Source organism: Schistosoma haematobium, chromosome 1 (assembly GCF_000699445.3).
Source record: "Schistosoma haematobium chromosome 1, whole genome shotgun sequence".
NCBI classification, from domain to species: domain Eukaryota; kingdom Metazoa; phylum Platyhelminthes; class Trematoda; order Strigeidida; family Schistosomatidae; genus Schistosoma; species Schistosoma haematobium.
The window spans coordinates 3,223,149-3,295,237 of record NC_067196.1 but is presented as its reverse complement, the minus strand read 5'-3'; the positions used below and the strand labels follow the sequence as shown (position 1 = coordinate 3,295,237).

General features: G+C 37.6%; 3 protein-coding genes across 5 annotated transcripts; 2 read left to right on the top strand and 1 right to left on the bottom strand.

The window, feature by feature from the left end:
* Window positions 1–13,223: 13,223 nt before the first annotated feature.
* Window positions 13,224–45,489, top strand: RNASET2_4 (Ribonuclease T2). 3 transcript variants are annotated; one of them, XM_051212233.1, is made up of 11 exons: window positions 13,224–13,545; window positions 15,091–15,214; window positions 17,054–17,177; window positions 17,800–17,846; window positions 19,569–19,641; window positions 22,217–22,284; window positions 29,697–29,813; window positions 37,883–37,931; window positions 40,342–40,413; window positions 42,440–43,429; window positions 45,452–45,489. In XM_051212233.1, coding segments are annotated over exons 2-10 (813 nt in total). In that variant the 5' UTR covers window positions 13,224–13,545; window positions 15,091–15,212; the 3' UTR covers window positions 42,701–43,429; window positions 45,452–45,489. The 3 variants fall into 3 exon arrangements, with proteins under 3 accessions (XP_051072923.1, XP_051072924.1, XP_051072925.1); XM_051212234.1 differs by lacking the exon at window positions 45,452–45,489 and adding an exon at window positions 34,231–34,470 and having other exon boundaries at window positions 22,217–29,813; window positions 42,440–43,928; XM_051212235.1 differs by lacking the exons at window positions 13,224–13,545; window positions 45,452–45,489 and adding an exon at window positions 40,110–40,140 and having other exon boundaries at window positions 42,440–43,237.
* Window positions 45,490–55,095: 9,606 nt separating this feature from the next.
* Window positions 55,096–63,333, top strand: POLR2I_2 (DNA-directed RNA polymerase II subunit RPB9). The gene is made up of 3 exons (XM_051212111.1): window positions 55,096–55,358; window positions 61,293–61,474; window positions 63,083–63,333. The coding sequence occupies exons 2-3, from the start codon at window positions 61,353–61,355 to the stop codon at window positions 63,270–63,272; spliced, it is 312 nt and encodes a 103-aa protein (XP_051072922.1). The 5' UTR covers window positions 55,096–55,358; window positions 61,293–61,352; the 3' UTR covers window positions 63,273–63,333.
* Window positions 63,334–70,083: 6,750 nt separating this feature from the next.
* On the bottom strand, window positions 70,084–72,076 carry MS3_00010011 (uncharacterized protein; the record flags this gene model as incomplete). Its single annotated transcript, XM_051218341.1, has 5 exons — window positions 70,084–70,403; window positions 70,606–70,752; window positions 70,789–70,954; window positions 71,284–71,517; window positions 71,918–72,076. Coding segments are annotated over 5 exons (1,026 nt in total), but the record flags the coding sequence as incomplete, so codon positions are not given.
* Window positions 72,077–72,089: the final 13 nt, after the last annotated feature.

The window sequence follows — 72,089 nt, the reverse complement described above, 5'->3', positions numbered from 1 at the left end:
CATAGAGAGTTCATCATTTGTGTGTGGGCTGTGATACTGCCCGGGTGCACAAACCGAAGCAGGTGGTTATCTTAGGGGGCCACACCCCGAGCCTTTGACCTAAAAGTCTAACCCACAAGGCAGTGGAGCATCGTAAGGAGATTCAATCCCATGGTAGCCGGTGACCAACGACTGGTTCGTACGCCATTTTTTACCGCAGGATACTGGAGCCCATGTGCACCATTGTTCTTTGATCCGGTTAAAGCGCCGGACATTCGCTTTTCGTCCGCTCATTTTCGTAAACAACACCCCCGCCACGAGAAGGCAGTGAATAGGACTTCCCTGGCAGAGGCTGTATACGCGCGGCCGTGTGTGAATATTTCGAGAGTGAGAGCGGACTCTCCCCACTCTCGGCCGTACCAGGGCATTCGGTGACAACTAGATAGGTTCCAATACAATATTACAGAATCTCATATTAAAACCTGAGAACCATATATTATATAATTTATTTACAAAATATCAAACAATAGCCTCAGAATTCATCGTTCTTTCATTTCCACACCAACCATTCTTTGTTCTCGTTCTTTTTCCTTCTGTTTTCTTAACCTTCTGCCACCAGGTATTTCACTTTCGTTTGGTGTACGTACTACTTATATCTATCAACATCAGTAGTACACACCACAATATGACATTTAAAACGCATCAAATTAACCGGCCAATTACTATGAGTCAAATAAAACAATTGTCCATCAAAATACCATATCACTTTAAAGCATTTAAAGTACAATTTTTACGCTGTCTATCATTCATCATATACCAAGGTATTCATAGTACGAAAGGCATATAAAACCGAAAACTATGATCATTATTGTATGCTAAACACCAATTTTCACGTGTAGTAGGATAATGTGAGTACAGCCCACGGCTGAACTCCAAGTAGCTCTAAGAAACTGATAAGATAGAAAGATGAGTCGAAATTCGATTGATTTACTCATTATGAGCTTTGTTCAATTGTACTTCCTTTCTGATACGATATGATGATCATTCTGTGTAGTATTTGTTTTGTTTTTCCAGTATGATATTTTCTTCTGTATAATATGCGATATTCTTGTATTCAGTTGATATGAACTATGCTCAGTATGTGGCTTGTTATAACTGAGTATGTGATTTTATCCTAATTATTATTCAAAAATGGGTGTACAATTATTATATAAATGAGTGTATTTTCGACTAAGATCGTCGTCGTCATCATCGTGTTTTGGGGTTAATAGACATTCACTTACACCAGTCTTTATGTTCTCACTTGCGGAGGTCCCTCGTTCCGGGTATAAATGATAAGCGTTGACGACATAACAATCAGCGACGACCAGATAAACAAGTAGCATTCGACTCACAATTTATAACAGAAACTCAGTAAGAGCCAAAAATATTTCATTCAATCATCTTTTGGAAGAATATTCCAGAATTCCCAAGTGTATTTTCCCTATTGGAAAAATGCTAATAACCCTCTGTATGCGGATTGAAAGACTATACTATATACTGACAATTTCGTACCATAAATGACATTGTTTAGCAACAGCTTTTCTTTCACTTATCTTCTGTCTTTTCATTTGCGACTAGCATACGAGTCGCTCAAGTTATACGCGGTCTCTCGAGAATCTAAGCTTTAAACATAACAGACTATAAACCAGAATCAGACTGTTTTCTTTTAGTTATATATTTAAAATGTTTACATCATTAAAGAGATCCAAAGTGAATTGAATAGTAAGATGAATTTCTAAGTATCAAATACACTTAGTATATAGTATAGTTCATTGTAGATTTTCAATCATATCGTTCCTGTCCAAGCATTTGTTGAATATCTAAATAATATTTGATTAAAGATGTTTTGTAAAAATAACAACATTCACTCACATTCTAATGTATCACTTTCATTATCAGAATCAACTAATTGAATCGATATGTTGATCATATTAAGTATCATGAAGCAAAACATCATCAATTTCAACTGAAAACTCATCCTTGAATAAATGTGATATGTATATTGGATCTTGTCAATTGAACATTTCAACAATATGAATAGTACTTATAAGTTGATTGTAATAAAAGTTTATGAAATCTTGACCAATCATTAGATAAATAAGATGAACACATTCCTTTGTATTGTAACTATTTCAGAAATATTTATAGGTTACAATGAAGATAAACAGAGAATAAAGGTAATGCCAATTATGTTAAAACAAAGTTTAACTAATCAATATTATGGTGAGACTATAATTTATAGAAGAACCAATCAGGTATAAAATAAGAGGTCTCAGATTTTGGCGCGAAATTCCTTCACCCACTTGTTTAAATAACTTCTTGATATTTTAGCTGTTATCAGTTCATGATGAAAATTCTAAATCTAATTTCTAACCCTAACTGTAAATCATAATCTTTACTGTTCATACTGTTTCATAACCATCATTTGGTCCTAGTTATTAGGTGAACAATTTCAAGGTCACTCTAGCGTCGCTCAAAGGCTGTTCATAAATTATAATCGCATTAATCAATATTATGTTGTAAGTGCAAGATGTGACTTTAATATGAACAAGGATTCCACACTATTCTCGTTCATTCCGATTGAAGTCACTATATACATAGGTCGTCCTACACTGTTTGTTGAACGATTTACAGGGAAGAAAATTCTACTGACGTCAAAATATTTTTACGATATAGAAAATATTCATTTATGAGAGTAATTTATTTGGCGGCTGTAATAAAAACTACATTAAAGCATCATTCCGAATGTAGGTTTAATGTCATTTGTCGGGTGAGAAGTCATAAAGGGTGGTTTGCTGAGAACGGCTGCTTCACTTGCTTGTGACTGAAAGTTGGAGACATTTTGGGTCCGTTAGAGTAAACCTGCCATCAACTTATCAAATACGAACAGGAACAGTTGTGACTGGTGAATACATAAAGGGTTATAATCTTGTTGGTGATTAGCTAAAGCCCATAAATTTCTTTTTTAAAACGATTCGTAATGTTCCCCTTCTTAGCTCTCTACGTTCTGAAATACAATGATCTTTATCAATGACCACTGGATTATGATTCTCTGGCGAACAAAACTGTAAACAGTACCCCAAGATCATAGTATTTTGCAATATCAAATAGTCAAAGACTAAAAATAGTCCTACATCAAACTTTTGAGCCACTTATACGCAATGGATCTCCACGGTATGCTCAGTAGTGCATACCAGCCTTTGTGAGTTATCAGCTTATTTACGTGCCAATAATAGCAACTGTACAAGTGAAACCAGATGTATGGAGACACTTAAGGACTTCAGTAGTATCAGTGAAGGGAAAGGTTATCATTTTGAGACAAGAGTTGATATTCTTTATGTGAAAATTTTAAGATGGTCATTTTTAGTACTGATTAACCACTTGTCACTATCCGCCGATCGCGGAACTTTATATACTCTTTTTTCGTTCAGTTGAATTCTTTAGGATTTCAATTCTTATAAACAGAGAGACGTGTTTAAGAAAGATGAAGTATTTAAAGTGGATTATGATACTTGGTGATCATTATTTTAGTTGAACGTACAGGTACCTCACATAGTTCATTCATTTCATTCACTTGATTGGATTTTTTTAGTTATACCTGGTTCGTTATCTTCTTCAGTGCCATAGACTGTTGCACAGCGAGGAGGAGAGTTGGTAGAGCAACCGTGGCTTCATTGACCCAACAAACAATAGGATATCAGCTGATGGTATAATATTATAAAGCATTCCTCAGGACTTGTATATTGGCCATATATAAATCGTCCGTTATCGTTTCGATCAATCTCTAATTTCTATTTTACCCTGAGCCTCAATCCTAATTTACAAACAATTTTGTTCTTTAAATGTATTCGAGTGCTTTGTAGCAGCTAAACGTGTTTGCTTATTGGATCCTTATTTACGATGGTTGGAAAACACGATAACGTACCTCAGTTATGTAGTTTGTTGTGGAGAGAATGTTAAACATTAATAATCAAGAGCCAAATCGTCTATCAGGCTGAACCACTTCGACATTGGATTACAGATCACTGACTGTTGAAGAGGTTTTAGAATATCATCAAGGATGGTTGACGTTCATCTGTCAATTACACGTCATTGACAAACGCACTCTGCATTGATTCCATTTTTTTACTTTTACAACCTCTTCACATTTACTTACACTGTTGCACATTAAGAGTAATTATTCATTTTGGTCTTTTTGGAAGTAAATTAATCTACTTATCACTTTTGGATAATCCAGATCAAGTGTTAACTGTAAGGTGTGGAATCACCGCAATCTGGGATGCTATATTGTTTCCGTGAAGCTCTAGTAAAGCTTAATCATCCACATGGATAACCTGCGTTATTGTCAAGTATTGAGTCACTTATCTCATTTGGTCGTGCTGAAATTCCATTTTCCGGCTCCAGTACCTTGTTCGTGTGTGTCGTGTGGAATCAACATTCTGTTGTTGAAATCAGAATTAGCGAGAATATTCAACGAAAGAATGGGTGACATTCATCCGCAACGTTTTTGTCTAGACAACAGTAATTGACATCGTGTCAATGTTGTTACATCGGTGAATAGACTTACTGTAATTGCTGAATAACCAGATTCTTTTGCCAATATTCGTTCATTAATTCTGGTTTGATAGTTGGGGATATTTGATTACACTGTATTCCGTCATCCGCGAGGACGCCAATATTCCGACCGCGATAGTATTCATTGTCTCTTAATAGCATCTGAATACAGTTATTCGTGGCTCCATTTCGTTTTGGTTCTCATATTGGGAAGTGGCTGAATTTACGCTTAGTTCTATGTCATATCTGGCTCAATGCAACCTTTTTAAATTGTTTGCAAACGGTTGGATACTATCTTTAGTCTTGGTTGGTCACAAGTTTACTGAAAAAACCCTTTTATTATCAAAGCATTATAGCTCAGGCGTCTGTTTACTTCCTTGTTTTGTGTAGATATCATATTTCCTACTATTCTATATTGAATGTTGAAAACGTTGCGTGTTTAAAAGAGGGACCTTGAGCTTCAACTGTTCTGTTCCACAATAGCAACAATATTCCGTAATATTGTGAGAGTCACTAACATAGTTTTGGCTTAAAACTTGCTGCTCAAAAGTTATGGTGATACATGGATGATGTCATCAGAGGCACAGACTTAGTACTTATTCATATCGATGACGTTTTCATCGCCAGCTCATCCACAGAAAATGTTCATGTACAGCATTTGTGCATTTTCTTTGATCTGTTCAAAAGTTATGGAGTTGTGATTGATCCTTTAAGTTCTATACTTGGCGTTGCATTTATGAAATTTCCGGGACACCATATTGACGCACAGGGTATCAAGCCACTTCAGGAGAATGTTGAAACCACTATTAATTATTCGGAACATAAGTCACCGAAGTCTCTATGACAGTTTCTGTGTTTTTGTTATTTCCATCAACATTTCTTACCTAATTGCACAATGACATAACGACATTTAACTGATGTTTTGAAGCTGGATAGAAAAAAACAAAGTGAAGAAAGGGCTACGCTTTCATGTCATCCCTTGATGCAAAACCTACTTTTGATAATGCAAAGCCTATGGTTGTGAATGCTAATATGCTGAAGCATTTAAACTCTGACCCCAAAACACACCTAATTTTTTGCAGTGACGTTTCCCAAAACCTCGTAGGGGTAAAGCTTCAAAAACGAGGGAGTGATACCATCACACCTGCAGCATTTGTTTATAAACGTACTACAGAGGATTTGTTCTGTAGTGAAGCATTTCGTTTTCCTGTAACGGGGACATGAATTTACGATAATGACCGGACATAAATTCTTGTGTTATTCCTCCAACGCGTCATATGATGGGTACTCACAACGTAAAACAAGACAAATGGATTACATCTCACAACTTACAATCATCATCCGCTTCATCATAGAACACTGCGATATTGTAGCTGATGACTCATCCCGAAAGGATATTAACACTGTGATACAAAAACAAAATATCGATTTAGAAACAATAGACAAATTGTAAGAAAACAGTGCATAACTGTAAAGCTGCAGAGAAAGTCTGATTTGGTTCTGGAACCTAAACTAATCTCTTCCTCCGATTTATCTATCATCTGTGATGTCTTAACTGGCAACAACCACCCTTTTATTCCTAAATCCTGTCGATGACGTGTATTTGAATAGCTCCATGAACTTTCACATTGTGTGATCCGAGTTACCTCAAAAGTCATCACAGAACGTTTTTCTGGCCATAAGTGAATTCGGATGTAGGAAGGCGGAAACAAAACTTTATTCGATGCCAACGCATCAAGGTCCGGCGACATACAGCCAGCCCTCTAGGAAAGTTTCCATTACTTGAGAGACGTTTCTGACATGTACTTCTAGATATTGTTGGTCTTCTTTTACCATGGAGGTCTTTCACATATATCCTTGTTGTGGATGGATCTAACAGATGGTTGATAACATTCCATATTGAAGATACATCAGTGGAGAAAGTAGCGTCTGTATTCCTTGGCCTATGGATATAGGACTGGGATGTTTATCTATCCATTACCACAGATCGCAGTCCTCAGTTTCAACCTGTCCCATTTCGGGAGTTTACCAGGCGTTTAGGAGTGAACCGCATCAAAACAACGGCGAACCATCTGGTAATAAATAGCTTGGTTATGCGATTTCACCACAAACTCAACTGCTCACTATTGACACAGGCTGACACATAAATATGGGGTGACTCTCTTACATGCGTGCTCAGTGGAATTCACCTAACTGTCAAAGATGATATCGGCTGGATTAGTCTTTGATACGACTCTAACCTTACTAGTAAAATCGGCTAACCCTAATGAAGGAACACCAAGCGGTGTATCACGTTTCGTAAGCTGCTTATTACAGACTGTGATAGATGAAACCCGTACCTCTGCGTGAACATAGCCGTTAGGTATAACTCGACAAACATCCGCAAAAAGGCAGATTTATTTTTGTCCGAGTCAACACTGTTAGAAAGTTGTTAAAGCAACCATATGAAGGACCTTACAGAGCAGTTATACAAACAACCAAACACTTTATCATACTCTTTATATGGATGCAAACACTGGAGAGTTTGTATGGTTATCGATATTTTAATAAGAGCAAAGGTTGTTAGGAATATAACATTGCATATTTAACAGAGCAGACACACACCATTCGTAAATGCACGATCAGTAATTTACAACGTCGGTTGACAGAGGTGTTTTCCAAGTTTGTTTTTTAAATAGTAAAATCGATGAAAATATGTGACAGTACATTCATACAGATGTACCGGAGAGTTGATGAATAGATGACACACTTTTTATTGTTTCAAAAAAGGCGTCGCGTCTACGTTTTGACCTTGAAAAACGTCTATCAGGTTCGGACTCGGCATTGGTGTTAGAAACGTGACTCTGAAATACAAGTGCCAAAGAAATTTGTAGTTGCCATCAAGCAGATATAAAAGTCCCTTGGCTTGAACTGTGACTTTACTTGTATCAAAATTGAGAAGATACATAATGGGGCAGTGAGGACGTGATGCTGAATAAAGGGCCAACAAAGCATTTAAATATAAATCTTCAACAATACTGAATGATTTGTAGTGGAACGAACAAAATCATGGTACTTCAGTAGTTCGATTTCTTGCCAAGGGTTGTTAATAGAGTGAAATGTGGATAACGGTTTTTCATACAAAATAATGCCGTTATAGGAAACAAAAAGTTGAGATGTGGAGCAAAGTGGAACGGGTTCAAATGAGAAAAGGAAAGTCGAAGCCGGGTTGAGGAAGGGTATTTCTTTAAATCAAAAGTGAATCAAAAGAGAATGATGTATTAAGTAAGTGTTACGTCCTTGCTCTAACTGCCCATTTTGGTGCGGGATAACGTGTCTAATCTAGACTAAGACCTCGACGCGATAGACTAGCCGGTTTAACCTTGAGGATAGTATGCATGAGTTCGAAGTGAGACCAACTACTTGGGGTAGAGAGACGAAAACTATTCTATCACCTGATTGATTGAAAAGCACGCGAGTGATAGAAGACAAGTCAACTAGAATAGTACGCGATTTATTCCCAATTCCGATCTGGTTCCTGATTTCTTAGATTAGTGCAAAAAGATACATGAATATATAGATGACAAACCAGACCACAACAAACAAGCAATTAGAAAGATAGAATTATGTCCAAAGCTGGAGATTAGCGTAAAAAATGGAGTACAGAAGATTACGTTTAAATTACAATAGCTTTGAAACGAAAAAGGCCATGGAAGTGAGTCAAACATCAAACGAAAGCTTATGATCTGTAGAATAAACTCGCGACAAGAATAAATGTAATTGTTTTACTAGCTTTGAATTAAATAAAATAACATCTCCGAAATTAGCTTCCGTAGTTTGTCAAGGCTTCTTGTTTCTCTGTTCTCACCTCAAGGCTAATAACTGTAGCTTTTACCATAAGTTATTTTTTATGGTTTTCAGTTTTTGATCTAGTGGCGGTCAATAGTACACTAAGTCTGAGTTAACACGTTCGGGGTCATCTTAGTAGAATAGCGAATCCAACACTAAGTTGGAAACATGAATCTGAGTAGCGAGCGCAGGAGAACACTCTCAGAATCACTTATCGATTGCTTTATCCTTGATTGTAAAGAGCTTGAAATAAGCAAAATGTTCTGCTCCCCAACTTCAGCTTTCGTAGAACAAACGTACTTGGAATCCTTGGCCCGGATCTTTTGCATTGTGTCAATGTTATCATGTAGATTACTGTAGCTTATTTTCCAACAGATATTAAGCTTTCGTTAATATTGATACATATTTCAAATAATCAGAAGTGATATTCACTATCCGTTCTAGTGGGCATTTTACTCAAGGACTGGTGAGGAAGATATTTCCTCGGGAAAGAACACCAAGTATGACAGTAACGGATAGTGAAACTCTATCACATGGGAACATTTTAGCAACTGGCTTAGTGATGTTGGATACCATCATAGATTCAAGGCTCGATGACATCCCTAGTGTAGCAATTCAGCAGAAACTTTCATTCGAACTTCAATGAGTGCCATCACACCGGTCAATGTAGAAGGACCAGAAACGTGCATCAACAAATTCTTGCTTCACTATAAAATATTAAAGAACTCAAGACAGTCCAGCTAAACTCGTTATATATTTTATACATAAAACTCATTTATTGACCGAAACATCACCAAGGTGCAGTATAATCAAAGAAATGACTCCTGAACATGTTTGAGATTATGATTCAGAAATAGGTAGTCTGCTGGTGAACATTATTTAAATAACCATACAGTCCTCAGCAGACACATAGACCAAGTGAAGAATAATGAGGTCGATGAATCTAATTTTAATTCTCATCGTTCTTTGGTTAATTCTAGTTTTGTAGAAACTTCTGAACTTTAGGATGATGATTCTGCTATTAATTCTGATAATTCCCTTGTTAATACTGACTCATTATGTAATTCCGAATTTCAGCCAGGTGAATCAAAATGTTTAACAGAGTTGCTAGCAGACCGGACCACAATCAACGTGTGGCGGTGGTGGGTGGCTAGTATGTTTGCTGTACAGTAAAATACTTTATGTTGCATTCAGATTCGCTTTAATACTATATAATATCACATTATATACATCTAGTTCGAGTTCTTGGTTGTGTGGTGTTGAAGTTTTAGAAATGTTGGTATTAGCGCCATTTCTTTATATTGTTTCAAGTTCACGTCTATACAGATTGTCATTTAACGATCGTTCTTTGTCATTAATTGAGATTTCAAAACCATTACTGAGCAACCTCTTGTTCTACTACCAAACAATACTACATTAATGATTCGTTATTTAATTCGCTCTGTGATACCGTTTGCTCTCATTCTGTATCTCATCTATACCTATTAAATTATTGACACAGTACACTTTTCCTTTATTCTCCTGTTCTTCAAATTCAACTCGGTATCCATTCGAATACTACAGAATTTATTGAAATATGGTAATATTAGTAAAATTTGCGCATCGTTGCATTTCTGAAAAAAGCCCGATATAGTGTCGTCACAACACTTATGTACCGATGAGCTGCTTATAAATAACAAAAATAACTTAAGTCCACATGAAGTACGAATGAATCTGCCTCCTATTATTTGCCATCAAAATTTAACTTCATCAGAGTAAAATGGCATCGGAGACTCAAGTATACTTGAGTTCATCTACGTATGGCTTAAGGTGCAAAGGACCTAAGACGGAGCTTACAATACTACACTAATTGTCGATTTCCAAGAGAATCACTTGATACTTATTTTTTTATTCTCCTTTAGACCCACCACATATTCCCTGAACAAATTTAGTAGGGGTCTAGAAACTCGTTTTTTCCAACTTCATGAGGAGTCTATTATTTGGCACCACACCAAGCGCTTTGCCGAAGTTCAGTTAGAATACACCCATCGATTTACCATAACCTAGATACTATGTCTATTGTTCTTTTTCTACAAGGAGGTTTTTTGTGCAAGATAATTTCATCCTGAAACACCATTAATCTCTGCTTAACAAGTTGTTGGGTCCTACGAATGCTATGAAGGCATTTTTGACTATTTTCACAGTTGCAACTACTAGGTTAATGAGCCTAATAGGTCTGTAGTTTGATGGAATTGTCGTGATCCTGGAGTGACAGTTGCATCCTTCCGGCAAATCTACCTTGCGAAACGTTTTGGGTATAGTTCATTTGGTCATTTCGATTTTCTGGTGTTTAAAGTACTAAGAAGTTTTAATGCATCGTCTACATCAAACTTCACAGTGAGTAGATGAATTTATAACTTTGTATTTTGTCGTAGTCCTTCGTCTAGAAGGTGTTGAGTGAACGGTGTGCCAAAGTATTTCTACATGCCCTCTACTTTGTCCCGGTTTCTCTTCGTCATCTGACGTACGCATCATTCGTCAATTAGGTTAGGAATCCATTGGTGCGTTCTGGTCCTGTACACATGAGCCCGGAAAGGACCTTACAGCACTAAAGAAATGAGCAGTAGACAATGGGGCTAGAACTTTATTTCTTCAAATTTTATGTCGTGAACTTTCAGCCTCCTTTGACATAAAGTACTTTCCCTCTCCGACAGTCTCCTCAGAACGCTAGCTTGAGTTAGTGATCATGAAGAGCTTAAACGACAACTCGAATCACATTAGTATTGCAGTCAAGACAAACTCAGCACTTCACTGCATGCGTACGCGATACAGAGCTGTCACTCCAGAGTTGTTCATAACACGTTAGGACTGACACTCAGCCCCTCTCTGAAATCAACAATGTAAAAAGACGGGAGGACAAGTGGGCGATAGGTTTAAAACATAAATCTTAGGAGGACTGACTCTGAAATTTTGAATTATTCTTGCGGGAGTAAGTGATAACAAGATATGACTCTACAAATGCATGCGATATATTAGGCATAACAAGCCACTCCGACACGAGCATATTACTGGGACATCACCACCTAAAGTTTGCGTATCGGAGAGCGAACACCCAGGTAGGCTGTCACTTTTCCTTAGGAAGAGTTGCCACATTTGAGATATTCTTTCAGCCGAGGTGACCACGACTCCCTCATTATATAACCTTAAGAGGAGATTGGACAAACAGGTACTAACCGATGGGCTAGCATCATTTTGTTTGATCAGTTGAGTCTGGTTCATGTCTCATAAATCACCACGGTTATCATTGCCGGATATCGAGGACTGCTTCTTATGTATGCGTTTATTATCTGCGTTTCATATCTTTCGCTTTAAGTCCCTCATTCTTGCACATCACCAGTTGGTTATTTTATTTGCTATGCTTGAAATAATCGTTTTCATTTAGCACTTGAATTTTCAGTTTATTATTTTCACGTTCTGAACAACTGACCTCCTCCTCGTTAATGAGATAGACTCTGTAACTAGGGCCTTTTCAATCCTGAGACACATGCACACACTCAAGTCACGAGATATACAAATCCACAAATAACTACCAAACTGAATAAATTAGTGCAATCGAGTGGTTAGACTACTACCCATTAGATATAACCAACTACCTGGGACCACACCAAAACAAAGAGTAGCGAGCGCAAAGTAGTCAACTGATTCATACAAGCCTATGACACAAGTATTGGATACTGGAAAACAAACACCGTATGAGACTTTGCGCTATAGTTAAATCGGCCTCGTCAAGAAATTTTGATACTTTCTTACCTGCCGAGAAGTAGGTAGTATGAAATATTATTACACATATTTAACGCAGTATCGCTGCTGAATGAATGGAAAGAAAATTATGGCAGTCAAGGAACGATGGAATACCCAAACTCACCTCAAACTCGTCGACAATTACAAAGCATAACACAGATCTGTGTTATGCTTACCCAAGCAACACAAAAAGGGGAAATAAAGGGAAAGAAAGGGGAAATAAAGCGGACGAAAAGGGAAATAAAAAAATCACTTTCTTTCGTTCAGTGAGTTTGCTAATGAAAGCACCTTAAAAGGTAACTGAGTTTAACAATGTTGTTTACTTAATTGATAGAAGTAAAGAGAGAAGTCAGTTGTAATGAAAGTACTTCGACTAGTACACCGTCCACTAGCAACATCAATCAAAGGCTTTCACATAATAGTGGTATGAACATTAAATTCGTACGTGAATATCTATCTTATAGTATATACTGAAGTGAACTTGTGCTCTCAAAAGTTCGTGAATCGCAAAGAACTGATGAACGACTTCATGGTGTATCTAATGTCAAATACATCTCTGAGCATAAGAGATGCTGATCGGGTTCTGTATGGTCTAAGATTTCTTATCCCGGACATACCGAAAAGCATCAGAGGTGTTCTGAAGACATGTCCAAGTGTTCAACCAAAGTTCATCGGCAGTGGGGTTTACTACCATCTAGGATTGAAAACCAATCTGCTAAGATACGCTGAGCTTTGGTTGTGTACTACTGATTTTGAGTCTTTAAAGTTATATGTCAATGTAGATGGACTTTCTATGTCCAGAAGCTCCAATCAACAGTTATGGCCTATACTTGGACGGATCATTGCCCCTCGGCTTAGTGACGTGTTCATGATAGGGATCTACGGAGGGAATAGTAAGCCGGCAGAATTCAACGAATTTTCTGCGGACACAATCTCTGAAATAAAAGAAATGACTGACGTGGGTCTTTTTAGTGTTAAGTTTAATAAATGTATAGCTATTAGGTTGGCGGCTGTTATATGTGACGCACCTGCTCGTTCTTCTGTTAGGTACACGGTAAACCACAACGGTAAGGCAGGTTGCGATAGGTGTATTGTAGTTGGGAGACGCCTGGAGGGGAAAACGACCTTTCCAAATGGAGTATATACTTTAAGAACAGATGACCTCGAGGTTTCCTTTAGCTAATAAATAGAAAGAATATACGTTACATACATGAATACACGTCAATTGCCGTTTTATAAAATGTAAAATTCACATGTAATTCAGTTAAGCAAACCTTAAAATACACCACCGCCTTGATGCTCTTCAAAATTGAAATGACCCCTATGAGGTAAACCATTCAAGGTCGTTGAAACAAAAGAAAGGTAACTTTGGTTTCAAGCTTTCCATGTGGGTAAACTATATTTCTAATTTCTACATTAATATTGCCTTGATCGTAGGCTTGTGCTTCTGCTAATTGTTTTCTATATCTTTCCGTAATAAATATAGGCACATTTTGTGCACAAGCTGATTTTCCAACCTACCATTCCTTATGTTCCGTTACCTAACACCTCGCAAGTCTGCGTGTTACCCTAGTACACACAGTACCTTCCGGCTAGACATGAACGGCTACAACTGGCTTTTATACTATTCGCAAGAGTTAGGTGCATCTGGATCTCATTCTTATTCTAGGGATTTCAGTGAAGGTGAAATATCCCAACTTTGGGGAAATAGCACAAAAATCACAAATTTTACACAAAATGGCTCACTTCCCCAAAATTAGAAGCTCGGGATATGGACGACCTTGAACTGCTTTCTGATAGACGACAAAGCAGTCTGGTTATGAAATGGTTTGCGATAAATGTGTAATTCAATCATAACTGGTGCATACATTTGGCATGGGTTGTGAAAATGTATGTGTAAGTCACCGCAGTTTTCGTTACACATTAACAGCAGCGTGGTCAGAATCTGGTTCGTCCATGTACTGGGTTTTCGGTCGTAATAGTCCTAATTTTCCAGATCTCAGGAATTCTGTATTGTTGATTCTTACAGACTTTTAATAATCGAATATTAAATTACCTTCTGTTATTTATGAGTCTCCGAATTTCGGTGTTCTCTTCTCGAGCTTTCCACGCACACTACTCTGCACACTCTCCCGTCACCCGAAATGTCAGCAGGTGGAACGGGAATCGCTATACAAGCACAGTGATATTCTTGACTACAAATTTACTGCATATCACATGAATAGCTGGGAGTTAACGAAATTATTAATTGTTGTCATTGTATCACTTGCTTTCATTTTACTAGGGACACGAAACTCATTGGGAAAATGTGTTTTTAAAACGAAATTTAGGATGATATCAGAGCATTGAAAAATTGGGTTAGCTTATCGACCCAGGTGGAAATGAAGTTGCTCCAGTAAATTTTTTGCAGTGCTACAGCACTTGTAGTTTTAAAACTATACTAAACTACGCCTCGCAGGGGACATGAAGCAGTATAAAAGTTGAGTAACCCTGTAAGAATAATGTCCTAAATGTACATTAACAAGTACTCTTATAAAGACTAGCTTAGCTTCAAATAATGGAATCTTGTAGTTGCAGGTAAATGATACACAGTTACATCTGTAAATGAATTCGGAAAAGTATCAACTCAAAGGTTTCTTTCTTCAATACTAATATAGGTCTATTGACCTCCTATTCTTCAAAAGCGAACTGTTACAAGTTTCGAAATATTGTAAAGCTCCTGTACAGAATGTCAAATTCTATCCATATATTTTATATACACGTGTATTGTTGTTGGGAATTGTTGAAATATTGTACGTTTACTTAGTTCTGTCTTCCAACTTCTACTTTATGGTATTTGTTTACACTAAACCATAATGATCTATTAATTGCACTGTATCGTAGTATATGATATCTTTCTTTTGATAGATCATAGATCTTATAGAACGAATATTGTCAGCCCATTTTCTCAATACCTAGCGAAATCAGAACTTTTAAAGGGTGATATATAAACTAATTTTTATTCGTTAATTTATCAACTTCAGATCCAAATGTGAGTTGCTTCACACAATTTTTGTGTATAGTTCTCTTTATTTGTCTTGCCGTGGCATTTTTGTTTTATTGCTGTTCCTAGTCCCAGGAATGCAGAAAATATTCTAATTAGTTAGTTAACAGTAAGGTTGGCTTGTCGTATATATATATATATATATATATATATATATATATATATATATATATATATATATATGCTTTTGCTGCAGTGTCATTGATTTCGAATGAATTCTGCAGGGAATCACGTAAAATGAATAATAGGAGTCGAAAAAGTATTTCTGAAATTTCCACTGTTTCTGGAACATCTTAAATATGTTGAGTTTTTAGGTCAAGTTCCTTTATTAGTCCCAAGTTTTACTTAGGGATAAGGTTTAACAAAAAGTCGCTGAAACACATACATTGCAAAATGTACACGTCAGAAATATTTCACAGCTGTAAGTGAGCAGCCGCTTCAGAGATTATTCTACAGATTTCGAGTTACTATTTAGTTAGCACTAGCGACTTAATGATGGCAAGATGACTGCGAAAAGCCTGCTGCTGTTTTAAATGGTGTTTTTTCATTTGATTGATGTCGAATTAGCCATACTTGTTTAACCAGTCTATTTATTATGCGTTTTCAAATGATCCTGGTTGTCAAACCTGAGTTATGAGTTAAATCCGATTGCTGTGAATAATATTTGACGCTGTTAGGGAAAAACGGTATATAACTTAAAGGTATGATGAAATGTGGCGGTTCTCAGTAACCTCTTATTATGTGATCTTTTGTGATCCTTATTGTGGATAATAAGTCACTGTTTACACTGACTTAAAATGTTTACAAATGTATCAGATTTTCTAGAAAGTTTAAAGAATAGTGGCATTTGTAATTGAAGTTTGAACAATAATTTCTAGTTGTAAACGGTTAAAGTGATCTTTCTGATATGGAATGGGACAAACTTGATAGATTGAACGGTTACTAAATTACGATTCGATGATTATCCATAGCGTGATGGGTGAATAAGTCTTGTAAGGAATTCTGGCGTCTTCACAGATACAACTTTCTTACAAATCTCTTTTTTATTTGCGTGTGTTTTGTATTAGTCGTCCAGTATATCTAGTACGCATATATTCTGTTTCGTATTGAAACCCAATCGCTCATAATTCGAAATAACCGTACTCAGTCGCAATGCAAAGTAAGCTGAACCTGGAAATACGATTCGTGAATTATTTTCAATCATACCGCGCACTGAATTCAGGTGGTAATACTCCACTCAATATATCGCTACTAATTAAGTTATTTTCCGAATCTCTAATGGCCGTCCATTTTAGTGTTGCATGGGTCAACATTATGTTAGGTATTGAACAGTGACTAGATATATAATTTGATTTCGGTGAAATATACGATTTAACCAAACTATTTGAACATCTTTACCAGTAGGTACACACAACTGTTATTTTTGTTTAGCTATCATCTACGTCTTTTTCACTTTGATGGAAAATGCTATTCAACCTTGGATCCATATAATTCCGTTTTCATCCTATTATTTACTTTAAAATGACTAAGAAATGTGTAACACCTCAAGCTTAACCAAATCAATTGATGCAGTGTGTTTATATCAGTCACTTTTCATAGACAACGTTTCTTTACGTTTATTGTGCAGTCTCAACGTGTATCTCTGATTGGTTAAGCAACAATTTTATGTATTGATATTCAGCTACAGCAAGAACTTTTTGTCGTTTCACTTAGCCATACGCAAATCGAAAGGAAGTAAAATGTGTATAGATGATAATCATTGTATGTTATATTCAGTATGATTTGAAAGGGTATAAATATCTACTATTAAACAACTTCATATTGTAGGTTGCACTTGTTGTTATTTTTTGTTCTGAATTCTGTGTTCTTCGAACATGTTAATGGAGAACGTGAATGGGATTATTTCGTGTTTAGTCAAGAATGGCCACCTACTTATTGTTCTACTCATACGGTAAGCGTGTATTGGTCTTTCATGTTTTAATGAATGTTATTTTGATTGTTAAATGACCATTGTCATGACTTTTTTCTCAATATTGATTGGCAAAGTATTTTGTAGCATTTTCGAAAGTTGAATTTACTCTCAAGTTCAATTTGCTACTGCATCAACGATTTATTTCTTGCGGCTATCAATGTTAAATTGTATTTAGTGCCGTGAGATCAACTGTCCTTTGAATAAACCACTTTATTTATTGTACCGTTTCGATCATTCTTGTGTTTGTTTGTCAATTATTGTTGTCATTATTTTGGATCCTTTGTATTTCTGTGTTCTTAATTTACTCATTGTGTTGATATGTACTGTCCCATAATAGATCAGTGTATATATATATACCAGGTGCTAAATCGTTAATGGCCTTCTGCTGATGTTAAAAATCGATCAGAATGATTTAAGGTATACTTATTTACATATCACCCAACTTGAATTTATTCATGCTATCAATCAAATTAACAAGATTGTTCACTCTCATAGTTCTTGGATTAATGATGATGTTAATATTTAGTATTTAATCATTTTGATCATTTCACAATTTTTCTTTTATTGTGTCATTTATTTCGATTTGTTTCTTTTTGTTCAGTGTAAACTTCCTTACAAATTCGACGATTTCAATATTCATGGACTATGGTAAGTTACGGGTAGCTTCTTTCTGCACATTTAAATCAGACTTCTTGAAATGTGTTGATATTTTTGGAATTAATTTTACCAACCTCTTTAAAACAACAAACGATGTCGTTATACCCTACAACCGCTCAACACGCGTAGATGACCGTAAGCAACCAATATGCAGCAAGGACGAGGAAGAATGATACTCTACGCCCGTAAGATTGGTCCAATAATAAATAGCTCCGAACGACAAGGAAGAATGCAAGACCGATATTTACCAGTTCAAGATCTTTGTCATATTTTAGACAAGATCAAACCACTCAGCAGACCAATTAGGTAACAGTATTAACAAGGAACAACAATATTTATGATGGGAAAAACAAGTAAGTGGTTCTAGTTTATAAGTGTGAAATGATATAGCAACAATTTATGATCAAATGAAATACTACAGGGGTTCTTGCTCACATAACGTGCGACACCGAATTCTACGACGATTGACCCGGTTTCTCCAGCTGAAACAATGTTTAGAAAGAAAATTAAAAGACTTCCAAACAATTTGAAGCCCTTCTCGAGAAGGGCTACAACTCATCCGAAAAAAACTAACCAGGTTAAAAATGAACCATAATGACTGGTTTGTCAACCATGTTTGTTTTAAAAAAGGAAGGTGCTGTAAGAGATGATTTAATAATACGAGGTGCAAATCTATGGAGGCTATCCTATTACTTTATATATATATATATATATATAGTGTTTATTAGGTATCTTGGTTTTATTATTTTTGTATTATCCTAGTCCCACGCTTTTATTTGAACTATAAATTGTTGCTGTATCATTTCACACTTATAAACTAGAACCACTTACTTGTTTTTCCCATCATAAATATTGTTGTTCCTTGTTAATACTGTTACCTAATTGGTCTGCTGAGTGGTTTGGTCTTGTCTAAAATATGACAAAGATCTTGAACTGGTAAATATCGGTCTTGCATTCTTCCTTGTCGTTCGGAGCTATTTATTATTGGACCAATCTTACGGGCGTAGAGTATCATTCTTCCTCGTCCTTGCTGCGTATTGGTTACATAAGGTCATTTACTCTGGTTGCTATTATATTTTTGTGATTATGAATATACTATTGCCATACTGTTGCTAGTTATACTTTTGAATTCTCTGGGAGTTATTTGTCTTGATAATTTGATTGTTTTATTTTGATTTTGTATGGTAACTTGTGGTGATCCACGTATATGCCAGGTTCTACTTTACTTGTGATTGCCATTACTACATAATTGTTCAAACACAGTCAGACGAATGAGTTTTATCATCATTTTTACCAAACTGTCATGTGGATACTGTGAGTCAATATGAGAGTCTTCGAGTTAATAATAAATCTTTAAAATGTTACGGAGTTGTTAGCTCTGATGACCATCTTATGTTTTGTCCAATTAAATTGACATTACACCATAAGCTCTGACGCGAATAGTGGCATGTATGTATGTATGTTTCTAAGATATAGTCCCTACATTATCCAACATATTGCTTAGTATATTTGCTTACTGGGCTATTAAATGGAAAGATGAAGACTTTGTAGTACTTTATGTTTTTAAAACCATCCATAGTTTCGTGATAAATTAAGTGATGATTGCATTATTCTTAAATATGTTTTTGTTCAATATAAGTGATGTTGTTAGATAAAATCTCTTTGTTAATTTAATCACATTTTGCTTAACATATATTTTGGTTTTGAATGTAGGCCAAGTATATGGCCATATGGTATTCCGACAAACTGTTCAAACAAAACACCTTTTGAACTCGAAAACATCAAGGTAAATTTATGAAATCAATTTCTTATAATTTTATATGCTGTCTGGTAAAGCTGTAGATTTTACATTTGTCGTATTGTTTAGTCACGTCACGTCACGTCACTTTAGCCCCCAAATGAACTGATACGGCTGAAAGTGGTGAGTGTTATCTCTCCCTCTTGAAATTCTCTCACATGGCCATGTGCATACAACCATCGCTAGGGAAGTCCTACTCACTGCCTTCTCGCGGAGAGGGTGTTGTCTACAAAATTGAAAGGACAAAGAGCGAATGTCCGGCACTTTAACCGGGTTAGTGGACATGGAGAGTCCACTTAGAAGAGTCAGAAAACCCTGATTCCAAACCAATGGTGCACATGGGCTGGCTCCAGGATCCTGAAGGAGCAAATGGTGTATAAACCAATTGTTGGTGACTGGCTACCATGAGACTGCATCTCCTGACGTTGCCCCACTGCCTTGTTGATTAGACCTTCAGGTCGAAGGCTCCGAGTGTGGCCCCATAAGAAAACTACCTGCTTCGGTTTAGGCACCCAAGCAGTATCTTAGCCCTCACATAAATCGAATGATTTATGTGGCGCATATCTATTTGTTGCCTTCTTGTACGAATGTTTATGTTTTTAAATAAATAAATAACTTCAATGGTTAAGATCATGAGTCAGTTGAAGCTAGACCACCATGGAAAACCTGGAAGCACTGGACGGCCGTTTCGTCCTATTGTTTAATCAGAATTTTTCTTGCTCTTTTACTCAGAAATCATTTTTCCATAATACTGTAATTGTCTTGTGACCGTTAACCAATGGTCCCATATGCCTACTTTTATCAGCTATACTTTAGTTGTGTAGCATATATGTTGTTTATATACATGTTCTGATTTTTGTGAAGAGGCTTTGTTGACATTGATGTCAAACTTTCTATAGTTCGGCAGATTGATCCTTTATGGCTGACTATATTGCATATGATGCATCTATGGTTTTTGAAGTGGAAAATCTTTGAGAAGTCTCACGCACCACTGTACCAATATTTAGTTGGGTACGAAATAATAACGTTTGTTTACGGAACATTTTATTTTAAATGTTAACGCTTTCATCGGAACGGATTTTTCATGGGTGTTTATGCAGAATCGGTTTTTGATGTCGATATTGGTAATATAGTGAGTCAATAAAATATCTTCCCATCCCCATATGATGCACGAATGAAAGCAGAAGTTTTCTAGTAATTTTGAAAATGATCACAAAGGGAGGGCATGACACAGTAAACCACTTGGAATAATCCTGCACCCATCCTCACATAAGGGTGTATCACCAGGAAAGTCAGTGTTAGGAAGTAGGACTCTGGTTTCACTTGATGACATGTATTCACACTTTGGGATGCAGGTACATCCAACTGACGAGTCTTAAATTGGACGAAACGTGCGTCCTGGGTTCCACTGCTAGCCATTATTGATTTTTGCTTAAAAAAGCTTGTGACTTAAGGCTATATCGTGGCAATCCGCATAGGATGCACATATGCCAACATGAGACTGATCATTTGTAGTTCTAAATAACAATGGGAAGATACAATTAAAACAACACCAAGTGAATTTAGGATACAGCTACGTTGAAAACAGTAGGTATATGGGACTAATGGTTAGCGGTCTCAAGAAACAACAAAATAAGTTCAGTGTAAAAGATATTTGATAATCTTGTCTTTGTATTGTACGATAGCTTCAGTTATGTGGATTTGTAAGTTCACAAGTTCAACTCTTATCTTAGAATCATTCAGTTATGGCTTGTAATCCGAATTCGTTCATTTAATTTCGAGTAACCGTTTCTCACAAAATAGTTGTCGTTTATACCAATGCTACTGAAACTTGATGGCCAAATTAATCGTTTCATTGTCACAGAAGCTTTCATGGGTATTTATAATGCATGTACCTCAGTAGCCGAATATGGATTCATACGGTCGGTTTTAAAGTTTACTGTTTTGTGATATCTGACGACAATACTTGGTTGTACAAAACTGAGTAGGTAACTATACATTGCTTTGCCTGCGTGTAGTTTCGTTTATTTTAGATCTTCAGTACTAAGATGATATATTCTCGATAGATGTCCTCAAACGATTGAAAAGGGAATTCTCAGTCTTCGAAAAGTAGTACTTATGAAATTTGTGTAGCTTAGAGAAGAATACAGATAGTTCTCAAAGTGTTCAGTTGTTTAAAAACTAATGTTTACTGAGTGATGTTTAACTTAGTCTAGTTGAAGATGCTTTATTAAATGTAATTCATTTGCTAAGTACTCTAGTTCTTAAGCTTTAGATGAGCTTCAAAACTACAACCAACTGGTTGATACCTGGGAGCCTTAACTACTAAGTCACTGTGACATCAAATATTTTCACTTAAAAACTCACTTATTTTTTAATGTCATTCCTCTTCGTGTATGCACTATTTATCCTTCATTGATATTAGATAGCTTATCAAGGATTACATAGTTTTATAAAGTGACATCTTTAAGACGTATAAAAGTCAAGAAACTAGATTGATTATAATACTTCAGTTTGTAGATTCAATTTATCCATGTTTTGTCATATTGTCTGTACTTTGTAGCCGATTTATGGTGAATTACAGAAACAATGGGCTAATCTGAATGACTTTGACAATCCCGAAGATTTCTGGTAAAATTCTATTTTGTATAACTGTGTACTGATCCTGTTAAAAACTTTTAGTGATCATGGAAATATAAGGTTCATAATATAGTCTGATTATCGTAGATATTATTATAATCCTACTACTCAAATGAATTGGAGGAGGAACAAATATTGATACAGAATAGTATGAATTCATAATATTTCTAAGTTTCTCGTTAGCTGCTTACAAACCAAAAAAATGTGATAGAATTTTTACATTTGAGATAGTATGAAAACAATTGACATAAATGAGTGTAACTAACTGAATTACAATAATAACTATATAAATATGCTAGAAGAGGTCAGAGGTTAAAAAAAAGGGAATTAATTCAGGGTGAGTGGTGTAAAAGTTTAGTGAAGTTCATAAATTGTGTGATAATTTTAGAGATTAATGGAATTGAATAATGGTAAGATGGGTTACGTAGTAATAATTAAATAGAATTTGAAAAGTGAACATAATTTAAGAGGATCAGGTGGTGGAAATGTGTGAATAATAATATGGTTTCAGAATTAGTTAATAGGGGGAGGAGTAAAAATATTTTAAAACAAATAAATGAATAAAATAACTGAAATAACCGACAAAAAAAGCAAAAAAAGTCAAGGATTACCAGGGTAATGATAAGTTTATTACTGTCTCTTTTTGAGTGCATAAATCCGGTTTAAGTTTTGTTTTTATCGCAATTGCTTCAGTGAAACGGAGAGTAGTCGTATTTCTTTGTCTATTGATAATTTTAAAAGCGTGCAAAATGTTGACGGTATGCCCGGTGTCAATTAAATGCCGAGCTATTGCACTGTTTAGAGCCTTAGTACCTCGCAGCCGCAAGTTCTTCGGAACATGCTCAGAAATGTGAACATGTACTCTTCTCTCAGTTCTTCCAATGTATGTGCTTTGGCACGTACATGTACAGTTGAAGCTACTAAGAAAAGAGGACTTGTCGATTTTAGTTTGTTTAAGTGAGCAGTTCGTTTGCCATACTGTCGTAAGTTTTGCTGCTGCGTAGGCCCCTTTCAACGCAGAATTTAATCTGTGACTAATTAATCCGGCAATTTCATCACCTTTGAAACGTAAATGTAAGAAGCAAGTTTTCTTTTCTACTCCATCGTATTTTGTACGAGGATTGGTTATTGCATATTTCTGGATGAATTTCATTGGGTGTTCATTATCACGTAGAACATTAGTAATCAGATTAATTTCATCATCAAGGTATTCTGTTGAACAAATTTTTTGAGCGCGGTCAAAAAGGCTTCGTACAATACCCTTTTTGTAACTCATTGGGCAGAAACTGTGGTAATTGAGATATAGACCACTCCAGGTATTTTTATGGTGAATATGTCTATGCAATTTACCATCAGATGTTCGTCTGATCCCAACATCACGGAAATGGATTTTGTCTTCACCTTCTTGTTCCATAGTAAACTCTGTCCTCGTGTGCTTTATTAAATAGATCGAATAGCTTAATGGCGTGTTCGTGATTGTTGCAGACGAGGGATGTGTCATCAATATATCTGCAATACAGCGTAGTACAATCGATTGAGTGCTTAAGCTTTTTTGTTCTAGGTTTCCCATAAATAAACTTATCATTACCCTGGTAATCCTTGAATCTTTTTTTTGTTTTTTTGTTTTTTTTTGTCGGTTATTTGAGTTGTTTTATTCATTTATTTATTTTAAAATATTTTTACCCCTCCCCCTATTAACTAATTCTTAAACCACATTATTATTCACACATTTCCACCACCTGAACCTCTTAAATTATGTTCGAAATGCAAAATGTTGCTTCAGCATTGGGTTACATCGACACCCGAACTAGTGATAGGGAGTGAAGTAGTTGAGCGTGTCGATCGCTTCACTTATTTTGGAAGTATCATCAGCCCTTGTGGTCTGGTGTGACGAAATCTCAGCACGGATACAGAAGGCTCGACTAGCTTTAGTCAACTTGCGTCATTTATGACGTAGACGAGATATCCGTCTATCAACCAAATGACGTGTTTACTGCGCAGGAGTTCGTTCCGTCCTACTTTATGGCAATGAAACATGGCCGGTAAGAGTAGAGGGCATTCATAGGCTACTAGTATTCGATCATAGGTGTCTTCGAAACATTGCTCGTATATCCTGGGACCATCGAGTAAGTAATGCAGTTGTTAGGGAACGCGTACTAGGTAAGGATGGCAAATCAATTGATGAAGTAGTGAAACTTCATCAGTTGAGATGGCTGGGACACGTGTTACGTATGCCCAACCACCGACTGCCTCGACGTGCTATGTTCAGTGGTATAGGAGTAGGTTGGAAGAAAGCTAGGGGCGGCCAGACCAAAAACTTGGCACAAGTCCATGAAGTCACTGACAAGTGAACTGAGTCATGTTGGTAGGTGTAGACTACCTGGTTGGGGACTGCGAGATGATAGCAACCGATGGGTAAAGACCGTGAATGACATGGCTCAAAATCGTTTGCGATGGTTCAGGTGCATCCACTCTTTGTGTTCTCCCAAATTCTAATCTTCTGATTTCTTCATGTCCCTTTCTGTTTTCTCTTTCCAAATTTATTTCACTGGATTATAGTCCTTGAATAACATCTTCAAACCCTAATCTTTCCGATTACTGCTTATAATCTTACTACATCTAGCACTATGGGATTTGAATCGACCACTGCATCTCTGTGCTAATGTGGTGTGGCAACTCGAAATGATGTACGTACGTACGAAGTTCTACGTTGGAACTGACTGACTGACTGAAATTATGTTCACTTTTCAAATTCTATTTAATTATTATTACGTAACCCATCTTACCATTATTCAATTCCATTAATCTCTAAAATTATCACACAATTTATGAACTTCACTAAACTATTACACCACTCACCCTGAATTAATTCCCTTTTTTTTAACCTCTGACCTCTTCTAGCATATTTATATAGTTATTATTGTAATTCAGTTAGTTACACTCATTTATGTCAATTGTTTTCATACTATCTCAAATGTAAAAATTCTATCACATTTTTTTGGTTTGTAAGCAGCTAACGAGAAACTTAGAAATATTATGAATTCATACTATTCTGCATCAATATTTGTTCTTGCTTTATTTACATTCATAAAGGGAACCAATTGCATGAAATTGGAGGAGACATGTCTTTTATGACAACGTCACGCAGAAGTGCACTTGGATCTCATAAATATTGTATTCGATATGTAAAGTAGAATAATGGTAAACCATAACCTATCTAAGATAGATTAAATAATCAGTTAACTTAGACAGGCTTTTCCAATCTGACTATCCAGATTTTATATTCTGAAGACGATTCTTAATCAAGTTTATGTTAGCAGCATGAAGTAAATGTTTTCGATCATAAATGTGTGAACCATTTTGCTTTCGTAGGTATAATATGTGGTTGTTCCCTCAGTTCACTGTCACATTGAACGAGAGGGATAAGAAAATATATTTCTTGCTTACTACGATTATGACAGCAGCCCTGGGAGTGTTTTATTACCAGCTGGAGGACAACCAACATCTCCAGCTTGTAAAGTTCATGACCAACGATTGTTGCCACAACACAAACACCTATATGGAATACAGATTTAACTCTGGGTACAAGTGAGGGTTTAGCAATCCAACTGATTTTAAGTGACACATTTATTCTTTGGCTGCGGATTATCAGGTGATGACTTGTTGAACACGAAAAACAAGTCATTCTTACAAGATGGGATAATATAACTGGCGATTACGTTCAATTCAATGGTCTTATCCACATAACTCAAATTAAGGGATGTATTATGACTAAGCCTTCTTCAGTGTGAAGCGATGTATGACTGTATCTTACAGATGATACTTAATGAAGAATGTCGAATGTCCACTACATGCGACAATATGAATGATGTAATTTGTGAACTTTGTCTTTCTTTAGGCGGTTCTGATAAAACAGCTCAATGGTAACGTCTTGAACTGTGAAGCTAGGTAACACGGGCTTGATTCCTACAGGGAGCATCAATTTTCTTTAGATTGCAGTACCAACTATCGATTCCCTTTTGCCCACACTGCGGAAGTGTACTTATCAGGATGTTTTAATAGAAGATTAGTTTAGCAGTAGTCCTAACTACCTGAGAGCGTGACTGGTAGACCTTAAGGGACAACTGGATGAAGCAAGGAAGATTCCCTTTTTTCCATTAGTTTTATGTATATTAGCTCTACGCTTTTAACGCCGTACCCCTTTGTCAGCAATCTGTGGGGCAAGTAATATACAATAAAAGTGTTGAAGGGTAAAAAAATGTAATTAGTCCATCGGTATCATTTTCGGGTTCCATTTGTACTTGTAGGAAAATTTCACTCCTTCCTGTTATCTTAAACATAATGTTTTTGCAAAAAAGACAAAAAAAATACGAACTCGTGTTTATTCCAGAGACCAAGCTTCTTAGGCTAATGGTTGCACGCAGGGTTTCACAATTAGACCAAGATCTCAAACAACATGATTGTACGTGACACCATAGTTCTTATAAGTTGTTAAGCCAATGTAATTCAGTCACTAAGTTCTTTATTATGCATTGTGAAGGTAAAAAATATCGAGATTGCTTTGTAAGTACTTCTCAACGGCGAGGTAAATTAGCCTTACAATTTCCCCTACCTAATTAATGTCAATGATAATTTAATTAGAATGTAAGATAATGGCAACAGTTGATGTTTTATGATAAACAGTATTCACTTGACATTGATTGCTGAATTCAGATTATTTACAATGGATGTAAACTAAGACAAATCTAAACTCTCTTGTTTCAGTTCATACAACGGCACGGATTCAGTAGGCCTCGAGTAGCTTCTGCCAACTTGCGTCACTTGTAGTGTAGATGATGTATCTGTCTATTAGACAAAGGACGAGTTTACTGCGCAGCAGTTCGCTCCGTCCTACTTTATTTGTGTGACACATGGTCGTTAGGAATGCAGAATATACGTAGGTTACTAGTATTGGATCATAGGTGTCTTCGAGGCATTGCTCGTGTATTTTGGGATCATCAGGTAAGTTATACCTGGATTAGGAATAGAGTATTAGGTTGGGATAGGAAATCGGTTAATGAAGTTGTAAATCTTCATCCACTGATGTGGTTGGGGCGTGTGTTACATATGTACATTTACTGCCTACCTCGACGAGCAATGTTTTATGGTGCAGGAGTAGGCTGGAGAAGAGTTAGGGGCGGCCAAACCAAAATATGGCATCAGCCCATGAAGTTAGTGACAATTGAACTTAGCCATGTTATTAGGTACAGACTACTTCGTTGACGTACGTGTAATTATCATAACCAATGATACGAGACTTTGAATGAAATACCCCAAAATCGTTTGCATTGGCGCAGGCGCATCGATTGTTTGTCTTCCCCCAAATTCTGAGGTTCGGAATTCCTCAAAACGTTTTTGTTTTTATTTCATTGATTCATATTTTTCTTAAACTATACCTTTGATTCCTGATCTTTTCAATTACCGTTCATACTGTTACTATCCCTTCTATTCTGGGATTCGGACTGAAAATTTTATCCCTTTGTCCTGATGGAGTATAACAACTTGAATCGATGCACATACGTACCAGGTTCTATATTGTGACTAACTGGTTGATAATATTTAGGAAATTCACATATGTGATTAAACAGTTTCACGTTCTCAAAAGTTTGCATACTTTTCATCTTACACAACATGATAATACTGTCATTACGAATAAGGGCAACATTATTAATAATCAGAGATGGGAAGTGGCTAGGAGTGGGATCCATGACGCACGAATCTATTTTGACGTGCATTAATTGCCTATTTTGGACTCGTCAGCTTGATGTGCCTGCATCTCACAGTTGATGATCACTCTGGGACTCAAATCTGAGATGCAGGTATATCCAGCTGATGAGTCACAAATAGGGAGAAACGCGAGTCAAACTGAATTTCACGGCTAGCCACTATCGATCTTTGTTTATAACTGTTCTAATAGTTCGTTTATAGCTTCCATAGAATGGTGATAAAATAGATCGATTAAAAACTTTGAATAAATCTACTCCGTTTAAAAAACTGAGCTAATATTATGAACAAGATCCATTATTGAATGTCATTTAAATAGCTTAGAATATGGATAATTTCTTTAAAATGTCTCGCTTTTATTTATTTGAACACATTAATATTAGTACAAAGGGGCACCGAATAAATATACGCCACACGGGTCACTTGAATTTTGTATGGGATGATACTACCTGGTTGCTGAAACCAAAACAGGTGGTTTTCTTGGGGGTTCACACCAGTAGCCTTCGACCTAAAGGTTTGATCTACAAGGCAGTGGACCAACGTAAAGAGATGCAGTCTCATGGTAGCAGGTGGTTTGAGATGAGGATTTTTCATTTCTCCTCGGCGGACTCTCTGTGTCCACCATCCTGGTTAAAGCGCTAGACATTATCTTTTCGTGTTGTCAGTTTTGTAATCAACATCCCAATCACTAGAAGGCAGTGAGTAGGGCTTCGCTAGCAGTGGCTGTATAAAAGCGACCATGTAAAGCATTTCAAGGGGGAGAGTTGACTTGTTTCACCCTTGGCCGTATCAGGGCATTTGGGGGCCAGAAGGACCAATTAAAGAATGTCGTTGAAATAGCTTGGAGTGTGAATAACTTCTTTAAAATATCTCGCTTATTAGTTTATACGACTGATACTTAATATATTGAATTCATTTCAGTATGTTAGTTAGTAAATTTAAGTAACTTTCTTTGTACTTTTATTATATCATCACATGGGTTTACATCTGGATTACTGTATTTTAAATTGTGTTTTATAGAATACTTATTGACAAAGCAACTGTAATTGTTCTATTAAGTTATAGATGTTTCCATTAAATACATAATTTGTAAGTACTTATTTTGTTGTTATTACGTTTATAAGTACAAAATTATATCTACAATGATTAATAATAGCACATTTATTTGTTCTACACAAACTGGAGTATGTACTGATGATATTGTTCAGAAGAACAATGAATGTTCCGCAATCAAACCATCCAGTTCAGAGAATAAAACCTTAATCATCCACATGAGCTACAAATATTCTCCATCCATATCAGTGTAGTTACCATTGAGTTTAGTAAATGTTTTTTCTCTTCAAGATTCATTCACTCGAACGGACCAGGGTCATCTTATTGACTGAACTGTTTAAATAAAGAAATAAGCAAATCAACAGGTTTTAAAATAGGCTTTAGAATGATAAAATATTTCGGTTTACAGTTATTCATTTAATTTGTTTGTTCGTTCAATGATCATCCTAGTCCCATAGTAGGATGATACTACCGTCCAGTACTTTCGGGTTTTCCATGGTGGTGTCTAGCTTCGATTTGACTCATGAATTCAATTACTAAATTACTACAATCTCGACAAAACCCCTCTATGGTCTTTTTTGTTTTAGGGAACATGAATGGAGTAAACATGGTGTTTGTGCCGCAAGTGATGATTCATTTATATTAAATGAATTGGATTATTTCAATGTTTCACTTGGGATAAAATTGAAAATGAATTTAATGAGGTAATATCTTACGTCAACATTATTGGGTTTTTTTTGTATATCAACGTTTGGTGTACAATCATTATTTTTTTTGTTAATGTATATGACTAGATGATGATGATTATGATGATGATGATGATGATGATGATGATGATGATGAGGAGACTACTGGTCGAAGTCCGCTTTATGGCTCGCTAACGAACTGCTGAATAATGATCCATGAATATGAATTCTTCATTTGATCTCATCTATTCTACATAAGCTAATCCATTTTGGGCGACGGAGGTAATAAAAGCCAAATACAAATTAACTTGAACGAATTTGTTTCAAATACTCGTTTACTCAGGCAGACGTGAAGATGAGAGATGGAGAAGGTCGACACCCCAACCTCATGAGTAATAGGTGAAGAAGATACAGGTATACGGACAGATGCTCACTAGCATGGATGATCAAGGTTGCAAGTGAGTAGTTGGCTAGAGCAAACACACGGCTGATAAGACAGATAGAAGGATTAGAATAATTTATCTGTTTCAAAGTTTGAAAAAATCATATAGTCTTCCTGCCTGTTGACTCCAGAATACTAGTCCTAGACTCCGCGACATCGTATATTTCAAACATACTGGGTTTATATACAAACCAAACAGACTGCATTACACCATAGAATAGAAAGTAACATATGTACAAGATTTAGCCAAAAGTAGCTGTGAATGTGGAAGACTGTAAATAGTAGACTTGGAATAATTCAAGAACGGTAAATCGTATAACAATAGTTTATGGGTCAAAATAAAGCTTCTAATAAGAGGAACATGAATATGACTAGTTCAATTACAATAAAAATAGATGTATAGTATTAGTCTAGAAATAGATTCCAACAGTTACCATTCATTATTCTCATCGGGATATAACATAAAGTTTTCTGTTACCCTTAATACTATTCTCGTCGCTCATTATATGTTATAGGAATGTCTGCTAAGAGCATTTAGCATAATGATTTCAGGTTGAAATATGTTCTGCAATCCAAACTGTTTTCTTATCTGATCTTCAAGTGTTTTGTGTATGCTGTGCTTTAAATGTACTGAAACTCTTCCCTCCGTTTGACGACTGTGACAGCTTCGACTTCACGCTTCGCTACATACTACTTACAAGAAATCTTGTGAGTAGTGTCTACCGCCTGGAGTCCCTCCGGGGGCTACTGCCGGTCCCAAGCCCGGATAAAGGAGGAGGGTTGGGCATGGGGTTAGCGTCCCCATCCCGTAGAAAACTAACTCGCTAAAAAAACGCTAACCAGAAAAAATTATTCAAACCTTTTAAACTCTGCCCTGGGAGTCAAAAGGTCTTCATTTAGAAGAATTATGACGCCTCATGATGAAAGCCGAATTCCTTCGGAAGTTACGAGGCCGATGCCCCTTCTGACAACCAGAGCGACCATTTATTTAGGTACATGGAATGTTCGTACTATGTGGGACACCGGGAGAGCCTTCTAAATTGCTGCAGAAATGAGAAGATACAACCTAGAGGTACTTGGGATCAGTGAAACACATTGGACACAAGTTGGACAACAGCGACTAACTACAGTAGAGCTCCTGTTATACTCCGGCCATGAAGAAGAAAATGCACCACATACACAAGGAGTTGCATTGATGCTGTCCAAACAAGCGCAAAATGCGCTAATAGGATGGGAATCTCATGGACCAAGGATCATCAAAGCCTCGTTCAAAACAAAGAAAGAGGGCATTTCAATGAACATCATCCAATGCTATGCGCCTACCAACGACTACAATGAAGACGCTAAAGATCAATTCTACAATAGGCTGCAGTCAATCGTCGAGAAGTGCCCAACAAAGGACCTGACCATTCTGATGGGAGATTTCAATGCCAAGGTTGGGACGGACAACACTGGATATGAAGACATCATGGGACGACACGGACTTGGAGAAAGAAACGAAAATGGTGAGAGATTTGCAAATCTATGTGCCTTCAATAAGCTGGTCATAGGCGGCACCATATTCCCACATAAACACATACACAAAACCACATGGACTTCACCGGATCACTCTACACAGAACCAAATCGACCATATTTGCATCAACAAAACGTTCAGGAGGACTATAGAGGACGTGAGAACCAAGAGAGGAGCTGATATAGCCTCAGATCATCACTTGCTGGTCGCCAAGATGAAGTTGAAACTGAAGAAACACTGGACAACGGGGCGGACAATATCACAAAAGTTTAATACGGCCTTTCTTCAGGATACTAACAAACTCAACAAATTCAAGATAGTCCTCAGCAACAAGTTCCAGGCCTTTCATGATCTACTCAATGGAGAGGGAACTACTGTGGAGGGCAACTGGAAGGGGATCAAAGAAGCAATCACTTCAACATGTCATGAGGTCCTGGGTCACAAGAAGCACCATCACAAGGAATGGATCACTGTTGATACACTGGGTAAGATTCAAGAAAGAGGAAACAAGAAGGCAGCAATCAATGCCAGTCGAACAAGAGCAGAAAAAGCCAAGGCACAAGCTGAATACACAGAAGTAAACAAACAAGTGAAGAGGAGCATCAGAACCGACAAAAGTAAATATGTGGAAGATTTAGCAACGACGGCAGAAAAGGCTGCAAGGGAAGGAAACATGAGACAATTGTATGACACGACAAAGAAACTCTCTGGAAATCGCCGCAAACCAGAACGACCAGTGAAAAGCAAGGAAGGCGAGGTAATCACCAACATTGAAGAGCAACAAAACAGGTGGGTAGAACACTTCAAAGAACTCTTGAATCGACCAGCTCCACTGAACTCACCCAACATCGAAGCAGCACCCACGGACCTCCCAATCAATGTTGGCCCACCAACAATTGAAGAAATCAGCATGGCCATCAGACAAATCAAGAGTGGCAAAGCAGCAGGACCGGACAACATCCCAGCAGAGGCACTAAAAGCAGACGTAGCGGCAACTGCAAGGATACTCCACATTTTCTTCAATAAGATTTGGGATGAGGAGCAAGTACCAACAGACTGGAAAGAAGGACTTCTGATCAAAATACCGAAGAAAGGCGATCTCAGTAAGTGTGATAACTACAGGGGCATCACTCTTCTTTCAATACCGGGAAAAGTCTTCAACAGGGTATTGTTAAACAGGATGAAGGACTGCGTAGACGCCCAACTTCGTGACCAACAGGCAGGATTCCGTAAGGATAGATCGTGTACAGACCAAATCGCAACTCTACGGATCATTGTGGAACAATCAATTGAATGGAATTCATCACTCTACATCAACTTCATTGACTACGAAAAGGCATTTGACAGCGTGGACAGAACAACACTATGGAAACTTCTTCGACACTACGGCGTGCCCCAGAAGATAGTCAATATCATACAGAACTCATATGATGGATTACACTGCAAAATTGTGCATGGAGGACAGTTGACAAAGTCATTCGAAGTGAAGATCGATGTTAGGCAAGGTTGCTTACTCTCACCCTTTCTCTTTCTCCTGGTGATCGACTGGATCATGAAGACGTCAACGTCTGAAGGGAAGCGCGGGATACAACGGACACCTAAGATGCAGTTGGATGATCTAGACTTCGCAGATGATCTGGCCCTTCTATCCCAAACGCAACAACAGATGCAGGAGAAGACGAACAGTGTGGCAGCAGCCTCAGCAGCAGTAGGTCTCAATATACACAAAGGGAAAAGCAGGATTCTCCGATACAACACAAAATAAACCAATCCAATCACAATTGACGGAGAAAATTTGGAAGATGTAAAAACCTTTACGTATTTGGGCAGCATCATTGATGAACAGGGTGGATCTGATGCAGATGTGAAGGCGCGGATCGGCAAAGCAAGGGCAGCATATTTACAACTGAGGAACATCTGGAACTCAAAGCAACTGTCAGCCAACACCAAGGTCAGGATTTTCAATACAAATGTCATGACAGTTCTACTGTATGGGGCAGAAACCTGGAGAACTACGAAAGCCATCACCCAGAAAATACAGGTGTTTATTAACAATTGTCTACGCAAAATACTTCAGATCCATTGGCCGGACACTATTAGCAACAACGTACTGTGGGAGAGAACAAATCAGATCCCAGCGGAGGAAGAAATCAGGAAGAAGTGCTGGAAGTGGATAGGACAGACATTGAGGAAAGCACCTAACTGCATCACAAGACAAGCCCTCACATGGAATCCTCAAGGCGAAAGGAAAAAAGGAAGACCAAAGAACACATTACGCCGAGAAATGGAGATAGACATGAGAAAAATGAACAAGAATTGGATGGAACTAGAAAAGAAGGCCCAGGACAGAGTGGGTTGGAGAATGCTGGTCAGTGGCCTATGCTCCATTGGGAGTAACAGGCGTAAGTAAGTAAGTGTCTACCACACTACTACTATTCTTACCAGTGCTTTAATATTCATCTTGTTAATTTCCCCCAGGTTCTACTTTATTTATGATTGACTGATTAACTGACTGAGTCAAATCATATAGAATCATTGATTTGGACATTCTTGTTTATCGCCAATGAAGAATGATTATATCTACTTGTAAATATCATCGCTGTTAAAAATAAATGACAGTGTGATATGGTTTATCAGATTAGGAACATTTACAAAAAGGTGTATGAAACATTCACTATCATTCAACAAGATTAATTATGTTATGATGAATTGTATGAGGTAAATACCATATATTGTATGTTGTCTTCATATGATAAAAATAATCTGAAGTGTTTATATCCTTATTAGATAACATGATTAAAAGATTTTTAGGGGACAATTTATATGATTTATAACTGTTTAATTGTCATTCATATTAAGGTTAATGGATCTTCAAAATATCTTTTATGTTAAGTTGGTTGTTTGAATTGAAATTCCTGTTGAGGATCAGATGCAGACGTAAAGTCGAGGATTGGCAAAGCAAGGGCCGCATTCCTACGATTGACGAACATATAGAACCCAAAACAACTTCCAACCAATATCAAAGTCAGAATTTCCAATACGAAAGTCAAGGCAGTTCTACTGTATGGAGCTGCAACTTGGTGAAGTACTACAACCATCATCAAGAAGGTACAAGTATTTATAAATAGCTGTCTACGCAAGATACTCAACATGCACTGGTCGGATACCATCAGCTGCATCCTTCTGTGGAAGTGAACAAACCAGCTTTCAGCTGAACAGGAAATTAGGAAAAGACGTTGGAAATGGATAGGACATACATCACGCAAATCATCAAACTGCATCACGGGGCAAGCCCTAACATGGAATCGTGAAGGAAAGCGGAAAAGAGAAAGGCCAAAGAACACATTACGTCGGGAAACAGAAGCAGATATGAAAGGGATGAATAACAAGTGGAAAGAGCTAGAAAGAATTGCCCAGAACAGGGTTGGATGGAGAATGCTGTTGAGAGCGTCCTATGCTCCTTCACGAGGATTGACAGGCATAAGTAAGTAAGTACGTCTGTTACTCTCAATGGAGCATAGGTCACCGGCCAGTATATATGGGATGTTTAAATACAGCACTATAGGAGGAAGGAAATCAGTATTGATTCAAGATGAATTGTTTTTTGTTTTTGTTTTACATTAATTTACTCAGTACGAATGCTGTTCATGTACTTTCAATGCAGTTGTCGTAGACGATTTGTGTTCACTGATGATATCTTCGTTACTAAGTCATAATTATTGTAATCGACTCATTATAATTAATCATTTTAAGTATATTTTAAATTCTATTGGATCTTGGTTAGCAAGCATCTATATAACAACTGAACTTTTCACTCTAGTTAAAGTAGGAGAGAAGGAGAGGATAGTAAATAGTCTTGTTATAGTTGTAAAATCGTAGTTTAGTGCATGTGGACATCGATTTTTCACGTTGCTAGTTTTTTTTTATAGCTTGCTCCACTTATAAGGATTATATTATCCAATTGATTCTGTTATGTTTTATTACGGGATCTTATTAATCGATGAATATACTTTTACATGAGAGTTGTGCTCTGGGTAATTTTACTACTTATTGGTGAATAAGATCTTCTGGGCAAAGTATGAATTCTTTTCTCAACTGATGAACAGAGAGAAAGGTTATGAGATGCAGTTAGAATTGGTGATAATTAGTTTTGTGTATTGGCTGGTGCTATGTCAAACCCACATGGGTTATTCTATCTTCCTGACAGACTAATTTATTCGTTCGTCTTGAGCCGCTTTTTAACCTTGTGCCTGTTCTAATATGAGTGTGTTTATTAATCCCTTACTCTACTCACCACATATCTGTAACATATTTTTGTCTGACTATAAATATTGTGTCACGCTTGGTTGAATATTGTTGGCTCACTCTCCTTCTCCACTGCGCGTCATTTTATTTCAATTCGCTTCCTTCACTGCGTCTCCCTGATTGTCTGTTCAGATCAACGATTGTACGAAATGTGCGTATTCGAAATTCATCCCCATATTTGACTTATTTAATTCTGTTATTCACTAACGCGAGTTAAGTCGATGATTGTATACGAAGGTAACCAGGATGTATATTTAGAAACCAATCATCATGCGATTTAATTGGAGTCGGATACTAGTTCACTAAAGTTTACTTTGCTGGGATTACAACGGCGTTGTCTATCTTTCAGCGTCGTTATTTTGTACAAGTTTCATTAGTAAGCTTGGTAGTAGATAATTCCTACACACTTTGAACTTCAAGAGGCTATATAAATCACGTTATTCTTTCACAATTATTACATTGTAATTTATAAATTAGCAAAAATCTTGTCAAACGTAAATCGGTAATACTAACATGTCTTGTTTGGTGTTACCGATTTATACTTAACAAAACATGACTTCCAAATGGCTGAGGGTGAAAAGAGTCAGCTTTCCTCCAAATGTTCTCATATGGTCATGCATATGCAACCATTGCAAGGGACGTCCTGCTCATTGCCTTCTCGTGACGGTAGTGTTGTTTACGAAATTGAGAGGACAATAAGCGAATGTCTAGCGCTTTAACAAGGTTTGTGGATATGAGGGATCCGGCTAGGGGATTTGGAAAACCCTGATTCTAAACTAATGATGCACATGGGCTCCAGTATCCTCGAAGGATAAATGGCGTATGAATCTATTGTTGACGACCGGCTACCATGGGACTGCATCTCCTGAAGTTGCTCCGCTGGTTTGTGGATCAGATCTCTATATGAAAAGCTCTGGGATTGGCCTTCTAAGAAAACCATCTGCTTCGGTTCAAGCGTCCGTGCAGTATCCCAGCCCTTACACGAATCGAATGACGAAGTGTGGTGCATTTACATTCAGTGCCTCCTTACATTGATTTTTATGTGTTTAAATAAGACAAGACATCTAAATTTATCAGAGAAATTAACGAAGTAGATTCATATGGACATTATTCAATGGTTATACATACATTTCATTTGAAAGATACTTCATAAATCCTAAACATATGTACAGAACATTTATGAATTAGTAATGACTGTAATCGAATTCTAAAACCTTTATACAATTATACGTATATTCGTCAAGATTAGAACGAATAGTTTGACAAAAACTGGGCGCCATGTTTAGAAAATTATAGTTGAAATAATCTAAACGATTGAAATTTTAAAAAATAATTTATTTCCACGTCGTCAACTTTTCACATGATTCCCATGTACCTGACTCATGTTATTTTATTTACTAAAGTCAATATCCAAATATAATTGGGATTAACACAGTATAGATTTAATTTGATTTGATTGTTAAAAGCGTGCTATATCATCATTCCTTGATGATTTTGATTTTGAGCATTCTACTCTGAAGAGAAGTCCAGACAAGCTAGTTGGACGGAACGTTGGAATTATTTTTTTCTTTAAATTTCAACCGCTGAGATTATTTCAAATATAATTTTCACATAAAATGTCTTTATACAATTAGCTGTGTATGTTTCCCTCTCTCTCTAAACCTTGACTAATTCATGTTCATTTAGTATGTTGACCCTTTTTAATGTGTTTATAACCTCGAATTTCGTATAACAAGTTAATTATAACGTTCATATAAACATCACATTAGATTGTTCTCTTTGGTTATTTGCTTATTCTTGTTTTTGTTTTCGTTTTTCTTTCCAGTCGTTTTGATTCAATCAAAATTAAACCAAATAATTTGGTTACTTTAAAGGTTAGTTATTTAGTTAGTTGCCCTCAAATGCCCTGGTACAGCCAAGAGTGGGGACAGTCCGGTCTCCCTCTCGAAATGTTCTCATGTGGCCACGCGTATATAGCCTCTGCTAGGGAAGTCCTATTCATTGCTTTCTCGTGGCGGGGATGTTGTTTACGAAATTGAGAGAACGAAAAGCGAATGTCCGGCACTTTAAACGGGTTGGTGGACATAAAGGATCCATCCAGAGGAGTTGGAAAACCCTGATTCCAAACCAATGGTGCACATGGGCTCCAGGAACCTGAAGGAACAAATGGCGTATGAAATAATTATTGGTGACTGGCTACCATGAGACTGCATCTCCTTACGATGCTCCACTTCCTTGTGGATCAGACCTTCAGGTCGAAGGCTCCGGGTGTGGTCCTTTAAGAACACTACCTGCTTCGGTTTGAGCACCCGGGTAGTATCACAGCTCTCACACATGTCAAATGAGATCTGTGTGGTGCATATGTATTTGGTGCCTCCTTGTACCAATATCTATGTGCTAAAACATATAAATAAATTAGTTACTTAGTTAAATATATTTTTAATTAAAAAATAATGATATTTCATATAGACAATAAACATCAAACATTCTCTGGTATTTACATGTTAAATGTTTCTTTAAGTAAATAGTTATGAAACTTTCAAATTGCAAGTTATGATGATTCGAGTTTTATTGTGAACGACGACTTCATCTCTCTCTCTCCGCGTGTGTGTGTTTGTGTGCCAATTTCTATGTTCTTTATAATTTGTCGATAAATTATTAAAAGTATAAATGTAGTCATTATATATTTATTCATTTATTCACTTTTTAACTCTTTTTAATAAGTAGGTTGCATGTTTGTCATCAGGGTTTTCCAACTTCTCTAGGTAGATTCTCAATATCCACCACCAACCCGGTTAAAGCGCCGGATATTCACTTTTCGTCTTTTCAATTTTGTAGACAACAGTAATGCCACAAGAAGGCAGTGAGTAGAACTTCCATGACAGTGGTTGTATGCACGTGACTATCTGATAGTAATTCGAGGGGGAGAACTGACTCCCTCCACTCTCAGCCGTACCAGGGCATTCGCGGGCAGTGTTGGGGACGGTTGAAAGAAAGTTAGGGGCGGTCAAACCAAAACGTGGTATCAGTGCTTGAAGTCACTTACTTCTAGTCCTAGCCATGTTGATAGATGCATTCTACTTGGTTGGGGTCCGCGTGACTATCGTAACCAATGGTTTGAGACTCTTGGTGACATGGCTCAGAATCGATCACAATTCCCTAAACTATGAGACTAGAATTATTTCATATCTTTCTTTCTGTACTATATCCTTATATGCAATCTTTCCTTTATATATTACACCATTGAGTTAACTGCTTCTATGAATCCGGTGTTCGTTTTACTGTGATAATGATGTGTGGCAACTTTGACCTATGTATGTATGTGCCTGGTCCTACTATTGTAACTGACTGACACGCAAATAAAGGAGAAGAGATTTGTGAGAAAGTTGTATCTGTGAAGACGCCAGAATTCCTTACCAGACTTATTCGCCCATCACGCTATGGATAATCATCGAATCATAATTTAGTAACCGTTCAGTCTATCACGTTTGTCCCATTCCATATCAGAAAGATCACTTTAACCGTTTACAACTAGAAATTATTGTTCAAACTTCAATTACGAATGCCACTATTCTTTAAACTTTCTAGAAAATCTGATACATTTGTAAACATTTTAAGTCAGTGTAAACAGTGACTTATTATCCACAATAAGGATCACAAAAGATCACATAATAAGAGGTTACTGAGAACCGCCACATTTCATCATACCTTTAATTTACATGCCGTTCTTTCCTAACAGCGTTAAGGCATTAAGATAAATGTGTGTTACACAAATAAGAAAGTAAAGTTATGAAGCGATACATAACTGAAGTTGGAATATAATCAAAGAATAAATGAAGGAATAAAAATAATTGAATGAGAATGGTATGTGTTATCTAAGAAAACTACTATCAAATAGATTCCTTTTTGGTTGAGAGCGTTTTTTTTTACTTCTTCTTTCTTCAAGGAATATAGAAAGGATTTCCGCAAAATGATTATTAACTTTTATTTTGAGTTTTATCTATGAATGTCTTATACACCGAGTTTCACTTTCATTGGGTGTCTCTTTCTAGCCACAGGATCATACTGAAATAACACATTGCCGTAAGTTGCTATGGCTTTTACTTTGCTTATACTTATGTTATCATTAGGGTACCCAACTACTCAAATGTACAGGAGATAGTTTCTAAATTCCTTAAGATTACCAAGCAAGATTTGATGGGATTACTTAGTTAACTCATGATTGTTTCTTCTCCTACTGATACTGAATTTGTGATTTTTTTCTTCTCTCTTTTTTCGTTCTAGCGTGATGTAGTGCTTAATCAATTGAGGAGTTCCTTCGGTGTGAATGTGTTAATGGTTTGCTCTTTCCAAAACGTAAGAATGCTTTATACAGTGTACAATGATTTCTATTGCCAATTAATAAATTATTATCAGAATAGGGATTTGTAAAGATTATACTAATTTTAATAGTTGAATTCATAAATCGCTCTAAGCTAGAATACCATTGAAAACCTGGAATCACTAAATGGCTGTTTTGTCCTAGTATGGAGTTCCCCAGCAGTGCGTAACCATGATCTCACACACAGGACTCGAACCCAGAGGCTTCGGCCTCGCGCGCGAACTCTTAAGCCGCAGATCACTGAACCGGTATCCAATGCTGTTTATGTCCAACTTCAATCGATCCATGACCTTACGCAATCCTTCATCCATTGTTTGAAGTGGATAACTGTCTCCGGCGGACCCGGATTGGACTTTACGGAAACTATCAAAATGAAATTTATTGAAATAAATCGATCCACATTTTACAGCGTTAAAGGTGGCTGCTGACGAACAAAAAAATTACAGCGAAAGTCCCAGTTTCTGTTAAATATCAGTTGAAATTCTTACATTTTACGTCTATCTAGAGTCAATGTGTGAAATTTCTAAGGAATTGGGAAAATTATACAGCAGTAATGAATATTCGAAGCAGAGAGGGACAGGATTTAAGAGTTCGAGTTATTTTAGTAGATGTCTTTATGTATTGCTTTTAACTGTCTTGCAGGAAATTGACAGCTTGTTGCCATGCTTTGGTCTGACTACTCCTATTTAGATACTGTCATCATAGTCCACCATAATCCTGTAGCAAAATTTCTATTTTTAGATGTGTGAAACATAACTAAATTTTTATCACACTGTCACTAAGATTGTTAAGCCCTTAAGATTTTGCAAGGGAAACAGTTTCATGTAGCTCACCAACAATGGATGTAAAAGAACAAACGTACCCTAGGAACTGTTAACTAAAATCTTTAGTTCTGTAACCGAATTATATATGATCAATTTTTAGTCAATCGTAGATAACCCTGAATCTAATATGAAAGTTTCCAAATTGTAACATCTCATAATGGTAAATAAATGGTCAGTAAATATTTGTTCAAAAGGAGGAAATATGATAGATTATCTCCTGTATACTCATGTCTGATTGTAAGGATGGGTAGCATATGACTTTTGTAAATTTTGTAGACAGTTTTCATGTCAAGTAATATAACCTGAGTTAAAGAGTTACATAATTAACACCTATGCGTAGTGCTGTTTGAAGAGATTGCGAGTTCAACTAATATGAGAACAAAACGAAAATTCTGTGACACAATGACCAATAAACTAGCTATTCCGACGCATCCTAGCTTCGCTAACCAGGGAGAGAAGTCCATGTTTGGAAGAGGAAAATATATTCCACAAACAACAACAAACACAACACAAGTATATATATATATATATATACTATTATTTATTTATTTTAGCACATAGATATTGGTACAAGGAGGCACCAAATACATATGCACCACACAGATCTCATTTGACATGTGTGAGAGCTGTGATACTGCCCGGGTGCTCAGACCGAAGCAGGTAGTGTTCTTAAAGGACCACACCCGGAGCCTTCGACCTGAAGGTCTGATCCACAAGGAAGTGGAGCATCGTAAGGAGATGCAGTCTCATGGTAGCCAGTCACCAATAATTAGTTCATACGCCACTTGTTCCCGCAGGATACTGGAGCCCATGTGCACCACTGGTTTGGAATCCGGTTAAAGCGCCGAACATTCGCTTTTCGTCCTCTCATTTTCGTAAACAACACCGCCACGAGAAGGTAGTGAGTAGAACTTCCCTGTCAGCGGCTATATTTGCGTGGCCATGTAAGAGAATTTCAGGAGGGAGAGGGGACTCTCCCTACTTATAAATAAGGCATTTACAAAGTAAGTTCTAGAGATCTAACATCACCAACAATAGACAACTCAGTAATAGATTATTATATGTACTGATCATGTTCATTTTTCAGCTTAGCTTCTTAACTCGTTGTATTCATGTTTCCTTTTTTTCTCTATCTCTCTCTCTCTCTTGTATGTGTTTTGGCTCATATTCTATTTAGGATAAACCAGCTAAATTATCTGAAATTCGACTATGTTTAAATCCATCATTAGAATTCATTGATTGTCCTATATCAGGAAATAAAAATGATTATCAACAATTTTCAAATAGTTTTTATCATCAAAACATTTATCATAATCCTGTTTGTAAATCATCGTTACCATGGTTATATCAATCTCCAATTTGTTACAATCAATCATCTATTTTATTATTTTATAATGCACCATGTCCAGAAGAATTAATATTTCCAGATTTTAATTAAAATGATATTCATTATGTTGATATTCTTATTTTATCGAATTATATTTATACGTATATATATATATATATATATGGTTTATCCCATCTTAGTTACTACAACTCTATTATCACCAAGTCTATTGTTGCCGTAGTGATTACTATTCACTTTTACTCCTGTTCTATTATTCAAATATATACTCTGTTATATAAAATAAGTACAATTGACATGACAATTTGAATAGTATATCTCTTATTATTCAATCATCTTTAATGATATAATGTTTTATTCAAGTTTCTATGTTGTTGTTGTTGTTTTAACTAACTTTATCTGAATCTATTCTTTTATGAATAAAACTTATTGGTTTTAGATGAATCGGATAAATTTTGTTTTTTTTTTTTTACATTTGAAAATACATTTTAACTTTTGAGCACTTGGACATTATCATAGCCCATCCACACATATCAAGTGACTTGTGTAGTGCGTGTGTATTAACAATGACCCTTTGTGCCAAATTATATGTGTTTTTAAATAAATAAATAATCTTAGTTATTGTGTTTATGTTGGTTTATAGTTATATATTGTTCAATATTCTCTTCATTTCTACTATACTGAATGTTATTTGAAATGGGAGTCGGACGTGTATATATATAGTATACTGCCTCAAATGCTCTGATATGGGCGAGAGTGATGAGAGTCAACTCTCCTTCTCAAAACGCTCTCGCATGGCCACGTGCATACAACCACTGCCAGGTAAGTCCTACTCACTGCCTTCTCGCGGAGAGGGTGTTGTTTACAATATTGAGATGACGAAAAACGAGTGTCCAGCACTTTAGCCGGGTTGGTGGATATGGGGGATCCACCTAAGGGAGTTGGAAAACCCTGATACCAAACCATTAGTACACATAGGCTGGCTCCAGGACCCTGAAGGAATAAAAGGCGTATGAATCGATTGTTGGTGACCGGCTACGATGGGACTGCATCCCATGACGTTGCTCCACTACCTTGTTGATTAGATCGTTTGAAGCGAATGAAGATCAATTCCGAGACGTAAATACATCCAGCTGACGAGTCCCAAACAGGATGGAACACTCGTCCTGGCTTACAGTGCTAGTCACTATCCATCTCTGTTAAAAACTAATGTATATTATACATACAAGAAATCTCCTTCCAAGTCTATTCGGTTATTATTTCAACATTTTAATGATTGTGTTCATATTTATGGCAACGGTACACGTAGAACATTATCTGGACGTTGATGGAAAAAAAGGAACCACTTAGTTTTCGTTTAAATTTAGAAGGTTTCTTTTATTTCAACTAGATATATTCAGAGTCTTAATTTAATTGTTTTTTCTTAACTTTCGATAAGGAGATTTATATACACAACAAAAAATTGACTTAGTATTGTTTATTTGTATCTTCCCGTTCTTGTTTAGGACTGCGTTTGATCAATCTCTTGTTGGCATATGTGCATCGCATGCGGATTGCGTCAATATTGCCTTAGTTCATAAGCTTTATAAACAAAGATGTATAATGGCTAGCAGTGGAGTCCAATTTGACGCAAGTTTCATCCTATTTGTGACTCGTCATCTGAATGTACCTGCATCCCTAAGTTGATATTCACTGTGGAACGTGGATCTGGTACCGTCCGCCTCAAACGTCATTGTGTTATGTAGGTACACACAATTGACGAGTCCTAAATAGGACGAAACGCTCACCCTAGATTCCACTGCTAGCCACTTTCTACTTTTGCTTATAAAACTTGTGACTTAACACAACAGAAAATTGTTTATAAATAAAGTAATTTCTAAGAGATCTGGTTTAAGACCAACAAAAAATGTGTGCTCAACGTAACTTAAATGTAATAACTTCCTCACCAGGTATCTACTAAACAAATCAATAATATGAGTTTATCAAATCATCTGACTTTATACTTGTATCTACACACCTATTATCTGAAAATAAAGATAAAATACTTCATTAATCTCATCACATATTGATGAATATCATAGGTGAGTTTAACATGCATAGTTCTCTATACCAAGCTTGTTATATTTTAAATTTTATAGAATACTGTTATTATTTAACTCGGTTGTATAAATGAATTTGGTAAATAATTATCAGAAATGTATATTTAGGTGATATACAAAATATCTTAAATAAGTTCTGGAATTGTTTGAAAATAACTAAACAGACAATATTGTATCCATGGAGGTTTCTGAGAGAAGTGATTAGCATATTAAGAAACGATTATTAGACTGGATTGAAACTGTATTTGTAGTGTGTGCTATTGATGTTGATAGATATAAGTAGTATGTATCATTATTCGAAAATGAAAGGTTAAGAAGATCGAAGAAAAGACGATGAGAACAGAGAGTGATTGGTGTGGAAACGAAAGAACAGTGAAGTTTGAGACAATTGATTGACATTGTGCAAATGAAGTATTTACTGTATAGTGGTTCTCAGATTTTATTAAAATGTCCTATAATTCTTTATTCCAATACATTCGTTTGTCCCCATTTGTGTTCTCGTTCACTACATATTCGGTTATACCATAAGGAAATCGTTTAGTCTTCTGTTGATTATTCCCACATTTTGACTTCTTTAAAACTGATGTAAGCCTTCAGCTGATTATTGTTTCTTTAAACCTTTAGTTTTCAGTTGCTGATTGTTTGAAAATGAATGTTTATCGAGAGTAATTCTTTGTATATCACCGCTACTCTTTTTAATTTGTTAGTATTGTATACCATTTCTTCTTCATTGATTAATGTTTAGAAATTCATTTCTGGAATGTAATGTATTCTGAAGTAAATCAATTCAAATTCATAAATAATAGTCGAAATCTGGATTGTAACTTTCAGTACTGGTTCCACTGAATACCTACATATAACAAAAGTAAAACGATTTCGTTGAAATGCCAAATTCTTCATCAATGTATCGTTTATTCATTGATTTAATGGACAGTAATAGGTAGGAATATCAGTTTATATGACCAGAAGGTATCGAGATAAATTTACTGAACTATAGGCTGGATAATAAACTCAGAGCTGTTTCAATACACTAGATATTTGATTATTTATAAGCACAAATACACAATTTCCAACCGAGGAATTATGTATCAGATTAAATGAGCCCTATTAATAGCTTTTTCTTCTAAATTACAACGTCAAATTTGAGTAGGAACATCAACTACAATATGAAAATAGATACTTTTTCTATTCGCTGATGTACCAGTCCCTTTCAATGATGTGCCATACATGTACACACTACGATAATCTATGTATCAAGCAGTGCTTTAAATACGAAATCGCCTGACTTCATTGTTTAACATCACTAGTTTTGTTTAGTGAAACCTAGCTCCAGGATTGAAAAAAACTTTACGGTTCATGGATTGTGGTAAGACAAAGTTTCATAGGCAAATAAGCAAGATTCTCAAATGCAACAGGTAGAAAACCAACCCAATCACACTTGATGGAGTAGTTCTGGAAGATGTGTAATCTTCCACGTACCCAGGAAGCATCACCAATAAACCAGGAGGATCTGATGCACATGGACTTCCTTAACTAAATTACTTTAGACGTTTATTCTTAATCGTATTCTGTCCGTAACTAAAAAAGGCCCTGAAAAATAATGAATTTATCTAATTTTACATAATTTCTTGTTATTGTTTCATTTCAATTCTCTACCAAAGTTACTAAGTAAATAAACCAATAAATCAGTTAATAAAAGTGAATTATTGACAAATAATTACCCAATGAATTAATTAATAGTAATCACATATGATTACATAACATATCGACAAAATAAACTTGATAATATCTACTGTTGTCTATTAAACTACACTATTGCAAACCATACACTCATTCAGGTTAAACAAGCAAATAAACAAACACTGACCACAATTATCATTTAGAAAAAGAAACAAATGTCTGTACTAAACTGAGTTAATAATTTGGAAGTAGGTTGTTACGATGGTCACTTAATACTGACAAATTCATATGGTAGTTGTCATCACAAAGTACTGAGCGGTTAAATATTTAGCTTACTGATGTTACTGGTATATCTTAGCTACAATGATGGAATAGAGTTTCATCGGTAATAATATAAGGTCGTTTGTAGAATAATCAATTAGGAAATGTAATCGAATAAACAATGACTGAAGTGGCCATAGAAACTTATAAGTCTTGCTAATTAAGCGCTAGATTTGTTTCCTAAGCTCTTTTAGTAACCCTTAGGCTGGAACTGCACAGCGACTTGAACATGAGAGAAAGGGCGCGAAATATGTAAGAAACACTTTGTTCTAAAGGTTCTTTTATGTACGGAAAATCTAGGGTTTTTATATTATTTTGGATGTTCTTTGAGTTTTCCGAAAATTATGGAACGCTACTAAACATAGTAGCAGTATAATAATCATCCAATCAGAGGCTCGACATGTGACTGTGTTTTCAGAGCCTTTAATGGCTTTCTTCGAGGAGTTTTTGGGGTCGCCACAACAGAAACATTCCCAACTAAACAGTTAAGCTTTTAGGTGAATAAGGACGATTGTTAATAGCTATAAATTTATATTTCATGATAACAGATGCAAGAAGTATCTGTATTCTTATTGAAACTGATATTCCCAATGAGACAAGACATAGAATCATTTATTGTTATTAACAAAGACGGTTTCAAATCTCTAAAAAAAACAGTGAAGTTATTTTAGTGATGCTAGTTTTGTTATTCTTTCTCCGTAAAACTGAGTCGTTAAAAGTGATCGATGAAATGTAACCGTTTCATCATCTTATTAGGTTGTACAATATTTAAGTTTCCAGTAATTGGTCGTTAATGATTAAATGAAAGGCTATGGTAACATAGACGTTTTGGTAAAATCTGAGAACATTACAGTAAATAATTTGTTTACGAAATGTCAATCAATCGTCTCAGACCTCATTGTTCTTTAGTTTTCACGCCAATCATTCACTGTTCTCGTTCTCTTTTCTTTGATCTTCTTAATCTTCACATTCGATTGATGATGTATACTAATTATATCTATCGCCATCAGGAACACACACCACGATAGTAATCAGAGTTACGCGAATTTAACGCAAATTTTAATAAACATTTAAAATCCCCAATAAATCATAACAAACACAAATTGAAAAACAAGATTCTCTGATACAACATAGCATGCGCCAATCGAATCATACTTGATAGAGAAGATTTAGAGGATGTAGAAACCTTTAATTATCTGGGCAGTGTCATTGATAAACACGGTGGATGTAATGCAGATGTGAAGGCGTGGATCGGCAAAACAAGAGCAGCATATCTGCAACTGAAGAACATCTGGAACTCAAAATAACTATCTGTCAGCCAACACCAAGATCGAAGATCTCAACGCAGATGTCAAAACAGTTCTACTGTATGGGGCGGAAACATGGGAAACTACGAAAACCATCATCCAGAAGATAAAAGTGTCTATTAACAGCTGTCTGCGCAAAATACATCGGATCCGTTGGACAGACACTATCGGCAACAACCCACTGTGGGAAAGAACAAACCAGATTCCAGCGGAGGAAGATATCGGGAAGAAGCGCTGGAAGTGGATAGGACACACATTAAGGAAAGCACACAACTGCGTTACGAGGCAACTCCTCACTTGGAATCCTGAATGTCAAAGGAGCAATGGAGGATCAAAGAACACACTTCGCTGAGAAATGGAGATAGACATAAGAAGAATGAATAACAATTGGATAGAACTAGAAAGGAAGGCGTAGGACAGAGTGTATTGGGGAACGCTGTTCGGCGGCCTATGGTTCATTGGGAGTAACATGCGTAAGTGAGTATGATACTGTTTAAGTGATTACCATCCAGGTTAGTTGAAAACACGAACAAACGTTAACAACAAAAATAATGTAGACCTTGAATAGTAGTTAATGGTAAATTGATAGTGATATGACAATCTAGTATTAATCAGTCGAATCGAGGCAAACGTGAGATAAACTATTAGCATAGAATTTGCCACAGACTGAAGAATGATTTATATTATCGACTAAGATTAACCGATACTGTTATTTGGTATGAATTAATGATGACGTGTTACCGATTTTCATACTTTGACTTTTGGATGGTGAACATAAAATGCACTTTAAAATGTAGAACACAATTACTTTTGGAATCGATAACCATTTTACGAATGGCAAAACTGTATGCATAAATTGAAGTTTCAAATTGACTGAATATGCACTATTATATGTACATAAACAATACTTACATCAAAATATCTCCATCGATCTAACTATTGAAGTGCTTTTGGGCAACGTATTACGCACAAGACAGTACAGTGAAGTTGCTCGACTGACAGAAGTTAGTTTATGAATAACTAAAGGTGATAGTCAATTCTAACCAGATGATCTTTTAAATATTACACTGTTCAGGCTAGCGAATATGTTGTTACTCAATGATATATCACATTAAATTAGTGCACTGTCTTTAATTTACTTCACCTATCTTATTATGCACTTGTTATGAAAGTAAGAATAATGATCGAAATAGAATAATACATTGAGTGATTGGTTAATTTCTTACTTCAACCAGTTCACGATATTGCCCTTTTATTTATTTATTTGAACACATATATTGGTACAGGAGTGCGCCAAATATATATGCGCCACACAAAACAATGAGAATTTAAGAAGAAGAAAAACCGAGGAACGTAAGAAATAATAAAAAAACAATGACGAAAAGATTGGTGTAAGGTAGTAAAGCAATAATGATAATAGTAATACTAGGAGAACAGAAGTGTACAATCAGGAGAAATCTTTCAGTTAAGGGAGACACAACAACTTTTTATGAAGAAAGTAAAAGGTTACATCAGGATCGCCATTGGCTTCTATTCTGAGCCATATCTGATAACGTCTCTAGCCACTGTGTATCATCATCTCTCAGACCCCAACCAGGGGGTCGTGACGGACCAACACAAGCCAGTCCTTTTCAGCTTTCTTTCATACCACGACACCATGTCATATACTGACCACCTCTCCGCCTTCTCCAACCAGTCCCAGAGTCGGCAAATAATGCACGACGTGGAATTCTCTGGGATGACATTCGGAGAACATGTCCAAGCCACCGAAGTCGATGTTTCAAGATGGTGACACCGATTGCATTATCGTTCCTGTGCCAGAACACACGATGCCGAACCTCTGCATTACTGACATGGTGTTGCCACTGAATGTCAGCAATCCTTCGGAGACAACGATAATCGAACACAGAGAGTCGTCTAACGTCCTCAACTCGGAGAGGCCAGGTTTCACAAGCATAGCGAAAAACTGCTCTCACCGACGCGTTGTAGATCAGACCTTTTTCAGCCAGACTAACATCATGAAGGCGCCAAAGATGGCCCGGATTGCCATGAGCCGCTCTGGCTTTCACTATACGTGCATTGATCTCATCACTCACACCCCCACCAGCACTTATGCAGCTACCCAGATACACGAATATCTCGACTACTTCTATCTGCTCACCATCAAGGGTGAGTACAGGATTACGATCCTGCCAGTCTTGTAGAAGCACTTTGCACTTCAAAGGTGCGAAGCACATATCCATACCTGCGGACACTGATTGCCAACCGATTAAGTGTGTATTGCATGCCTCGGGCATTATCACACTGTAAGACAATATCACCCGCATACTCAAGGTCGAGAAGTCTTTCTCCAGGCAACAGATCCACACCACTATTACTTACATCCATCAGAGCTGTTTCCAGAATGTCATTGATGGCAAAGTTGAAGAGGAATGGTAAGATTAAGCAACCCTGTCTAACCCCACTGCTCGAATGGAACAATGGAGAAAGGTAGTTGTATGCCCTCACTCTGCCTGAGGTGTTTGTATATAGAGCTTTTAGGATGTAAATAAACCTATAAGACACACTCTTCTTCAATAGACAATCCCAGAGGGTGAAGATATGATCAATATATCCTCGACCAGAACGAAACCCAGCCTGCCCCCCGCAAGTCAATCTTTCTCGGGTTTTGAACAACATACGAAGTATGACGGAAGTCAGTAGCTTGGACGCAATCGGAAGTAGACTTATCCCCCGATAGTTGTTACAGGAACGACGTGAATCGTTTTCAAAGATAGGGACAACTATCGACTCATTCCATGACGTTGGTACACTCTCTAGCTCCCAAACCTTTGCAAACAACGTCGTCAGTTCCTTAGTCAGAAAGTCACCACCATCTTTAAAAAGAGCCGGAGGTAAGTCATCAGGCCAATCGACCTATCATTCGAAAAATTCTGCCCATCGTCCATGACGTCGATGGATATTAGTGATTGGCGTTCCATCATCCTCGTAGATTGTTTCACTCACACCAGACTTCTTGCCGCCAAAGGCTCGGATGAGTTGGAAGAGCTTCCGGTAATTACCAGATGCAGCCGTTAGTTCCAACTCATTAGCGCGCTTCGACCACCAGGCTTCTCGGTCCTTAAGCAGGCTTTGCCCTAATTTCATTATGTAACACTCTTCGTTTGTGGTCAAACTCACGGTCACCCGGAGTAGACCGACGGGCTACAATGAGTTGTAAGGAACCAGAAGAAATCAAGTGCTTATAAGCGCGACGTTTCGCGAACCCACAACTGACTGTACCCGCTATTTTCATGGCGTCATGCAATTGTAACCAATGCTCATCTATACTTTTCGGTGGAATGGTAGCTAGCCTAGAAACTAGCTCGGTTGGATACTTATTTGCAACAGAAGTTGCAACCAGCTTGCTAACATCAATCGGTTGGTGGCGGTCGCTTCGTTGTCCACTGAAAAGTAAGGCAAGATTGGCGCAGACCAAGGCATGGTTAGAGTCCAGATAGGTACTCCAAAAGGAGCGGCAGTCTTGTACACAACCACGCCAGCGGTAGCTGATCGCGATGTGATCAATCTGAGTCGAGGCTTGAGATGCAGAGGGAGGACGCCAGGTGGCACATCGGCGATGACTGTGCCGAAAGTTAGTGCTAGCCAGAAGCAGGTTGTGGTCTGTGCACAGTCGCAGTAGACGGTCCCCGTTATCTGACCTGCGACCAACGAGTCCCCATCGGCCACCTAAATGACTCTCTTCTGTGCCTAGACGCCCGACCTGAGCATTCAAGTCTCCGGCTAGTCCTACAATATCTGTCGAACGCACTTTCTGGAGAAAAACAGATAACCGGTGGTAAGACTCATCGTTGATTGCATCCGGGCTGCAATCTGTCGGGGCATAGGCGGAGATGACGAAAAGACATCGTTTCTCACGCCGATTTCTTCTCACTTTGATGGAACTTTCTAATCTAACAGCACATAACCGACTGTTAATGGGGATCCAACCGACTAGTGCTGCCTCAGCTCTAGCGCTTAGTGCGACACCAACGCCAGCAAGACCAGACGAAGATGAGACAGGGTCCCCGGATAAGCGCACGTAAAACAAGCTTTTTGAAGTGACAGATGTAGAGCGAATTTGTAGTACTTCGCCAGAGTGTTGAATACGGGTCTGGGATAGACAAGAAACATCAATATTAAAACTCAAAGCAACTGCCTTCAAACCAATATCGAAGTCAGGATCCTCAATACAAACATCAAGACAGTCCTACTGTATGGAGTTGAAACTTGAAGAGCTATCATGACCATCATCAACAATGTATGAGTATTTATAAACAATTGTCTACGCAAGATACTGAATGTCCGTAGGTGGGATACCATCAGCGAGAGCTTACGGTTGAAGAGAAAAAACCAATTTTCAGATGACAAGGAAATTAGGGAAAGTCGTTGGTACTGGATAGAACATATATAACAGAAATGGCCAAACTGCATCGCGAGGCAAGCCTTAGCTTGGAATCATGAAGGGAAGCGGAAAAGAGGAAGGCCATAGAACATATTACATCGTGAAATAGAAGCATATATGAAAAGGATGAATAACACCTTGAGAGGACTGCCCATGACAGAGTTGGATGTAGAGTGCTTGTGCTCGCGTCACGCTACTTCCTAAGAGGACAAGCGTAAGTACGTAAGTTTTTATTTATTCAACCATTCCCCATAAGGTCTCTTGGATATAGCTTTATTACAATCCATAAAGTTTAAAACGTCTTGGACAATTACGTTCAATAAATTTCATCTGTACATGATAACGTTCATTGATTAGAACTTTAGTGAATCACAAAAATTGGTCCTGACTTCCTTACTCGTCTCATTCATATTTTCAGGCTCTACTGTCGTCAATCCATCATTATTACGTTGCAAAGACTATAGTAAGGTTGATATAAATAAGTGAATTAGCAATTTCATATTATAATGTGTAGGAATCTAGGGTTGGTAAACGCCGTAGATTCACCTAACTTGTGAACTAACATGTATTCAAAGAACTTGAAGATATGTTCATATTTTAAATCTTGCCACTATAATGGTAATCGAACGAAAAAGATGGTCCCTTTCAACAGGAAATGAGATTTGAATAGATTTGGTGGGTTTAATGACGACTTAATTTAGTTAAACCACTATTGTAATCTAGATATAATGATTGCAGTTTAGTTGATGGTAATAAATGATATTATTCTTATATAGCTAACAAAGATAGCATGCTTTCAAATATTTTACTCGAATAAATTAGTAAAAGATATATGAAGGAATCTGTCGCTACATTAAATCACTTTGATATGTTTAACTGAATTGGCTCGAAATGAATAAATGTTTCATAAGACAACTGTATAAATAAATGGATTAGATAGAAGACATACGCTAAGACCATATGATGATATATATAAGGTGCGATAAAAAGTAGTTCAAAATCGCTAAACGATAAAGTTTTGCGTTAAACACATTAGGTACATATAGCACTTTAGTACGCTTGTAACTGATATGTTGGTAATAAGTTATAAATACTCCATAGCATGTCAATATCACACAAGAATTATGCCGTTCGGAATATCATACGTAGGTTTCTTCAAACGATAAGATGTCAAATGAAGAATAAACAAATAAAATTTGAGCCAATTCAGAGAAAGTTCCTTGTAAAGTGTTGGTACATTTGTGACTTGCTCATAACCCAAGAAAATTTTCAAACCTGGCAGCAAAATTTTTTAAAGACTAAATAAATAGCGAACATTGTATTGAAATTAAAATGTAATCATGTATGACAATCTGACATTTCAATAGCAATCGTAAGATTCTTTGAAATCTTTTGTTGCGAAAAAAGAGATAATAAAACTGAAATAAAGATTGAGTTATGCCAGTTTAATCAATATACGTATTGATGCCGACAGACGATAAAATGCGCAGCTTAGACAGAAGTTTCTTAGCTTACTTAAATGTTATACTTATTGTAAGTGTTAACGTCATTCAATATAAGTGATGCATAGTTCTATAGGGAAACATCTGACGAAGTAAATGATGAATGTGCACACACGGCCATCTTACAATTCCTCTGCTAGAAACGTGGATTTTCGACTCATGCTAACCATGCTGATGAGAGCTTCACATTGAACTCAACAGGACTCTCAGAAGTGAATCCGGGCGCAGACTTGGTATGTCAGAAACTGCAACACCTGAAAATCAACACTTTTCCGGGCCCGAGTATGGTTCGTTCCTGACGCGATTTAAAATTGGATAGACTACGAAACATCTAACTTTAACACCTCAGAGTGTAAAGTAATCCATGTGGGACGTATTACAGATTACGTATGCAACTTAGGTATCTCCTCTCCATAGGTATCCTAAATTGAAAAGAACTAGGGGTGTTGATACAGCATAACGAGAAATCCTAAGCTAACTGCGAAAAATGCCTTTCGAGCAAATCTCGCACTGGTAACGTTGAGGAGCATTTTCGGCCGATTCGATCAAGAAACTTCAAACATATTCTTCAGCAGATTGATTAGTCCATATTGAATGCATGTAAAACATAGTATTTCCTTCCCGAATCTAAAAATTAAGGGCACTTTGAACATATTCAACAGCCAGCTATAAAATCAGTTCGTGGACTCAAATTCAAGTCTTGTGAAGAGCGCCTCCAAGTCCTAAATCTTAACTCGTTGGAGTAGAGGCAACTAAGAGGTGACCTTCTTATTCCTTACAACATCCTTATCACTGCTAGATATTCTCTTAAACACGTACTTAAGTTTAGTCTCCGCACAAGAGCGAACGGTAACACCCAGAAACTGGAGACATAACTCAGCAGTACGGACTATAGACTGTGATAATTAGAAGTGCTTGAATTATAGTACAAACTAAGAATCCCAGAAATAGCGCAATTTATTCAAGAAGTACTAGATAAGCACGAACGAATGTGTTGCATTTGGAATCCGAAATCTAGTAGTCAACAGGTAGAAAGAGATAATTAGTTCACACAAACAGCACAGGACACGCCTACTTCCTAAGATTAGTCAGATGTTGGAAATCGCTGCCCGCGGAGTTAGTCAAAGTATTCTCTCATGAGTCTTTTAAGAGAAAACTTGACATATTCCTAAAGTCTAAGGACAGTTTCACTGTGATATACTAACACTTTTCATTCTCCCTCTTTTATGGTTAATATACCTAGGTTCCAGTCTGGAGGCATTTGTGATACACTACTACCGAATATGGAAGCCCTTTAAGCAAAAGCTTCTTCTGTTCCTTCCAGAACCATTTGACCAATTTGTTTCAGGGTTTCGACGCGGTAAATTAAATGTGGCGGATCAAGTGTTTCGACTGAAGGTTAGCGTACATTAATTTGGTTTATTGAAATCTAATGTTGCTCAGTCATACATTAGTGGTCGTGCCTATTATGTTAAATCATCAATTTATAGAGCCAAAAGCATATCTATTTCGTGTGGGAATTCATGGTACCTTTATCTCACTATTCATATATGAATGAGTATACAATTTAAATGTACATAGGTTCATTTAAATTGTACACTTATCAGTCAGTCATCTACAACGTCATATGTGTCATTGTGTACTCTTCACTTACTACTCTTGTCAATCGTTTCTCTTTTCACGTTATCCAGTCTAAGTTGTAGTGTATATACTTCAGCGTTTATATATAAACGCTGGGCACGATTATAATAGTGATAGTAAGGACAAAAGGCCTACTTTTGGTGGAGTTTTGTTTTCTGAGCTGGATGGTTTGGTCGTGGAGCTTTCATCGTCCTTCTGAACGACATCAGCACAAATTTCGAAAGGCCTACGTCCTGTGTTATTTTTCTCATATGCTTCTGTGAGTGTCTATTCTTCTCTTGAATGAGTCAATGGCTACAGAATAATCGGACTCTGGAGCAATGATAAGGTCGCAAAAACTTTCAGCCTCGACCACATAGCTTCAATGTTGTTTGTGTGCACTCCGGTTGCCGAGTACACAAATTGCCACTTGTGGATAACGACACGATGCACATAACCAAGTATATGCAGGAGTCTGTACGGTTTCTAATCATCCGTATATATTGTAGTACCTGGCTGCAACCAGTGTTACCGATGCTTTTATTATCCAGTTCGCAATAATTGTCATAAGTTGCCCTAGTTATTAATTATATATGGGGTTTTCATCACGAACTGACATCAGCTATAATGCAAAAACTCTCTTTAGCCAAATAGATGAACGACTTTCGTGGAAAATCCGAGATCTGCTGTCTTATACCTGATTGGTTCGTCCACAAACTATAGTCTCGCCAGATTTTCCTTTCTTTTGTGAATATAAGTCTCTACTCTCTGATTTCACAATCCACAATACTAGTACTGTTTAACTTAGTTTTGATTCATTGTATGTTGCTCAAAAGTCCCAAAACTTCCACCCTATATATCATAAATATTCTACAGAAAATGTTGTAAAGGAATCCGATTTTCTGAAACTTTTATCAGTCACTAAAAATCATACATGTATTGGTCCTCCGGATATTTTTATAGGAAGTGTTGTTATGAAGCATATTTACTTGATGTGATGAACCGCTGTTTCTGGTGAGTTGTTTATGTCAATCAATGTGCGGTTCATTTATGACTTGGTTATGTAAGTAACTTTCCTCTCGGAATATATTAAAGTTTACCCTGCTACGCAGTCGACAATTGTAGGTACTAATTGCAATTACTCATTATATCCTAACTAGATCATTAAACAACTGTAATATAAATACAGACGATTCAAGGATATGGAAGAATGACATTCTGTTGTATAGAAAACTCGCTTGCTTTTGTAAGTTCAACCACTAAATCTGTAATATGATGCACTGTCAAAGGTCTGGAATACTAAATCACCTCATGCTCTTGGTGAATCCCTCACTGGACGTATATGAAGTAAATATAGCAAAGGTGTAAAATTCATCAAATATCACTACCGTAGCCGCTACCTTGGTGTGGTAGCCAGCCTTACCTACTGTAATAATACAGTCGTTCTATGCTGCCTAGGACATTAGTTCTTAAAGATTTTGCCATGCTATGCATGTCGGTTGGAGAACGGTAAGACTAAACCAAACAGATTAAGGTTCGAGGGTGAATTTGTACTACCGACTGTACAGTAGTCTGATAGACGTTGATTTTTTCTTCAGGAAACTAGCACTTACAACGATTCTGCTTTCTCACAACGGAAAGTGAGAGTTCGTAAAGATCAACTCTAGAAATTTTATACCTTACCCACTGATCTCTGTCTCTGGTGATAAGGCATTTTGGAAGTAAAAAGCCGATTTGTCTGGAATATCTCAGTCAGTCAGTCAGTCAGTCAGCTACAACGTAGGAGCAGGCACATATATGCATCGGTCCAAGTTGCCATACCGCATTATCACAGCAAGATGAACACTGGATTCATAGACGTGTTTACTTCAATGTGGGTAGTATATAGAAGAAAGATTGCATATAAAAGTGTATTACAGGAAGAAAGAATCAGTTCGTAGAAAGAAAGATATGAAGTGATTTTAATCTCTTAGTTTAAGGGAAGACAGGGAGTGTATAAACCTACGACGGTGTGATCGATTTTGAGCCATGTCACCAGGAGTCTCCAACCCTTGGTTACGATAGTCACGCGGACCCGAACCAAGTACTCTGCATCTACCAACATGGCTCAGACTAGAAGTTATTGTCTTCAAGCACTGACGACACCACGTTTTGGTTTGGCCGCCCCTAACCTTTTTCCAACCATCCCCAACACCGGTTAGCATTGGTAATCGGTGTTCAGGCATACGCAACACGTGACCCAACCATCTCAGTCGATGAAGATTCACAACCTCACCAACTGATTTACCATCATTACCTAATACTCTGCGTATAACCTCAGTATTACTTACCAAGCGATCACAGGAGATGCCAGCAATATTTCTAAGGCATCTGTGGTCAAATACTAGTAGCTTACGAGTATCTTAAACTCCTAATGGCCATGTTTCGCTGCCGTGAGGTTTATGACTTCTGAGGTACGCCTATCAATAACAGGCACTGCCTCAGAATCTTGCAGTCTGCCGAGTCAAATGCTGCGTTTAAGTCAAGAAAGACCACCATTGTTGGACGCCAGTAAGTATGTCTATGTTACAGGACCTGAAGAATGGTGAATATGTGGTCGATGCAGCCACGACCAGGTCTAAAGCCAGCTTGGTTCTCTCGTGTTTGCAGTCCACGAGTCTTAGTTAGGCGCCTGATAATTATCGAGCCTAGTATTTTAGATACTATATTAGTTAAACTAATCACTCTGTGGTTGTCACAGGATGATTTTGACCCTCTTTTATATACTGGGACGATAAGTGATTGCGACCAGTTAGATGGGATGACGTCTAACTTTCAGATTTTAGCTAAAATATTAGTCAACCTAATCGCTAAAATTGGACCACCATCCTTAAAATTATCTGGAGCCAATCCATCTGGACCAGCTGCGCTTCCTCGTTTCAGATTAACTATAGCCTTTTGGACTTCAGCTAGGGTTGGGGGACCTACTTCAATGTTCCATTCACATTGTCTGGGAATAAAGGGTAGTTGTAGAATAGCTAAAGGCCAGCTGAACTGTTCTCTAAAATGTTCCGCCCATCGTTCTAAACGTCTGGACTGGGAGCAGGTGAGAGTATCATCTTTTTCCCAAATAGTCTGACTTACACTTGACTTAGTAATTCCACCTTCTTTTATTAGTCTGTAGAGCTGTCTTTTGTTCCCTATAGCCACTGCCCTTTCCATCTCTTTTGCTTTCGTTGCTCACCACTGCTCACGGTCGTTCCTTAGACTTTTGCTTAACTCAGATCTGATTTGTTTACGCTCTTCATCATGTTCAGAACCTGATGGGATGAGTTTGCGAGAACCCATCAGTGTGATAGACTTTGAAGAAATCCACTGGTTCTTTGTAACTCTGTGGTTTAAGTCACTAATAGATTTCATTGCTGTTTCCACAGCTGTTTGTATATCTTTCCAAGCAACATCTGGGTCAGCCTCGTTTTCAGAACTACCTAAGTGTGACCTCAGTTGTTCCTGGAACCTACTTTTGGTTTTCTCGCTACTCAATTCAGTTCTAATGGGTCTTTTTACTGTGGCTTTTCTGCGTCCAGTGAGGCGCAAGCAGATGCGTGCGCGTAACAGGGCATGGTCGGAGTCCAACCAGGTACTCCAGAATGAGCGACAATCTTCTACCGACCCTCTCCAACGATGACTGATGGCAGTATGGTCTATTTGAGTCCATCGTTGTTTTGGTGTAGGGGTTGCCATGTTAAACAATGTCTCTCCTTATGCTTAAAATTTGTGTTTGCTAAAAATAAACGATTGTCTGAGCATAGTTGCAGCAGACGATCACCATTATCTGTTCGCTGAACCAGAATACTAAAATATCCACCTAAATGCCTTTCTTTTCGGTTTAAACTACCTATCTGGGCATTAAAGTCACCTCCTGTGGGTACTATGTCTGAACGATTAGCTTTCTGAAGAATTTCAGATAGCTTTCTGTAAAATTCATCTTCCAATCCTTCCGAGCTGCAGTCGGTGGGAGCGTAGGCATAAAGGACAAAAGGGTAACGACGTGTGTCCCTATCCTTCCGAGTTCTTACGGAGCCGTTTAGCCGAACAGCACATGAACGGCTGTTAACAGGGATCCAATCTAACAGTGCTTGTTCCGCCCTCATTCTTAGTGCTATGCCTACACCGGTCAGTGCACGAGAACTGGCCATCGGGTCACCAGATACACGGAGGGTGTGTCTCGTTGGCTCTCCGTTTTGCCGAGGTGAGGTCAACTGAATGACGACACTATGATTCTGTATGCGTGTTTCGAAGACATGGCATACATCAACGGTAAGAGAATCTAGGGTTTTAGCCAAGGAAGCTTGCTGACCAGTTTGACATAAGGTGTGTACGTTGAAGGCTCCAATGTGTGGTTTGGAGTGAGGTTTTAGTTGACCTGCGGCAGTGTTTTGCGCGGTAGGACCGTTGGCTATGGTGACACTTGAGGGGGAAGACGAAAGAGGAAGTTTAGTGTTGAAAGTCGATGTAGGAGCAATGATAGGAATTGAAGAAGGAGGTTGATTATGAATACAGTGGTCTTGAGTGTTGTCAGAGGTATGAGGACGGTTATCACTCCCCGGTTGCGCACACCGTGGAAGGGTTCTTCTGGAGGTACCTGGAAAGGAAATTGGATTAGGGGTGGTCTTAGTGACCTGAGAGCGTGACCGCAGTGCCCAGGGGACAACTGCTTGAGGTCGGTCACACACGACCTTTTCATGGGTTATTTTTGTGTTAGCTCCGTACTTGTTGAGACCTTACCGCCGGAGACGGTTATCCGTGGGATAAGGCGAGGTATGCATTTTTAGGGTCGACCTTTTCTAACCCCACCCCTCCCCTTTGACATTGAGTAGCGTACCAAAGGAGTATATCAACCTTGTACAGGTTGTTTGCTTACAAGATTCTGATTGAGTTAGAGCTTATGGTTAGCTGTCATGAGAATCGACAACCTTAGGCGGTGTTGTTCAGGACTCCCTTCTTTCTGCATTTTCATTTAATTTCATTATAGACATCCTTTTAGAAATAAGCATCGGACATCGGCTGTTAAGGCAGTGAATATTGATCAACCGAAGTAGTTGGAATATGTATTACGTACTCACAACTACTGCCTACCTTGGGGTGCGATGTTGCTTAGTGCAGAAGCCGGTTGGATGAAAATTTGGGGTAGCCAAACTAAAACGTATTAATCCATGAAATCATTAACTGCCTAACAGCCAAGTAGGTTGGTGTTCACACGTTTATTGTAATCAATAGCTAGAGATTTTGGGTGACAGGAATCAAAATCATCCTGAGCGACGCAAATGCATTCACTATTTATCTTCTCTTAGCTCCTGAACTCCGAAATCTTATTCCATCTTTTCCTACTACTACTACAATAGGATTTCTCATGATAATTTTACCTCACCGCTAATTTTGTGTCACAACTAGAACCGACGCACATATATATATACTAGATTTTACGTTGATTATAACTGACTGACTTTATCAAATAAATTATTTATATTATTACTAGGTGTTTATCAAATGTCTTGTCAATTTTCGCAGTTTAGTTATATAAATTGTGGTCGTCTGATTTATTAATCTTGTAGTTACTTGATTGAAATTTCTAGCCTCTTCGAGAAGTACGCTTGAAGGATTGATTTAGTAAAGATGGAAACCGTATGTTCAGAATATTCTACTGATAGCGTTTTTTAACTTACATTTTAGTATGATGTGAAATCAAGCCAGTGTCATGTTGGGATTTTGTTCTGCAGTGAATGCAACAACATGTTGTATCCTAAAGAGGATAAGCGTACAAAAACATTATACTACGCATGTCGTAACTGTGATTATTCCCAGGAAGCAGACAATCCCTGTGTTTATATCAACAAACTGGAACAGGAAGTTGAGTAAGTATCCATACCACTGTTTTGAGTCGTTTTTATTTATTTGTTCTACGTACTAGCATTCTTATGATATGATATTTTACTCACACATATCTTGTTAGAGTAGTTTCAATGTATTTAGAAGAGAAGAAATCGCTTCAGATGACCACTATTTTGACAGTGACGGGATTCCAGTGTGAATATAACCAATGCCTAGTGCGATTCCGAGATGAATCATATTATTTGTTTAACTTGTTCGTCTCTGTATTCTATTTTGCATCAACTGATGGAGTCTCAAGTTACTTAGTTTCACAACTTCAGAGACTCCACCTGACTGACCATACCGCCCCATTATCTGTTAACTTTGCACAGTCATGTCATATCGCCTCACTATATCATATGATGACAGTTCAACGCTTTTCATCCAATAATGAGTTTCGAAAATACCAAAGAGATTGTTAGTGAAATATCGGTCACTCAAAAATCATGGTCTCTTTAATGTCAAAGCATAAAAGTAGTGTAACTCAGGATTCCTTACACTAATATGTTGTTGATGAATGCAAAGTTTCGTCTTGATGGTTTCAAAGGTGTCAAAGATCGGCTTTCGATATACGTAGAATAATTTATTTATTTAAGCACATAAACATTGGCACAAAGAGGCACGAAATAGATATGCTCCACATAAACCATTGGATTTGTGTTAGGCCTAGGATACTGCCCGGGTACCCAAACCGAAACAGAGGGCCTTCGACTTGTAGGTCTAATCAACTAGGTAGTGGAGTAACGTCAGGAGATGCAATCCCATGGTAGCCGGTCACCAATAATATGTTCATACGCCATTGGTTCCTACAGGTTCCTAGAGCCAGCCCATGTGCACCATTGGTTCGGAATCAGGGTTTTCCAACTTTTCTAGGTGGACTGTGTGTTCACCAACCCAATTAAAGCGCTGGATATTCGCTTTCTTCCTCTCAATTTTGTAAACAACACCCTCCTTCGCGAGAAGGCAGTGAGTAGGACTTCCCTGGCAGAGGCTATAGACACGTGGCCATGTGAGAGCATTTCGAGGGGGAGAGCTGACTCTGCCCACTCGCGACCATACCAGGGCATTTGAGGGCATGTAGGACAATCTTCTTTACTGTTCTCCCACTAGCCACATCCAAGTCCAGAAACGTTTTCACAGTTCACAAAATGTTTGCCTCAAGTGATGGGTGGAGGAACCGGTTACTGTCAGATGAAGATAGAATGGGGGAATCGTGCCTTATCCTACTTGTTGCTTGACAGAATGGATAAAGATGGAAGTAAGAAGCACAGTAGGTAAAACGTTAGTATATTTATAGTTTTAACATGAGGAGATCATAGAGTGTTCTCCAAGTATCGACTAGTGCTAATTGGATAGGAATTAGCCGATCAGCGTTCGCCAAAGCAATCGTGAACTGAGCATGATTTCATACAATTTATGTCCTGCTAACAGGGTAGTTAGACCAGCGGAGGTAAACTCACTAGTAGTTTCATAGTCTTGTCAGTGTAAAATTGTATTATGAAATGTACAACTTCAAATTATAAACTTTTCCTGTTAATTTATTCATGGAATATTTGTTAAAATAAAATAGTATTTCTTTTATCCATCTAAAGTGAATTGGCTTTAATTGTACCGGATGTTGTTCATGATCCAACACTGCCTCGAACAGAAGATCATATATGTCGTCGATGCGGTAAACAAGAAGCTGTATTTTTTCAATCACAGACATTGAAAGCGGAAGAAAATATGCGTTTATATTATGTTTGTACCAATGTTGACTGTTTACATAAATGGACTGAATAGATATTGTACATATATATGCTATGAAAGGAAGTCCTGAATAAGAACTAAACTTGTAAGATAAGTATTACGAAAGTTTTGAATTTGAGTCATTTACATAGAACTTTACTTATATTCTTATAAATGGTCACCTATCTAACACGGGAGATTCTCAATTTATTGGCGTATTTTGATATGATGATGAAGAGAACTGATTGTTTTAATCACAGTTGGCTCTTAAATCGATCGTTATCTCTAACCACCTCTTTACATCTCGACATAATGCAAGCGATGTAGCGTCACCTAGACTAACTAGCTACATTTCAAATTTGCCGATAGGATTCGACTAACACGAAGAAGGACTTGAAATACATGGCATTAGTCACTACCTAATGATCATTCAATTGTAAAAATCGTGTTATCGTTGAGAAAACTGTACGCATGAAGTAGTTTATGCGTCAATGGTGTGTTTTTTATTCTAACATTAAACCCTTAACATGTTCATCAATTTGGAATTAAACCGATGCCAGGACTGATCTTTTGGTGTATCTTTCGGTGGTGCCAACATGGTTTGTGTAGGGTAGGTTCTAGATAATCTACTTGACATAAGCGTAGAATACTTACCAACCACTAACAGTTATCCTCAACACAAATTTCAAGTGGAATCTTATAACAATTACAATTCTATTCTTATATCTTTTCACCAGTGATGAGTTTCTCACTCTTTAATATTGAAGGCTTTTCAGACAACCAGCATGACAGCGATGCTGCCTTCCCACAAGGAGGGGTGGGGTTAGAAATGCACACCTCGCCTTATCCTACGGATATCCGTCTCCGGCGGTAAGGTCTCAACAAGTACGGAGCTAACACAAAAATAACCCATGAAAAGGTCGTGTGTGACCGACCTCAAGCAGTTGTCCCCTGGGCACTGCGGTCACGCTCTCAGGTCACTAAGACCACCCCTAATCCAATTTCCTTTCCAGGTACCTCCAGAAGAACCCTTCCACGGTGTGCGCAACCGGGGAGTGATAACCGTCCTCATACCTCTGACAACACTCAAGACCACTGTATTCATAATCAACCTCCTTCTTCAATTCCTATCATTGCTCCTACATCGACTTTCAACACTAAACTTCCTCTTTCGTCTTCCCCCTCAAGTGTCACCATAGCCAACGGTCCTACCGCGCAAAACACTGCCGCAGGTCAACTAAAACCTCACTCCAAACCACACATTGGAGCCTTCAACGTACACACCTTATGTCAAACTGGTCAGCAAGCTTCCTTGGCTAAAACCCTAGATTCTCTTACCGTTGATGTATGCCATGTCTTCGAAACACGCATACAGAATCATAGTGTCGTCATTCAGTTGACCTCACCTCGGCAAAACGGAGAGCCAACGAGACACACCCTCCGTGTATCTGGTGACCCGATGGCCAGTTCTCGTGCACTGACCGGTGTAGGCATAGCACTAAGAATGAGGGCGGAACAAGCACTGTTAGATTGGATCCCTGTTAACAGCCGTTCATGTGCTGTTCGGCTAAACGGCTCCGTAAGAACTCGGAAGGATAGGGACACACGTCGTTACCCTTTTGTCCTTTATGCCTACGCTCCCACCGACTGCAGCTCGGAAGGATTGGAAGATGAATTTTACAGAAAGCTATCTGAAATTCTTCAGAAAGCTAATCGTTCAGACATAGTACCCACAGGAGGTGACTTTAATGCCCAGATAGGTAGTTTAAACCGAAAAGAAAGGCATTTAGGTGGATATTTTAGTATTCTGGTTCAGCGAACAGATAATGGTGATCGTCTGCTGCAACTATGCTCAGACAATCGTTTATTTTTAGCAAACACAAATTTTAAGCATAAGGAGAGACATTGTTTAACATGGCAACCCCTACACCAAAACAACGATGGACTCAAATAGACCATACTGCCATCAGTCATCGTTGGAGAGGGTCGGTAGAAGATTGTCGCTCATTCTGGAGTACCTGGTTGGACTCCGACCATGCCCTGTTACGCGCACGCATCTGCTTGCGCCTCACTGGACGCAGAAAAGCCACAGTAAAAAGACCCATTAGAACTGAATTGAGTAGCGAGAAAACCAAAAGTAGGTTCCAGGAACAACTGAGGTCACACTTAGGTAGTTCTGAAAACGAGGCTGACCCAGATGTTGCTTGGAAAGATATACAAACAGCTGTGGAAACAGCAATGAAATCTATTAGTGACTTAAACCACAGAGTTACAAAGAACCAGTGGATTTCTTCAAAGTCTATCACACTGATGGGTTCTCGCAAACTCATCCCATCAGGTTCTGAACATGATGAAGAGCGTAAACAAATCAGATCTGAGTTAAGCAAAAGTCTAAGGAACGACCGTGAGCAGTGGTGAGCAACGAAAGCAAAAGAGATGGAAAGGGCAGTGGCTATAGGGAACAAAAGACAGCTCTACAGACTAATAAAAGAAGGTGGAATTACTAAGTCAAGTGTAAGTCAGACTATTTGGGAAAAAGATGATACTCTCACCTGCTCCCAGTCCAGACGTTTAGAACGATGGGCGGAACATTTTAGAGAACAGTTCAGCTGGCCTTTAGCTATTCTACAACTACCCTTTATTCCCAGACAATGTGAATGGAACATTGAAGTAGGTCCCCCAACCCTAGCTGAAGTCCAAAAGGCTATAGTTAATCTGAAACGAGGAAGCGCAGCTGGTCCAGATGGATTGGCTCCAGATAATTTTAAGGATGGTGGTCCAATTTTAGCGATTAGGTTGACTAATATTTTAGCTAAAATCTGAAAGTTAGACGTCATCCCATCTAACTGGTCGCAATCACTTATCGTCCCAGTATATAAAAGAGGGTCAAAATCATCCTGTGACAACCGCAGAGTGATTAGTTTAACTAATATAGTATCTAAAATACTAGGCTCGATAATTATCAGGCGCCTAACTAAGACTCGTGGACTGCAAACACGAGAGAACCAAGCTGGCTTTAGACCTGGTCGTGGCTGCATCGACCACATATTCACCATTCTTCAGGTTCTGGAACAAAGGCATACTTATCGACGTCCGATGATGGTGGTCTTTCTTTACTTAGATGGAGCATTTGATTCGGTGGACCGCGAGATCCTGAGACAGTGTTTGTCATTGAAATGCGTACCCCAGAGGTACATTAGCCTTGTAAAGGCTCTTTACTCGAACACTACTAGTGAAGTCAGCGCTTATGGCGAACTGTCATCTACTTTGCAGCCTCAAGTAGTGTCCGTCAAGGCTGTCCACTTTCTTCATTTCTGTTTAACTTCATCATAGACCTACTGATGGAAATAACATTGTCGTCGACTGAATGCTCAGGTGTTGATCTCCTACCAGGAGGTCCACTTATCGACTTAGAATAAGCAGATGATATAGTCCTGTTTGGTGAAGACGCTGACAAAATGCAGATTCATTTTGTAGCACCAAGCAACATTGCCAGAATGTTTGGAATGCGCTTCTCTCCCTCTAAGTGCAAACTGCTGCTTCAGGACTGGTCTGCGTCAACACCTGAACTAAGGATAGGGAGTGAAGTAGTCGAACGCGTTGACAACTTCACTTATCTTGGAAGTCTGATCAGCCCTAATGGGCTGGTATCGGACGAAATCTCAGCACGGATTCGAAAAGCTCGCTTGGCTTTTGCCAACTTACGTCATCTTTGGCGAATGCGAGATATCTGTCTATCAATAAAAGGACGAGTATACTGCGCGGCAGTCCGTTCTGTTTTACTTTACGGCAGCGAAACATGGCCTTTAAGAGTAGAAGACGCCCGTAAGCTACTAATATTTGACCACAGATGCCTTAGAAATATTGTTGGCGTTTGTTGGGATCACCGGGTAAGTAATAGTGAGGTTAGACGCAGGGTATTAGGTAATGATGGTAAATCAGTTGATGAGGTTGTTAATCTTCATCGACTGAGATGGTTGGGCCACGTGTTACGTATGCCTGAGCACCGATTACCACGTCGTGCAATGCTAGCGGGTGTTAGAGATGATTGGAAGAGAATTAGGGGCGGCCAAACCAAAACGTGGTGTCAGTGCTTGAAGACAATAACTTCTAGTCTGAGCCATGTTGGTAGATGCAGAGTACTTGGTTCGGGTCCGCGTGACTATCGTAACCAAGGGTTGGAGACTCCTGGTGACATGGCTCAAAATCGATCACACCGTCGTAGGTTTATACACTCCCTGTCTTCCCTTGAACTAAGAGATTAAAATCACTTCATATCTTTCTTTCTACGAACTGATTCTTTCTTCCTGTAATACACTTTTATATGCAATCTTTCTTCTATATATTACCCACATTGAAGTAAACACGTCTATGAATCCAGTGTTCATCTTGCTGTGATAATGCGGTATGGCAACTTGGACCGATGCATATATGTGCCTGCTCCTACGTTGTAGCTGACTGACTGATTGAAGGCTTTTCATCGTAACACGCGACAATAGTTACTAAGTAATATAAACTATTTACACAGCACTCTTTTGAAAGAAAATTAATCAATCAATTTTGATGTTTTCTAGAATTGTGATGTACGTGGAAAAGAGAGAAAATATCAGTTATTGGACGTTTTATTCCATTATAAACATCGTAGTACTAGTATATAATTTTATTTTGAGATAATCTTGGTCACATAAAGGTGTTTCCTAAAAACAATATTAGAACTTAACACGTTGATGATGGATAAGATACTACTGTTTACCGTAAACAAGTAAGAATTCAGAAATGAGCAAGTTTACGGTTGCATATTCGTATGCTTATCTAACTTTTAAATGCCCCTAAGTGACCTGGTACGGCCGAGAGTAGAGAGAATCAGCTCTTCTTCTCGAAATGCTCTCAAGTGGCCACGTGCATACAACCACTATCGGAGGAGTCTTACACACTGCCTTCTCGTGTTAGGGATATTGTTTTCGAAATTTAGAAGAGATAAAGCGAATGTCTGTCGCTTTAATTAATTTGGTGAATACTTCGATTCCATTTAGGAGGGTTGAAAAACCCTGATTCCAAACCAATGGTGCACATGGGCTGATTCCAGGATCCTGAAGGAACCAAAAGCGCGTGAACCAGTCGTTGGTCACTAGTTACTGTAGAACTACATCTTCCAATGTTGCTCCACTTGTGGATTAAACATTAATGTCGATGACTCCGGGTGTGGCCCTCTAAGAAAACCACGTGCTTCGGTCAGGGCACTCGGGCAGTATCACACCGGCATATGCATTTCGTGCCTCCTTTTACCAATATGTATGTGTTTAAATAATAATAATGAATAATATTAGCTGCTTACCACTACTCATAGGCCTACAGTATAATGTTGAGGTATGATATGATGTGAAATAATTGACGCCGATGACGGGAAAAAATTACGATAACTTAGATTATCGATAATAACTATATAGATTTATCTATGCAAAAACAATTATGAGGTCATTAGAAGGTGGAATTAAAAACAGGCGTGTGTGTAAGGCGGTGTTTGGAAATATATAAGATGAATAATGTGATAATTAAAGAAGTCGTAAAGAGTTTACGTAAGATTCAAACCATCTGATGAGATATTTATGAGTTTGTAATTGTTTAGCAGTAGAAATTATTCAGATGGGTTGCGTATTAACTAGACAGGATTTGAAGGGTTTACTTAAGTTCTGTGAATTGAGTGACTGGAAAAGGTCGGTGATGAGGAGATTGTTTTGAAGTACACAAAGTAAGAATTGGTTTGGATAAGATCTCATAACAGAACACACTGGTAGAATAATAATAACAATATAGAAACCTAACATCCTGGCCGAGTCATTATTATCTATGACTAGATCAGTTTTACACAAAATCATCTGCTGGTGCTCAGGACCAGTCTGCAAGAAGTTAGCTACCTACAGTCTGAAGGCTAGTTTCGAATTTTTACAGAGGCTTGACAACTTAAGTTTTCCCGATATATTCATGGTATCTTTTGACGTCACTACTCTGTTTATAATGATCTTTATGGAATAAACAGCCGGAATCGTATGTCAATATCCTGTACTCTTCATTTTCCAATTAATAAGTCTGAGCAGCTCCCATTCTTGGGTACCAAAAGTAATGTTAAGACGATGGAAGAAAAGAGAACGAGATTAGAGAATGATTGGTGGGAATCGAAGGAACAATGAAGTTTGAGACAATTGGATTGACATTTTGCAAATGAACTATTTACTGTATGGTTCTCAGATTTTACTATGTGATTCTGTGATTTTGTATTCAATTACATTCAGTTGTCCCCATTAATGTTATCGTTCAGTACAGTTGTACTTTTATTTACACAATTTCTCAAGATTTCATCATTACTAATCTTATGCTACTTACAAGTCTAAATTAATGTATGGGGAATTTCCGTAGATGGAAATGATTAATATCCATTTAACCTAATGAGAACACGTACCACTTTACAGGTTGAAAATAGATTCGATACCTGAAGTTGGTGTTTTCTAAATTTGATGAAAACTTGTGACATTAAATGTATGAGTTGAATTCAATAAACATGTAAGTGGAATGAACAAGGACTCGTTCAATGAATGCACATAGACAACGGTTTAGTAGTTCGTCTAAAATAATTCAGCTTTTAGTCGCTTTGCTAATCTGGATAAACGTCTTGTAACGAGAATCCGCCTAGCGAAGACATTTATTTAGTGAAGAGTTTAGTGAGAGTTCGCAACCGTTTATTTATAATATAAAATGAATGAAAAGATAATATGAATGTGGAACGTTTCTCAGAAGCATTCAGTACACATTTGTGATGACTTAATCAACTCTAAGTAACATATTATGATAATGTTTAAAGATTGTGTTACTAGTTAATCCGACCAGCTGTTACCTCGGATTCGATGCCACATTCATCATGACCACGTAGTATTCTGAAATATCCATTTTCACCCCAATCTTCATTCCACGAATTCGCTATCAACCAATAAGGAGTGTTTTTTTCCACACCCCATCCAATTATACGTATGGCATGTCCACCAACTGGTTCCCCAGTAATATGTTCATAGATCCCAGATTTGTAATTTAGAAAATCTTCGTAAACTGTGAAGGCTGCTTCTACTGGTCCATACTTCATGATTTCCTTTTGAATAGACAATTCATTATCAGCAACATTATAGGATAATTTACCTAAGAGATGAATAAATTGATAATGAAAATGAAGCTGTTATCACTCAATAGAGAGCTTCCAAAAGTAATCTCAAAAAGGTTAATTTCGCATGTAGAAGCATCATTTCTAAGCAACTCTGACAATATATTGTGATCAATCTATGTGAGTGACAAGTCAACGATTTCATGATAAATTGTTATCATTGTCTAAAATATTACCTACCTCGATGCTTGTCTTGGGCGTATGGGATCTTGTAACTTTTCTGACATGTCTGTTTACAACGAGGAGTCTTGTAGATTTTTTTGCCACATGCAGGATATTTCCCTTTGGCATGATGCTCACATTTCGGGAATGGATATGGTTGACAACCTGTGTGATTCTCTTTCGAACTTCCAGTAACAATACCTTCCTTCACCCAATAATCCCAAGCAGGACCAAGGAATCCACCATCACAACCAAATCCACAACCTTCGCAACAGCTCACTAGATCCACAGCACTTAGTTCCACAGATTGTCTGCCACGTGACTGTATGCAGGTTCGATCACTCATGGCTTCGACAGCACCGAAAGCCTGAAAAAAAGCAATGACAACATCAAAACGTTTTGATTTTCCTAGTGTATTTACGTGGAATGAGTGGTCAATATTTGAAAGCCTCTTCAGTTCAACATGACCTGTTTCGTTAATTATTTTAGTCACCGGACATATGTTCACAGATGTGATACTCAACATTGACGTATGTGCTGTCATACAGTATTCAAAAAAACAATTGCTCTAGATAATCTGACTGATACTGTGTGACGTTCGGTGAGATCTCCTACAAACTCACTGATGTGTAGAAATATTCATAGTCATACTAACATTGTATACATTTTTCAAATAGTGCGATCATTATAACTCACCCAACATGATCCACATCGTGATTGATCACGAATGGTCGCTATACTTTTACAACGAGGCCATTTCTTCCTTGAATCAAAACTTGATGGAATTTCTACATTCCAATCATTATGGTCAACTGTGGGACGTCTCTTCTTCCTTAATTCTGGTTCCTCTCTTCTTGCACCCATCAGAATGCGTGCGTCATCCAGTGAGTGGAAACGATTGCTTTTCTCAGCTTTCCATTCAGCATTTGGCTGAAGGATGAAAAAGTTGAAATCATAATTGAATGAGAAACAATTCTGACAATGTTGAACTAAAAATGGAATTCAAATGTGAAGATTTAGATTTGTTCCTTTTTCAACTGTCAGTTGTTGTATTGAACTTAGATATATGAAATGAAATCAGTTTTAGGCCGATGGCGTACGAAACAATGTAACCTGTCATTTTAAATAACTTATAGATGAATTCTAGTTGTAAAGAGGAGGAATCATCTGATTGATTGCACATTCTCCTCAATCAAACCTCGTTTCGTACACAAGCTACTTACAACATAAAGTAGTGGATCTATTCTAATCCAACCGATCATACACGGTTAGAACGTAAATCATTTTACAATGTTCGCGATTTACAACATTACTACAAAAAAGGACCTACATGTTGATTAATATACGAGATGATGTCATCTGACAATGGTTCAAATCTTTCTTTCTTTATTGAAATATGAGCATCGAGAAGGGTTATCAATGAAGCGATACACAACACAGACGTAAGCATAACTAAAGAACTCTTGTGAATGTATTTCTTCGAACACAGCAATCATCATATA

Bases quoted from the DNA above. Each gene is read 5' to 3' on its own strand.
- RNASET2_4 (XM_051212233.1), top strand. The intron at 29,814-37,882 runs GTAATATCTTAC...TTTTCTTTCCAG, and splicing joins TTGAAAATGAATTTAATGAG to TCGTTTTGATTCAATCAAAA. The intron at 40,414-42,439 runs GTAAGAATGCTT...TATTCTATTTAG, and splicing joins TGGTTTGCTCTTTCCAAAAC to GATAAACCAGCTAAATTATC.
- POLR2I_2 (XM_051212111.1), top strand. From the start codon at position 61,353: ATGTTGTATCCTAAAGAGGATAAGCGTACAAAAACATTATACTACGCA. The intron at 61,475-63,082 runs GTAAGTATCCAT...ATCCATCTAAAG, and splicing joins AAACTGGAACAGGAAGTTGA to TGAATTGGCTTTAATTGTAC.